We start from the raw sequence: 72,089 nt of genomic DNA, 5'->3' as shown, positions 1-72,089 counted from the left end.
CTTGACAGCTGCGATATGTTCCTTGACCCTTTCAGCTATTGTTCTTTTGGTCTGTCCGATGTATGAACTACCGCAGCTACAATCCACCTTGTAAACGCCAGGTGTCTGAAGAGGAATTACATCCTTTGGCGTGCGCAAATGGTTAGCTACTTTGGAGAACGGACTATATACAGTCTTTATGGAGTATTTCTTCAGTACTGTTCCAACTTTATCCGTTACTCCTTTTATGTAGGGTATAAAAGCTGGTACTCTGCTAACACCAGTCTGACATTCTTGCCTCTTCAGACGTCGTTCGGTTCTCAACGTCTCGCAAGACCCAAGTGCGTTCAGCCGCCTAAGTTACACGGTTTGCCTAAAGTACATAAGGAGAGTGTACCGCTGCGCCCTATAGTGAGTCAAATCGATTCTCCCACCTATGATTTGGCGAAACACATCGCGTCAGTGCTGCAACCGTTAACAGGTAAGACTGCATCCTTCGTGAAGGACTCTCGTAGTATCAATTTGTTTATTTCTAGTATAAGCCATTCTTTTTTTATAGCATAATCAATTAACAGACCTTCTTTATACCTGAATGCGAGAGCATATGTGACTACGTCCCATCCTTGGTTTCTAAAAGTTTCTAAAAATTTGTTTTTCCATTCATTCCATTCAGAATTTACTGTTAGTTTTATGATCATCGAGCTATACCATTCCAGACAGGATTTTTCTAAAAATAATCTCAATTTATCTATTTTTGTTCCATCTTTTGCTATATTAAAGCGCTCACACTCTTTTTCAAAAGTCTCTATCCATTGTATTGCATTAGTATTCTTGCTTGTGAATTTTTCAACAATAAATTTTTCTGAGATATTTCTTAGGTTATGTTGATTCTCTTTCTTCGCTGAAGTTTCTATAAATTTTTCTAAGATATGTTGCAAATTGTCATCTTTGGTTTTTTGTTGTATTGTGCTTATTTCTTCTAAATATTGATCATGAAATTGTAAATTACCTTCCTCGTCAATATATGTTTTATTTTGATCTTCATCCAATTTTATCCATATTTTTCTACTTTGATGCCTTTTCTTTATGCTATTCTTTATTTTTGAGAAAGTGTTCATTTTGACAATATATGTGTGATGAATCACCGGCTCGAGTTTATCAGGTAAAACATAACATTTTCCTTCTTCTGTAGATATTGAGGTTATGGCTAATACATTAGATTTGCCATCCTTTGAAGCTATCATCGTAAACTGAAATTGCAACCGGGCCATCTTGTTTTAGTTAACGAAATTGTCGTTTTATCTATACTAATCTATTCTATACTTAATATAATAAAGCTGAAGAGTTTGTTTGTTTGTTTGATTGTTTGTTTGTTTGAACGCGCTAATCTCAGGAACTACTGGTCCGATTTGAAAAATTCTTTCAGTGTTAGGTAGCCCATTTATCGAGGAAGGCTTTAGGCTATATATCATCACGTTACGACCAAAAGGAGCAGAGCAGCAGTAAAAAATGTTACGAAAACGGGTAAAATTTTTACCCATTCTCTCTTATGTGACGCAAGCGAAGATGCGCGGGTCAGCTAGTAAGATATATTATTGAGGATTTTCAAAAGTAAACCATAATTTGTTTCTCTGAAAACACAAGAATTTGTTTTATTTAATACGCCTTTACAATAATAAAACAATTATCAATTTATAACACTACAACAATCAATTTATCTCACCTGAAAACACTAAGAAACGATAATTAAAGTTTACTAATATCCCTTCCTGAATTATATCGTTTCTTAAATGGAATCTTTACAAATCAAAAGTTTTATAGCAATAAATTGCACAAAATTATCTGACAATCATCCGCCATTGAAAACCACAGATAACTTAGACAAATTTGAATTAATGAAATATCATTTCATTACAGATATTTATAGAGCACATTGGGCCTTTTGACTTCATATTAACAATGTAATATCAAGCATCTTCAAAACATTACAATATTCAATACAGTATCTATTAACTGTCGTAGTTGATAATTAACTCTCATATTTATAATTAACAATTACATATCAGTCTTATGTATTTTACATACGATATTTATTATTCTATTATCAATTGGAATACCAATATAAAATCATTAAAAATGAGTAGTTCACAATGACTGCCGACAGATGCCACTAACGCGCCCATACGGCCAGACTGACTCCAGCGCGTCCCTTGCGCTGTCTATTATTATTATATTGTAAGCGATCTCCACAGGATGACGTCAACAAGCCTATAAAAGACAGCCTTCTAGACAGGCTCGTCCATTTTGTCGTTGGCGCTCGCGGTGTACGGACGTGTGATTAGTGTTAATCTGTGTCGGTCGCTATTAAGGTCACGTAAGCCATTCTTTGTTAATTTCGTTATATTTCTTCGTTAAATTAGATGTTATTGAAGTGTGCAGTATTTGGTTTTGTAATAATTGTGTTGATCGTTCTTTGTGTTATTTTTGTTTGAATTGTGAAGGTAGTAAACGGATTTCTTGTTACTTTTTGTTTTTTTTTTAATTAAATTCTACTTCTGAACCCAAAATCAGAAGTGGGATAAAGAACTTAACTACCCACATTAACGTTAGCTTGCCAAAGGTCTAAAATTTTGTTATAAACAAGAAAACCGTTAACATTTTAAACGAGTTTTGTTCCCAACTACTGCTCACTTTGTTTCTATGTTGTGTGGTACTTTATTTTACCGGTACGAATGAGACGAACAATGACACCTAGTCCACGAAGGAGTCGTCCCAGGAACGAATTGCGTTATCAAACCCGGCGTGTTTCTAGCAGGTCCCGCGACCGCCGCGACCATAGTGATGATAGATCGAGCCGTGGTTCAAGCGTTAGACGTGATATTTTGGAGGATGGCTTGCGTTCTCGAGATCGACAGGATTTTCACCGTTCGGAGACGCGTCGATCGCGTACGCGGGATAGATGCGGTTCGCGTTATAGGGATCGTTCTCGTAGTCACCATCGTGTCCGATCAAGGTCGAACTCGCGTCCGGTTTCACCGATAGAGGCGCGGTCGAAGGTTAGGCCACAACCGGTTTGTAGGACTGATCAGTACCTGGAGTCTCCTACGCCAGGCTCTGAGGCGTCTACCCTCGCTACTGCTTTGTTGCAAGCTATAAAAACGATGCAACCCTCGCGGTCTCAACACTACTATGTGTCTAGTTTCGATCCATCAATAAACAATATCCAAGCATGGTGCGAGGAGGTGGATCGCGCCAGAGAAGCTAACGGGTGGAACGATCACGAGTGTTTGTCGCGGGTGGCATCGTGCCTCAAAGGTGACGCTAGAGTTTGGCTTGGTGAGTGGGTCTCGAATGACCGGACGTGGTCCAATTTTAAGCGCGAGTTTAAACCTCTTTGTCCCGGTAAATTAGACTATGCGAACATATTATTCGAAGCAATGAGTACGACTTCGGAGAAATATACTAGTTACGCAGAATACGCTCGTCGTACTCTTTTGCGTTTGAGAATAGTCCAGGGGCTAAGTGACGATTTAAGAGTCCTCATAGTGATACGTGGTATAGATAACCCTCAAGTACGTGCCGCCGCCGCTAACGCTAGTTTAACCCCGGAAACTATAGTTTCGTTTTTGTCGATTTACACCAAGCCCTCAACAGTTAAACGCGATAAAGTAGTTGAACATAAACGATACGGTCAGGCGACGAAGCTAGGCGTTCCCCCGGGTCCAAAATGTTTCAACTGTCACCGGTATGGTCATGTCAGTCGCACCTGTAGGCGACCTAGGTCTATCGTATCGGCCGGTCAATCTTCTCAAGTAGATTCCAACACTCCTCGCAATACACAACCGTCGTCGAGTAAATCTTGCACCTTTTGTAAAAAGCCCGGACACACCGAGGACAAGTGTTTTATTAAAGCTAAGTCAGAGCAACGTAATCATCGCAGTGTCAATCTCTGCTCCTACCCATCTAACGTTTCGCAAAACAATGATATAACTTCAGCAATTATAGATGGTATCCCAGTGGATGTACTCATTGATAGCGGAGCCTTAGACGTTTCTCTGATCTCATCCGACATTTTAAAGCATTTCACATGTCAACCAAAACCAAGACGTTGTGTATTGAAGGGTCTCAGCGATCGAGAAGTGATTAGTAGATCTTACGTCACGCTTACCGTGGAGTTTAGTGACATCTCCATCGAGGTTGACCTAGTAGTAGTTCCGGCCCCCTTTATGAACGCGCCTATTATAATAGGGACAGACGTGTTAAACCGCGACGGGATTACTTACGTTCGAACTAAAGATGAGCAATACCTTACCCGTGCTGATGGAAGTAGCAAAGGAGTTAATGTCGTTAGCGCAGATAGCCAAGTAAAACTAAACACGCCTCTGCAGGGTGTGGAGTTGGAAAGCCTTATGACTGTCATCAATGAATTCTCTCCATTTTTGATATCGGGAACTGCCCTGACCACAGTCCAAACAGGAGAAATGGAAATAAGACTTTCCAGCGCCACGCCTGTCGTTTATAAACCGTATAGGTTATCGCACTCCGAAAAGTTAAAAGTTCGTGAAATCACTCAAGATCTTTTAGAGAAGGGCGTTATTAGGCGTTCCAAATCTGAGTACGCGAGTCCAATCATACTTGTAAAGAAACGCGATGGGTCAGACAGACTTTGTGTAGATTTCAGAGCACTCAATCGGATCACTATAAAAGATCGCTACCCTCTGCCACTAATTGATGACCACATCGATAGGTTGGGTGGTTATAAGTTTTTTTGCTGTCTTGATATGGCTACCGGGTTTCACCAAATCCCGCTCAAAGAGGAATGTATTCACCTAACTGGCTTTGTAACTCCGGAAGAGCATTTTGAGTACGTCAAGATGCCTTACGGACTAGCTAATTCCCCGGTAGTTTACCAAAGAATTATTAATAACACTCTGCGTGCGCACATTGAAGAGGGAAACGTACTGGTCTACGTTGACGATGTCCTCCTTTTAAGCAATTCCGAAATCGAGGGGATTGAACTGTTGCGTAAGGTCCTTCAGACTCTCACAAGTGCTGGCTTCTCCATCAATTTGAATAAATGCTCGTTTCTAGTAACGGAAGTCGAATATTTGGGGAGGCTGATTAGTCAAGGTCAGGTTAGGCCGAGTCCACGAAAAGTGGAGGCCTTGGTTAATACTTTACCGCCAGAAAATGTAAAGCAGGTACGACAGCTCTTGGGGTTGGCAGGTTATTTTAGAAAGTACATAAAAGACTACGCCACTAAAACCGCGCCCATCGCTATCCTCACGCACAAGAACGTGAAGTTTAACTGGTCCCCCGAATGCGAGACTATTCGCTTGAGTTTAATCAAAGAGCTGACTAGTGAACCGGTACTTACCATCTTTAACCCCGATCTTCCTACTGAAGTTCACACAGACGCCAGTAGTATTGGATATGGCGCTGTTCTTTTACAAACACATTCCGATTCTAAGAAACATGTGGTCGCATATTTCAGCCGATCGACGCAAGGAGCCGAAAGTAAGTACCATTCGTACGAACTTGAGACCCTTGCCGTTGTTAAAGCTCTCCAAAACTTTCGCCATTATTTAATTGGTTTAAAATTCATTGTAGTCACTGACTGTAATGCGCTTAAGTCCACAGAGCGTAAGAAAGACCTCTTACCTCGAGTAGCTAGGTGGTGGGTGTACCTTCAAGACTTTAACTTCTCGGTTGAGTATCGCAAGGGAGCAATGTTACCCCATGCGGACTACTTGAGCCGCAATCCCGCCGTTGTCAATCAAATTTCCAAACCCCGTAACTGGGCTCAGGTCGCACAGTCAGCTGACGACGAAACCAAAGACCTGGTTCAGAAGTTGCATGATGGTAGGCTTGACGGTGATCGTTATCAGATTCAAAATGGGGTCCTTTACTATAAATATGTGCCAGTAGGTCAAGAGCCGAGGTTACTTTGTTATATACCCAAAGGGCACCGACTTAGCCTCTTGAGAGTGTTCCACGATGAACATGAGCACATAAGTGCAGAGAAAACGATTGATCTCATTCTTAGACACTTCTGGTTCCCGGGTCTGAGGCGATTTGTCTCTAAATATGTCTCTCATTGCCTTGTGTGCATTTCTCAAAAGAGGGTTCCCAGAGCACCATTACAAAGTATAATTTCTTGGGAAAAGCCCGATACTCCATTTAATACGGTTCATGTTGATGCCTTAGGGCCATTACCAGTTTCGGATGGGTATAAATTCATTCTCCTCATTGTGGATGCTTTTACCAAATACACACTTCTTTATCCTATCTACCGACAAGATGCCGCTGAACTCAAACGTGTCATTACTCAGGCTATTTCTTTGTTTGGGGTGCCTAAACTATTGGTCACAGATAAAGGACGAATGTTCGAGTCTCACGAGTTCGTAACTTGGATCAACGAACTGGGCTGCAATCAACACGTCATCACGCCCGAAATGCACCAGGCCAATGGTCAAGCAGAGCGCTACATGCGGACCGTTCTTAATATGCTACGCATCCAAGCCAACTACAAGCAGCTGGAATGGTCAGAGACCTTGTGGAAGCTACAGTTGGTGCTAAACATCACAAGGCAAAAGACGACACGAGCATCTCCTTTAAATCTTTTAATAGGCACAGAATCTACTACGCCCGTGGTGCGAGCACTGGTACGTGACGTAGCGATCGAGGGTTCGGCGCCTAACAGGGAAGCTCTGCGCGAAATCACTAGGAGCAGAGCCCGTGAACTTCTCCGAAGTAACCAATCTCAGCAAGATGAACGAGCTAACCGTCAACGGCGAGCACCTCGACAGTTCTCCGTCGATGACTGGGTGTTTGTTATAAAATATTCTCAGTCGGCAGGCAAACTGGACTCAGGCATGCGTGGTCCGTATAAAGTGGTCAAAGTTTTGCCAAGTGGACGCTACACACTGCAGTTACTCAGCGGCAGTTACGGCAAGACTACACAAGCTGCTGCGCAATACATGGTGCCGTGGCGGGGTGAATGGAGCCCCGAAACATGCGCTGCGTTTTTCGAGAGTGAGTAATTATGTGATAAACAATGGTCATTATCATGCGGTTAGTGAGGTAAGCCTGAAGGGCGAGCTTCACGTGAATATTTATGTTTCATAAAGTATCCCTCACATGCACGATTACGCTCTGCATGTCGAGATGGCTCAATACGTAAGATTATGATCTGCGTATTGGGAAGCTTCGAGTACATGTGACTATGTCTGCGTGCCGATAAGTCTCGGCACATGTGGCTATGTCTGCGTACTAGGAAACCTGGGTACATGTGGCTATGTCTGCGTGCCGGGAAATCTCGGCACATGTGGCTATGTCTGCGTACCAGGAATCCTCGGCACATGTGACCAAGTCTGCGTGCCGGGGAGCTTCACACGTTCGAATACGGTCTTCGTGTGGAATACACTCGTACGTTCGAATACGGTCTTCGTACGAGTGGGTCTTAGAGGCCACGTTGTTACAGGATCCGAAGATAAATTAACAACGAAGTCAAATGGAAAAATGGAAGCGCTCTTATCTTTGGTATCAACAGGAATATGCCTTGGCTTTATTATGTTTTTTTTTGAGAAAGATGTATGTAGTTTAAGCGAGTGTGAGTTATTGTGATGTGTGAATTAAGAAAGAGTGATGTATGAATTAATTGAATGTGGATAGACTGATAGCCTGTGAGGTTGAACGTTTTCATTTTTATCCTTGAAGGAGTATTACAAATATTTTGTTTTTAGGTGAGGTCACTGACGATGAGGAAACAGTACCAAAGGATCCAGCACCTGCAGTTGGACTGTCTATGCCCTTGCTTGACGATGACGTAACTAACCCACCTACATCCCCAGTGGCGGGTCCTAGTGGGATAACTCGGAGATCTTGCGTCGAGGACGACTTGGCGTCAGGAGAGGCCGTGTAAGCGATCTCCACAGGATGACGTCAACAAGCCTATAAAAGACAGCCTTCTAGACAGGCTCGTCCATTTTGTCGTTGGCGCTCGCGGTGTACGGACGTGTGATTAGTGTTAATCTGTGTCGGTCGCTATTAAGGTCACGTAAGCCATTCTTTGTTAATTTCGTTATATTTCTTCGTTAAATTAGATGTTATTGAAGTGTGCAGTATTTGGTTTTGTAATAATTGTGTTGATCGTTCTTTGTGTTATTTTTGTTTGAATTGTGAAGGTAGTAAACGGATTTCTTGTTACTTTTTGTTTTTTTTTTAATTAAATTCTACTTCTGAACCCAAAAATATAATTACATTCAAGCATGAACCATATACAAGAACTCTAAGACATTTAATTGATTAGGCAACTTCGGGCTCTTGCCAACACATAAGGCAGCACCCACTTCGGGCTCTTGCCAACACATAAGGCAACACCCACTTCGTGCTCTTGCCAACACATAAGGCATCACACCAACACGTCATAAGACAGCACCTACTTCAGGCTCTTGCCAACACATAAGGCAGCACCCACTTCGGGCTCTTGCCAACACATAAGGCATCACCCACGTGGGTATCTAGCCAACACAAGGCAACACCCACATGGGGATCTAGCCAACACAAGGCATCACCTACATGGGGATCTAGCCAACACAAGGCATCACCCACATGGGGATCTAGCCAACACAAGGCATCACCCACATGGGGATCTAGCCAACACAAGGCATCACCCACATGGGGATCTAGCCAACACAAGGCATCACCCATTCAGGGATCTAGTCAACAGAAGGCATCACCCACATGGGGATCTAGCCAACACAAGGCATCACCTGTTCCCTCAGGATACAGCCACCAAGACCAGAAATAAGGATACGCATGGTGGCCAACCAGCGTTTAACGAGGGATGGTTTGGATAGGAATAAAAAAAAAACATAAAATAAAAATACACACATGCATCACATCATGAGTCAACAACATAATCAACTCAAAAAATCATGAACCAATACATAATCTTGTGGAGTCAAATATAATAGAAATCATACCATCATATAAGAATCAAAGAAATTATTAAATGCCAATCAACACAGTAAGTTGTCATGGATCACATTGTCAAATTTGTAACTCAGAATTAAGTTCAAAATCAAAGTTACAATAATTTCTTTTTCATAATAAAACATACATTTGTGTATACAAAATACAGTTAATGTCAGTGAGTCACAGAAACATTATAGTAAGCATTAATCAACCCTATTTGAACATACAAACATTTCATTAGGGAACATGCAAATACGATATTTATGAAAATTTTATGATTAAAATGTTAAAAAAATATAAAAGAAGGACTACTTCAACATTTTTATTTTAAATTATGTTGATTTTTAACAATAATTACGAATTAAAATTACGTAAAACGAAACGCATTCCAAAACACCAATCAGCGTTCAGTGACGTCACTCCTGCTATGTCAACTTTTGAGAAGTTAACTTTGCGTGTGAAATTGATTATTAGTAGTGAATATTATTTACGTTTTTAATAAAAATGGAAGTTGGGTTTATCAAAGCAGACTCCAGGAATTTACCAAAAGTTAGTGTCGACATGGTAGTAACTTTTTTTGTCGTGAGTCCAGAGTTTTCAAGTGTAGAAATGAAGGGGACTAAATTACTACGGTATGCATGAATCATAGTTTTTAAACTTTGTTTGCATTTTATTCAGCGATTTCTAAACATAGCAGTTATATTTTAATTTTCGACGTCGTTCTCCAACTGTCAAATTAAAAATATATTATTGAGAAGATTTGTAAATACTTAGGTACAGTACCAGCAATAATAACAAGTATTCGCCAACTTACGTCAAAGTGGTCTTCACAGCAACGAATAATAGTCTTTGGAGAATAATAGTCATTCCTCTTTGCAGCTTGAAACCACTTTCTTCTCAGTTTTGGGTCAGAAGGTCCAGTCAAAAACAATTTGGCACAAAACATGAGTCAACACGACTTTTTATCGGAATTTTATGGGTATTATTGTGATCACCTGATGTTGATGGATACTCCATTTTAAATTATTACAAAAAAATAAGTAGAAAGTCGAGAAAATTTGCAATTTATGATAACCGACGAAGGCAAGCACGACCAGTGACAGACAGGAGTGACGTCATCGTGAGTGTAGGTCTGTTTTGGCGCGAAAATTTAAACGATCCGTTTAAAACCGCATTTTTTTACGATAAATTAGATTGTTTTAATTTTTTAATATGGTTATGACCTATTTTACATGGAATTCTTTGAAATGAAATCAAAACTAAAAATATTGAAAATGAAATCAATAGGATTAACATCATAACATTAATAATGTCACAAATACTATAACAATACAAATTTAAAGATAGAAGAATGAGAATATAGTTTCAAGAATAATGTTAAAGAAATTATAATTTGCTGAAATCATTAGTAGTCAGCTAAACTATTCTTAATATTAACTACTGTTAATATTTCAAGTTTAATGAAATAGTTTCTACATGAATCCCAATCTGTTTGCATTAGTCACACATGGCTTTTATAGCTCTCTTTTGCAATATTAGTATAGACTCTGTGTTAAACTTATAGCTGTTACACATTCAATGATATATCTAAGTTTTGACTCTACAAAATGCAAAATAAACCATCTTAAGATGTTCCATCATTACAACGTCTCTAAGGCTCTAAGAGCTTAGCCAGCAAAGGAAATTGATTTTGTTATGGACAATAGCTTTTCTTTCTAATTGAATAACTCATCTGACATTTCTTACTAAATGTTACCATATTAAAAATCTATTTTTTACCGTTCTCACCTCTCGGCTCTCTGGTATTTTTTAATTTATGTACACATATTATTAATAACATTTTTTTTTTTTTTTTTATTTATTCTATACAATCATGTTAATGAAACTGTCGTATTATTTCTAGTTGTTGTGTGTTGTGTTCTACTAGTTGTTAGTTGTTAATAATTTTTCATGTACCTACAATCTACATGTTTTGTTCTCGCAGCCGGCAGATGGAGCAATAACTTTTGTTTATCAGCCTCTATTATACATATTATACAGGGTCTTCTCATAATAGCTGGTGATATTTTGGGAGGTGATACTGCCCATGAATCTGATCACGAATCCGAAAAAAAAATTTTTTTTGGACAACTTTTTTTTTGCTTTTCTGTAGTGTGAGTGAGCGCTCGTGCACGAACACAGAAGCGGCTCGTCGTTACACGGCCGCCGCTTTTATGTGTGCGATCGCGACCGAGCGCTGTCAGCTGACGCCGCGAGGTGCGGTCACCGCGCGCGGCACGTTCTGTCTTACTAACAATAATACATACAAATTGATAATGATTTCCCACAATACTTTCAGTCTTGGATTGGCTAGCAACTACCTGATTAACGTAACTATGCCATTTAATTATTGTTAAATTACTAACCTACAGAACGTAGCGTATCGCGAGAGTTTGAATACAGTTACATCGAATATAGGATTACCATCCTACAGTAAATACACATAAATTGACGAAATCATAACTACGAATCTCAATTACCTACTGTTAACGGCTGATTAACGAACGACACTACACAAATGATTGATGAATTATGAAATCAAACAAATTAAATTGTTACATTACCTAAATAGCGTACGGCGTATCGCCAGAGATTCGTTACAGATGCGTCAAACAAACAACCATGCGACACTACACACAAACTCACAGAATAAAAAAAAGTACGAAAATCGTCCAGCTACTGATAACAGCTGACTCAATTTACTGACTGACACTCACATATCGGGATTAAGCACTTGGTTTTACGACACCACCAACACGCACAATAAATTCTTACCAACTGGTTAATTTAAATGTACTATCCATTTTTTTAAATAAAAACATGGCATATTAAATCATGCCGACAAAGGGCGAAATTCAACAGCATAAACACCGACAAAGAGAGCCGATCGTTTGGCGGTGTTGCGCGGTGCGCTTTGTAGTTGTCTTGTCGTGCCGCGCTAGTGATGTTTGTTTCTATTGCTTACATTCAAATGTGGAAATATCGGTAAAAAACATTACTTTATTATCAAAACAGTAGAAACCAACTGAATGTATTATTTGTACCTAAGATTATCTTTAACATTTACACGCTGCACGCAGACTAAGAGGACACAGATTTATTGTTGTAAGAATACTAGGTATGAATCATAATCGAAAAAAAACAAACTTAAATAATATTCGAGGATTTCGATACTGAACCAACGTTTGCTATTTGTTATCTTTATTAAAATAGAAACTAATTGTTTTTATACAAATTGATATTAATATTGCATTAATAATATCTTCTCATTCAATGTTAGTCTTCAGATAGTTTCATTTGAAGTTATTAATTAAAAATAAATATCAATATTAAATGCTATTAAGTTTTTGGGTCCATCCCTAACTGTCTATTTATTTTATTTTGCTTCATACGTATGTCACAACTTAGTACCTATTAAGGATCGCTTTCGTTCGGACTTCCGTGCGTCCCGTGGGACTTTCAATAGTCATAGTCAATGCGTGAGCTTGTTACTTCTCTTATTTCCTAAACCTTTCTGAACTGTGATTTGTTATTGTCGCGCGTGATCATTAGCGTGCGCGGTGTAATACGGTAATTGGTGAATGAACCATGTTTTTTGTTTTTTTTTTTTTTGTTAATAATTCGTGTGTTCGTGAAAGTGAATCAGAACGAGGAAGCAAAAAGTGTCGTAAAACGTTAGAAAGATAAAATTAGGTATGTAGTGCCTGATGCCAGTGCGTAATTAACTGTTATCACTGTGTAAATAAGATTCGCAGTTATGCTTTCGTTAACTTAGGTTTAAGTGTTACACGTTGTGTAGGTAAGTAATTTAACAATTACTTTAATTAGATAGTTACGTTAATAACGTAGTTGCTAGCCAATCCAAGACTGAAAGTATTGTGGGAAATCAGTATCAATTTGTATGTATTATTGTTAGTAAGACAGAACGTCCCGCGCACGGTGACCGCACCTCGCGGCGTCAGCTGACAGCGCTCGGTCGCGGTCGCACACATAGAAGCGGCGGCCGTTTACGACGAGCCGCTTCTATGTATGTGTTCGTGCACGAGCGCTCACTCACACTACGGAAAAGCAAAAAAATAAGTTGTCCAAAAAAATTTTTTTTTGCGGATTCGTGATCAGATTCATGGGCAGTATCGCCTCCCAAAATATCACCAGCTATTATGAGAAGACCCTATATATTTATTTTTATTGTATTTTTTATTTTATTTTCATTATTTATTTATTGTTATTTATCTTCACTAAAATTAACTTATGTCATATCATGACCTCCTCTTCTTGTCTTACCGTGTCCGACCTCCAAAACCTAAACCTAAAATCCTTGTGCAGCGCAACTTTCGTGAAATGAATGTGGCAAATCTTCGTGCGGATGTCAACAACATTGCTTGGGATTCTCTCTTTGCCTCCGAAAATGTAGACGAGAAAGTTGAGTTATTGACCTCCAGCTTGATAAAACTCTACGACACTCATGCACCATTGCGTAAAATTAGAGTGAAGCATCTTCCGTCACCTTGGCTTACGGACGACATTAAATCTTTACTCTCCAAGAAAGCTGCTGCTAAAACAAAATTTAAATGTCGTCCAACCGACTCTAATTGGAATAGATCCGAACTAGCACACAAGCGCTATAACAAGCTGCACAATGGCCGGTTAAAGGATTTTTATAACGGCTTTGGCTCCTTTAGTAAAAAGTATAGTGGTTCTATAAGCGGCTACAAATCTCTTGTAGCGGCAAATAGGCCCATACTGTCCAGCTTATAGCTCGACATTGGATCTACAGTGGTCATAAATAGTAATTATAATAGTACGTAGTATAGTAGTTATACAGGAGCGCTAAAATAGGATGAAGGTGGTATAATCGCGCTACAAGAGCTTTTTATAAGTCTCGTGGCGCTAACCACCTCTTGTACAGCGGTGGTTAGCGCCACGAGACTTCGAAAAAGCTCTTGTAGCGCGATTATACCACCTTCATCTTATTTCAGCGCTCCTGTATAACGGTAATAAATGCTAACGCTTTAAATCAGTAATATAGTTGGTGTATTATGGTGTAAACTAAATATATTTTGTTGAAATGAATCATCAGTGACAAATGAGGAGACATTTATTTTTACGGATTGGATTATTAAAATAACAAGTAGTCTATTGCTTTTATTTCTTCGTGTACGTGATATGAAAGTGTGAGTTCCAGTTTGCTGTCAATATATATGTATATTATCATCAATTTTTTCATGCGCCCTCAAAATATTCAGTTTTAAATGCAAAAATTATATAGATATGTGGATTTGGAAATTGTATTTTGAACATAAATAAGACTTTGAGGGTTACAGATAGTTTAATTAGGGTTATAGGTAACAAAAAAAGATTTCAATTATGGTAACGTTACCAGGCTATAGATTTATAATAATATGATCTTCAAAAGATCGTAATAACCTCAAAAAATATGTTTACCAAATGCTGTAATGGCGTCTCGATCAAGCAGCTCTCAGAGTTGGTTACATCTGCTCTAGCGGCTTAAGCTGTACAAAGGCTCTAGTGTTTGCTGTTGTAGACTTCAAGGTTTTGCAGTTGTGGCATAGGAGTGCTTCAATATAATTGTTTTGGTCGCACACCAGCATTTTACTCGCACTTTTAGGGGTCAGTCGTTGAATATTAAAATAGTTTGAAAGTCAATTTATAGTATGATTCTTTGGAAACAGTTGGCAGACTGAACCACCACTGCATCTATGTAAATATTATTATGATAATAATTTTAAGCTTTAGTATTAAGGTACATTACTCGGTTATAGATGTATAGTTATAAGAGCGTTAGTTCATGCTATTAAAGCGCTTTAGGTGATTTAACATAATTCTGTAATCCCCATGGCTGTAAAAATGTTTCGAATGATACCTTATACATTTATTTGCCGTACAGAAGCCATATAAATATCTGATATAACGCTCAAGGCGCTATTAAAGACCTACGCAACTCTTTTATAGATGAGTAATACACTAGCCCTAAAAAAATCTGTTATAGAACCTAAGGCATTACAAAAAGCTTATTTACGCTCTTGAGCTCTATAACCGCAACGCATAACTCCGTTTAAACTACTTTATCTCCTAAAGTCCCCTTATACATTTAACGGTGCTATAGAAGATTCCATTAACTCAATTATACTTCCCTAGGCTGTCTAGCGATGCAATTACATGCTCATATATCACTATAAGTCATTAGTTTCCTACTAAACGGCTACTGTCCTGCCTAGCTGTTAAAGGGTTTTTTAAATAGCTAGTATACAACTTATAGAAAATTGTACAGCATTTGAACGACTCTTATGCAACTATCAGGCTGTATAACGACTGTATAAGCAGCTTGTGTGCTAGTTGGGATATGTTGCAATATGTAATCACTGCAGTAAGGTGTGTAGGAATGCACAACGCCGACATATAAACGCATCTGTCGAAAACGGAGATCCAGCCAAAGTCTGGAAATTTCTGAGATCATTGGGAGTCGGCAAATCGCGCCAAGACACAATTCCTAAATCTCTCGATCTGAACGCTTTAAACCAGCATTTCACTACATTACCCCACTTTGACCCCTTACTAAAAGATAATACTCTAAAATTTCTTCCACTACGTTCGACTCCCGATTGCTTCCCATTTGACTTTCATCAATTTGCTGCTTGTGACGTTAAGAAAAGCATCCTATCTACTACCTCGAATGCAATAGGTACCGATTGTGTCAGACGTAATATGATCCTTCCTATCCTTGATGAGATACTCCCTGTCATCTGTCATATCCTTAATTTCTCCATCTCCAAGGGCATCTTCCCATCAGCTTGGAAAGACGCCCAAATCACACCTCTACCTAAAAAATGTAACCCTTCATCCTTCTCTGAATACCGGCCCATTTCTGTCCTACCTTTCCTGTCTAAAGTTCTTGAACGCCTCGTTCATGATCAGCTTAGTTCCTTTCTTTCTGAAAACCAACTCCTTAACCCACTCCAGTCTGCTTTCCATCCCGGTCACAGTACCACCACAACCCTGGTTCATAAGGTGGTCATCTAACAGTACTTGCATTGCTAGACTTTAGCAACGCTTTTAACACTGTTGACTTTGATGTACTTCTCGGTGTACTATGCTCTCTTAACGTATCTCCAACAGCGGTTGACTGGTTTCGTAGTTACCTGTTTGGGCGCCGGCAACGTATCAGCATCGATAACACGATCTCGGCATGGTCTACGCGTCATATGCTGGCGTTCCGCAGGGCGGCGTCTTATCTCCTCTTCTCTTCGCAGTTTTTATCAACTCAATTTCTAATTACTTGACTTCCTCTTACCACCTCTACGCAGATGATCTACAGATTTACTCCCACGCTCCCTTAGATAGGTTGACGGAAGCTGTTCTAACTATAAACACCGACATGATGCGAATTTGTGACTGGAGCAAGTCGTACGGGTTAAAGGTCAACCCGGATAAGACCCAAGTGATTGTTGTTGGCAGTTCAAGAATGGTCTCGAGAATCGACTGGTCACTGATACTCCCCGTGTCTTGTGACGGTATTGATATCCCATACAGTGACAGAGTCAAGAATTTGGGTATCTTTATTGATAGGAAGATGTCGTGGGTTCCTCAAATCCAACAAGTCAGTCGCAAAATATTCGCTTCGGCGGGGTCTTTGCGCAGACTGCGTAATTTTCTTCCCATCACGACTAAAGTTGCGTTAGTACAATCCCTTCTTTTTCCCGTTCTTGACTATGCCGATGTCAGCTATCTTGATCTCACCGAGGACCAATTGAATAAACTTGAGCGACTTCAATACTTCTTTATTAGATTCATATTTGGTTTACGCAAGTATGATCATATTTCTGAATACAGACATAAGTCAAATCATGCGATGGCCAAGTCGATCTATTTGTTTTAAAGGTATTTTTTTTTAAATTGGCATGATAATAACATACGTAATAACTTAAGACAGAAGGTCCTTTAAGTAGAGACTAAATAGATTAATCGACTTGGTATTATATAGATCTCACAACTTTTTACGGCGAGACTTGAGGTTTTTATAGAATGTTTTTGATGGCATCTCACTTCTTTTTGTAGAGCGAACATAAGTCCAATTTGTATGGAAAGACGTTATTTTTTCATAATTCAACATATTTTCCTATGGGAATGTTGTTAAGTTTCATGGGCTAAACACCCTTACCCCCCCTTTACCCCCTCCCGTTATGCCTCATATAGTAGGTACCTATTTACACATATTTATTTTATTTTCTACAGTAATAATAATTCATTAACTGCAAATGTAACCTTGTAATCTTATACATTTATATTTAGAAAACTGGACCGAAATTAGAAAATATTAAATTTTTCCCATGATTAAGACACTAAACCCTATTTGTATTCTAAATTGTAAGCTTCTAAGTCTGCTAGAAGTACCTTAGACTTTTGATGATCGGTGAGTCGGTGAGTCAGTGAGTCAGTGAATCAGTGAGTGACAAAATTCAAAATTTCAACAAGTTGTCATTTTTAAACGACTGGTTCAAATTGACTGAAATTTTAAATATACCGTGTTTATACAATGACTGATTAGTTGCTGAAAATCCAAGCTTCTTGTTTTATCCACAGCGAAATTATAGGGGTGTCAAAAATAGCCTGAATTGCTTCGAGAAAAGGATGTTATGTTATGTTATGTTACGGCCGTGTCGCTTTTTTTTGCTCGACTTGCGGGGGCACTTCCGTGCCCCCAGATATAGCCGTATACGTTATAAGGGTCGGTTTGGTGCTTTGTTGGTTGATAGTCTAAGTCCGATATCCATATTCCCCATCATCAGAAAACGTTTATTGACTAGATTCAGGAGTAGACGCCTCATCGAAGAGGTCCTGGAGTCGTTTTTGTTCGCGTTCATACGAGTCCCGAGACGGAAAATTACGTATAATTAAGATACAACTAAATGAGTTTCAAATATACGATAGCAATGTAAATAAGTTGCTTACATGTGACACTAGACTTGAATTATTACTTTGTAAGCATAAATAATATCAAAATGTGGTAAAACAAACAATACTGACCATATAAATAAAGATTGCGCGCGAAAACATGCATGCGCAGGCGCAGTCCCCCTTAGCGTTACAGTACTCGACTCATCGTATGCAATAGCGACGTCTATCGACGTACTGTGCGTGTAGAGGGGACAAAAAAAAATGTTGATGTGTGCGTGTAGGTACTTTCTTTGGGTGAACTTAAAACAACGTACTGTGACAGTACGACGACGTTAGTTGTACCTGTGGTGACAGTAAGAGATGCCGCGCCTTATGATAGTATGAAAAATCGACCGTCGTAAGACGTACTGATTTTACATGAATAAAAATGTGAACGTCGACCGACGTACTGTCGTATCGCTTTTTCGTCTTTTACGCCTATGGGCGGTACTGTCCGTCAACGTGTTAAAGAACGTTTTGATTTCTTGCATGACACACATTCAAGACTCCTGCGATCATCAGAAAATTTAAGATTGAAGATGCCAGTGCATTCCACAAAGTTTGTTGATAGATCGTTTTCTGTAGAGGCTGTGCGATTGTGGAATGCACTACCAGTGTCAATACGACGTGCTCAATCCTTACCCATCTTTAAAAAACAAGTTAAGGAACACTGTAGCGGAGCTACTTTGTTACTAACATTTTAAACTTATAACTAACTCAAATTGTATTGCATTAAATTAAACTTATATCTAGACTATGTACTGAAACCTAAAACTAATATAAACAACTATTGTATAATCTTTATAAGTACAGCTCATTTTAATCATAACATTAGAGATGTCCGCACGGAACCTGAATTTCACGGAGGCCGAATTAGCGGCCGAAGCCGAATTCAGTTTCCCTGCACGGCACTATTATCCACTAAACATATTTCGCGCTAGTTTTACTTTTCATTAATATTCATAAAAATAATGTTTTACAAACACAATGACATCTTCATTTTTTGCATATCGACGCTTGAAAGGCAATCTTTACTAAGCGACTTAAATATACCATTCGAACCGCAAGATTTTTCTGCGTCGTTTAGTCTAGGCGTTATAATAGCTCTACGACGCTTTTTACTGTCGCTTCGATATGCCATGATTTTGTTGAAATCTACATTTTGCGTTTACTAAGCGACCAAAAAAAGCGATTTTAAGAATATCCGTCAGTTACGACATTCGAACTATTAGGAATATGAATTTAGTTGATTTTCCATGTATTGATTATTACATTTATTTGTATTTACGTATTTTTACTTGTTATGATTTTTTCCTTTAAAACTACTTAGTAGATTTTACTTATAATAGTCAATTGTAATTTATGCGGTAATGTATTTTCTCTTGTTAATATATTTTATGCCAGTGTCAGTTGTATCAATTCACCTGTAATAGAGTGGAAATATATTAGAGCTTAAACATTTTTATTTAAAAACGTTTATTATTTATGTTGTCGATTAGATAGTATTACTTGATTTTTATAATAGAAAAATATGTCGGTTATTGAGTATTACTTGTTTTGCATAATAGATAAAAATGGTGGTTAGATAAATTTACCTGTACGCAAAATTATATTTCTCGTCGCTAATAAACTACATGAGTTTAAAAACCGTCGCGTAGGCATGCGCGATACTTGAAATGAGTCGCCTATAAGGGCTCGCAGTCAGGCGCCGGCCGTCGCTAAGAGAGGACGTACACATTTTGGCGCGCATATAGCGAAGTCGTGCTAAGTACCTATTCAACCAGTATACGCAAAGGTAGTAACTATTTTAAAACAAATTATTTCGATCTTTGTGATTCTAAATTATTTTTACCAATGAAACATGATAGGTACATTACCTAGTTATTGTTTTGGTTCGCGGGAAGAGATACGATAATGACCGTTACCTATTGACTTGTTCAAAGTGCTAATTTTAAATCGGTTTTATGTTCATTTTAGTTACAATGAGTTGCGAGCGGAAACGACGTAGTTCATCCATAGTCGAGATGGCGTTGGTGAATGTAGGCATAACAAGAAAAGTTCCACAGTGTCGAAGACGATTGATCTAAACACAGTTAGTACCCATTTTTTATGTCTTTTATGACGAGCAAGCCTCGAACACAAACATTTGTTACGCGAACACTGTTTCGTTACCGCTTCTCAGTTAGGCAACTATGTTCGCTAGTCCATACGGGGTGATCCGTGGGCCTCGAAACATCTTTGCGGCGATCCTATGTTGCGGTCTGTGTAGACAATCCGAGCACCGTAATAGTTGAGTCCCGATCGTTATGCACTATAATTATTGGTTTGTACATGCATTGCCCGCGACTTTCTTTTTCTTATTTTATTATTTTTAGAGTGCGAGTCAGTGTTTAGGGATTGCAATCCGGTCCGCCGGATCCGGTGTTTGTATTTAAATATTTTCGTCGTCGTTACAGATAATTACATTAATAGTAATAGTATTCAGTAATTAATGAATAGTATTCATTCGTCTTTTCTGAGCTAATGAAATTAAGATATAATAATTCTAAGTAATCAAATAATCAGTCTCAGTTATTAATGTAATTATCTGGCAATAAAATAATGTAGCAATTAGGAATAACTTTGTCCACGCAAAGTTTGATTAAATCGTCATATTTAGCTTTTGATATGGGAAGCTGTGATCGATAACAAGGTAAAAGAGATATCTTGGTTTTAGACTGAACGTCAACATCAAAGGACGCCGTAGTAGGGTTCATAGAAGTTTTGTATTGAACGTTTTGCTCGCCTTTTCTGAAAGTCATAATACGGATCTTGCTTATCTTTCCAATTAAATTACCTTTAAAATATTTGTCACCAATTCCATCCCATCTATAAAAGTCTTCATAACTCAGTCTTTCCACCGCAAAGGGGGTTGGTTCTTGCCTAGCAGTTGCAAAAACTGTAAACCATTGTGATGGTGCGTAAACAGTTGTATTCTTCAATCTGTTTTCAATAACAGCATGCACTGTATCTACGGGCATGTATGTGTGTCCAGTCAAGAGAAAATTAATTTGAATTGTGTTGATATTTTTGCACTCTTGTAGTGAATAATGCAACATTGCCATCACAGTTCGGTTGCGGTTTTGGCCTGGACAACAGTCACAATACAACAGTAATCGTTTGACATTTCCTCTGGCATCTACCGATTGAATATATTTGTGCAATATAGATGCAATCTCGTTAGCACCACGCTTACCATTGCTCTCGTCCCAGTAGTAACAAAAAACTTTCCGAGTTCCATTTTCATAAACACACAAATTGTTCACAGCTAGTTTTCTACTGTAGTACAAAAACATAGACTGTGCATAGGGTGTGTTAAGTACTTTTTCGAGATCAAAACTAGCACAGAGAGTTGAAGGATCATCCTTATGAATATTTTTATGAACTTTAAAACGAGCATAACTTTCTTCTTTTTCTATTTCATGTTCTTTCTTTTCATTTAGCTTATCGGGGTCATTGTTATTTTCAAATTGAAGACACTTAAGGCACTTATCTTTTTTAGGTACATGGAACCCAATGTTAAAATTTTCTTGAAATATTTTACGAAAAATTCTGTCACTTACTACGTCCACACCCTGTTCCACATAATGCTGCTTGTAGAGTTTATACAGGTTGGTGACATTTTTGTATTCTTGGGGTAGGTAAACTTTGCTTGAGTCTTGACGGCAGTAGTGCGAAGGGACAGCTGGTAATTCTTTGATGAACCTGTTAACTGCATCTATAGTAGATTGTTTGGTCTTATTTGGTGGCTCACATTTCCCTCTCATATCTTCTCGTGCACATCCCCAAGTAGCATTTTTTACAATACTGTAAATTGTTTTGTCAGAAATATTCAAAGTGGCTGCAAAGAATTGTTGGCAAACAAATCTTCTACCTTCTCCTTCGTTGATGAAATATTTGATAGTATAGTTGCGTTTATTAGAGTCAGTACGTTTTCGTTTTATATTTTCTTTTTGTGATAGGGATACTATCCAATTACGGCGACGTGATTTTTCAAGTTGCCAAAAAAAATTAAATAAGCTTTGTCTTCTTTCTTCAGACAAAGACCCGCAGTCATTGCCACATTTCTTGCCAGATCAAGGATTAGGTAATATAGTCTTTGCCGGAACAACTAAACCCTTATTTGTTGTATATTGTTGACCCCCCCCCCCCCCCTGTGGCGCGGTCAGTAGTGTATGCTGCCGTGCGAGAGGTCTCGGGTTCGAATCCTGGGTCGGGCCAAAAAGTCTTTTCTGAGATTTTCTGTTAAGAATTTCTTAGAAATTGCCCGGAGTTGGGAAGTTGAGGTCGAAGACCTCCGTGCCTCGGAGAGCACGTAAAGCCGTCGGTCCTGCGCCTGACCTCTCACTGGTCGTGTCGGTTATCCGTCCCACCGGGCTATGAGAGGAATGGAAGATGATGTAGTCGGAGAATCCGCAACGAGAATTAAAAAAATAAATTCAAGAAAAATCCGTTCAAAAAATAAAAATTCTGGTCAACAATATACAACAAATAAGGGTTTAGTTGTTCCGGCAAAGACTATAATATATTACCTAATCCTTGTTCTGGCAAGAAATGTGGCAATGACTGCGGGTCTTTGTCTGAAGAAAGAAGACAAAGCTTATTTAATTTTTTTTAGCAACTTGAAAAAACACGTCGTCGTGATTGGATAGTATCCCTATCCCAAAAAGAAAATATAAAACAAAAACGTACTGACTCTAATAAACGCAACTATACTATCAAATATTTCATCAACGAAGGAGAAGGTAGAAGATTTGTTTGCCAACAATTCTTACTGTAACCAACCTGTATAAACTCTACAAACAGCATTATGTGGAACAGGGTGTGGACGTAGTAAGTGACAGAATTTTTCGTAAAATATTTCAAGAAAATTTTAACATTGACTGGGACGAGAGCAATGGTAAGCGTGGTGCTAACGAGATTGCATCTATATTGCACAAATATATTCAATCGGTAGATGCCAGAGGAAATGTCAAACGATTACTGTTGTATTGTGACTGTTGTCCAGGCCAAAACCGCAACCGAACTGTGATGGCAATGTTGCATTATTCACTACAAGAGTGCAAAAATATCAACACAATTCAAATTAATTTTCTCTTGACTGGACACACATACATGCCCGTAGATACAGTGCATGCTGTTATTGAAAACAGATTGAAGAATACAACTGTTTACGCACCATCACAATGGTTTACAGTTTTTGCAACTGCTAGGCAAGAACCAACCCCCTTTGAGGTGGAAAGACTGAGTTATGAAGACTTTTATAGATGGGATGGAATTGGTGACAAATATTTTAAAGGTAATTTAACTGGAAAGATAAGCAAGATCCGTATTACTTTTTACTTAGAACTTAATTAAAGCTAAGTTACCAATAAACTATTGTTTATCAAAAGCGCAGTTTATTTAGTGTATGATTCGGAACAATTCCTCCAACACTACAACACTACCTTTCGCTACAAAATTAATTATTTATTTTATGTATTTATTAAGCATGTATTTTAAAGATATTATTTGTGTATCTATATACTAATATACTAATCTATAATAATATTATAAAGCTGAAGAGTTTGTTTGTTTGTTTGTTTGATTGTTTGATTGTTTGATTGTTTGATTGTTTGATTGTTTGATTGTTTGATTGTTTGATTGTTTGATTGTTTGATTGTTTGATTGTTTGATTGTTTGATTGTTTGATTGTTTGATTGTTTGATTGTTTGATTGTTTGATTGTTTGATTGTTTGATTGTTTGATTGTTTGTTTGTTTGAACGCGCTAATCTCAGGAACTACTGGTCTGATTTGAAAAATTCTTTCAGTGTTAGATAGCCTATTTATCGAGGAAGGCTTTAGGCTATATAACATCACACTACGGTCATTAGGAGCGGAGTAGCAACGAAAAATGTTACAAAAACAGGGAAAATTTTGACCCATTCTCTTAGGTGACGCAAGCGAAGTTGCGCGGGTCAGCTAGTCTATACTAATATTATAAAGCTGAAGAGTTTGTTTGTTTGAACGCGCTAATCTCAGGAACTACGGGTCCGATTTGAAAAATTCTTTTAGTGTTGTGACCCGCGCAACTTCGCTTGCGTCACATGAGAGTAAATTTTCCCCGTTTTTGTAACATTTTTCACTGGTACTCTGCTCCTATTGGTCGTAGCGTGATGATATTTTTATTTTATTTATTCCTTTATTTCAGGCAACTGAGGCCCATAGTAATACAATAAACAAAATACAACTTATAAATAGACTAATACATACAAAATATAACTTATTCTAAGTGACACGTTATCCAGGTGTCGCCTGACGCGTGGTGTCGGGTAGCCGTCCTCTGTACCGCCGGAACACAACACCTCTCGGCCAAAATTCCTCCTTCATGAAGGTCGACAGATGCTCAGTCGGCACTCTCACCACAAATGAATTGAAATTCACATTGTGACAAGACTGCAACTGCTCGACCCTCAGTTTGAAATTGGTTTTCACTTGGACGTACTCTACAATGTTTTCGGCCTTTGTAGAGTAGTGCAGGCGGGACACGTACAACAGCGTCGCAGGCACGGCTGGACGCAGCAGATGGTTCGGTCCGGTCGGTGCAGTACAGCACTGATTGCGACGAGATGACTTCCTCTTTTTCTTCTCCACCTTGATGAAGCCATCCTTTTCGCACGTAGCCTCGTTCTTCTTACCCTGATGCGGATGGACGTCTGATCTCATAGTGATCTTCTTATCCCCTTTCTGTCGCCACTGTGGTGGTTGTCCAGCTGGTTGGTTGGCGGCAACTGCCGCGTAGGCACGTGTCGGTGTTGACGTAGCGGCACGTGTCACTACCTCGACCGATGTTGTTGGGGGGACGGGGCGGGCGGCGGGGCGCGGTGCGACGCAAGCAGTTTCGGCAGCTAGCGACGACTTAGGACTCGCCGCTTCCAAATTGCCGACGGATGCGTTTTGCGCCCCGCGACGTGTGTTGACGTTGGAGGTGTCGGGTGACTTACATGACGAAACAGCGCCACGTAACTGCGCCAACTCCTCACGCAATTCACCGATGGTGTTATTAGACACCTCCAGCATCGACTGCATCTCAGCCAGACTCGACTTTAAGAACGTGATGTCCTTTAACAGCCTGGTAACGTCGACGTGGTCGAATGTGACAGGTGGGAGTTTATGCAGCTCCTTCGCCACAAAGGTCGGCACGTCATCCGGATCCATTACCTTCAGCAAAGCGATGATATCTTGCACGCTCTTCTCTGTCCCATCTCTTCTGCGAGACGGCATCTGGTCCAGCTTGCCAAGGGACTGGTATAACAATCTCTTGCCGCTGCTGATGTCCTCTTCTTTGAAATTGGACTTGCAGATCTGCATCACGCTGACCTCGTCCATAGTGTCAATGGCATTTTGAATAAATGCCAACAACTCGTTAGCTATAAGTTGGGTACTCATAGCCATGATCACGTGCAACGGCTACGGCCGCGCAACACCGAAAGTAAATAATATTCAGAGCCTACTAATGCACGTCCGTATTTGAGCGCGCATCGAACAAGACTACAAGATATATAGCTTATAGCCTTCCTCGATAAATAGGCTATCTAACACTGAAAGAATTTTTCAAATCGGACCAGTAGTTCCCGAGTTTAGCGCGTTCAAACAAACAAACAAACAAATTAACAACAAATACAATATTAGTATAGATTTATTTTATGTTTGTTCGTGTTTCCTTTATGTACAATAAAGAGTATTCATTCATTCATTCATTCATTCATTCATTCATTCATTCATTCATTCATTCATTCATTCATTTATTCATTCATTCATTCATTCATTCATTCTATGTGGATGCTTAGAAACTTAACATTGTCAGTAGCCTCTTTTAGTTCTGCCCATATGGTCATTACCTGACTTGTCAGAATCATTAAAAGTGTCTGACTGAGTTAAGGTGCAGGTGCAGCGTAGTGATTTGCAATTTTACTAAGCAGCCACAAATGTTTACACACTTTAGCTGGTAGGCATCTAACATTAGGCAACACTTCTAAAATCTCCATAGACCCTTCAAATTACGAGCCTAGCTGAGTTGTGTGGGCATCGCATCATCAAACAATGTGCAAGTTTAAATTTATAAATTATAGCACTAGAGATTTATCAAAACAAGTTTTATTATTAAACGTCTATCCATAATTTATTCTAAGCAATATTCCTTGTGACTTCCTCAATATTATTTAGCATTAATTTATTGATAGTTAAGGCGCTGTCTCCACGAGCGAGAGAATCGCGGCGATATTATCGTCGTGCCACGTATTTCTATACACTCTCTATGGAACCGTCTCCACACGGCGATATTATCGCCGCGATGCGACGAGTGACAACGAGCGCGCGAAACATTACATCGTCGCTAGCCGGCCGCGACAAGCAGCGGGTCCGCCGCGCGATCGCGACGAGCGCGCAGCGGGCGCGCTGTCAAATGCAGCGTTATTTCAGTGATGCCTCTTGTTTCGAGAAGCTTTTTAAACAAGGAAACGCGGGGATACCGTTACGAGTCGCCGCGGTATCTCTGCGATTCCGTTACGACTCGCGACGATACGTAGCGGAATTATCGCTCGTTCGTGGAGATTGTCCGACGATATAAGGGCGGACTCGTCGCAATTCTCTCGCTCGTGGAGACAGCCCCTAATATTTTAATAGCAGATGGGGAATCTCTCTGCCAATTGTTACTCCAGAGGGCTTTTACTCAACTAATATGCAAGGTTCAATCAGTTATGGTCAGGCCTAGCAAGTGATATTACAGTTCAAATTAAAAAGTTTGATTTATTTATTACAAAATATAGTTATAGCCGAATAAACATTTTAATTTCAGTCAGACAGGTTCGTGTTGATCAATCTGTTTGAAAGGAACGCTGGTCTCAGTTACATTATACAAAGGAACTATGCTTGTACAGAAGTTTGGTTAAAACTAGCTGAAAAAGCCCGCTAAACTATTAAATGAGCTGACTTTTCTATATTTATAAGCACCTGCTGAAGAACTAGTCTTAGCCTAAAATATTTCAGGATGCACTCCTTGTCCCATATTAATTCTGAAATATGCAGTACTAGTTTTGAAGAAAGAACTTATGTGGACTAAAAAATACTGCACATGTTAATCTTGTCAAATTTCAGAATAATTCATCCCTGCAGTATAAATCCTGATATCTAGAACTAAAATATCATTAAGAACTAAAACTATATTCTATTTGTCACCTAAGGTGAAACACATTTAGTGTTAAAATCAGCACAGTATTTTCAATAGTCTTTGCTTATAGCAAGACCATGGAAACCAGGAACCATATCTAACTTTTTGAAATCAATAAGTTTAACCAGATTTATGGATTTGATTTGGTGAGATACTATAATCATAATCACTTACTTGCCAGAAATGTGGTAATAACAAAGATATTAAAATCAACTTATAGGAGCAGTACACATTTCGCTTTAACATTACAGCATGCAAATACATATTAATAATAGGAATGGTTAAATATCATATTCAAATAATAAAATGAACAATTATTGTTAAGAGAATACCTAATTGCCTCAAACAATATTTGAATTTAATTCATAGGATTCAAGTCCATCTGTGAGGTTTGCTCAAAAATATGGTAATTTACAGGTAGTGGATACAATTACATTCATCTCACATATTTTGCAGTTAGGCAAACAAATATTTTTGATATATTTACAACATCTTAAGTTAAGTGTGAAATCTTAGTTAAGATAAATTAAAAAATATATAGATATGAAACAACATTGAAAGGAATTTACAATATGGTATGAATTTGTTGAGCATTTCTTTAAAAATCATCTTCAGAATAAAAACTTTCTTTTGCTAACCATTTTTGGTTAGTTATTGGTGAATATAGGATTGGTAGTGCAATGTTTAATATTGATACCATACTACTACATCACTGTGTACAGAATCATTATTACACCAAACAAATATTTTTGAATTCTTTGTGTAAGTAAGTAGTTACCTGAAAAGCTTCCTCGGAAAATATGTTATTTAAACCTAAAAATAATAAAATGGTACCTTCAGTATGCTCTGAAAACTTCAACAATTTTATCAACAAGTTGACCACTATTTAACACATTTTTTTTATACCACGACGGTGGCAAACAGGCATGCGGCCCGCCTGATGGTAAGCGGTAACCGCAGCCTATGGACGCCTGCAACACCAGGGGCGTCACGTGCGCGTTGCCGACCCTTCAAAAACCTATTTACCCCCTTCTTGAAGAACCCCATACTGTAGTTCCCAGGGAAAACCTCGGCAGGGAGCTCATTCCATAGCGGGATCGTTCGCGGGAGACAATTTCTCTGAAACTGCACTGTGCGCGACCATTTAGATTCCAATGTATGCGGATGAGCTCTCTGACGATAGCGAGCGGTGCGATGGTAGAATGTGGCCGTGGGCATCATATCAAACAATTCGTCAGAACACAACCCATTGTAGAGACGGTAGAGCACACACAAGGAGGCAAAGTCTCTCCTAAGACTAAATGGCTCGATACCGTCTGTGAGATCAGAATCGTCGACTATTCTCACAGCACGTCTCTGAACCGAATCGAAAGGTTCAAGCTGGAATTTCGGTGCTCCCGCCCAGAGATGACAGCAATACTCCATGTGAGGCCGAACCTGCGCTTTGTAAAGTAGTAGCCTTTGTGCCGGTGTGAAGTATCGCCGCGCTTTATTCTGGACACCAAGCTTTTTTGATGCCAGCTTGACCTTGTTCGGGAGCTCAGGTTGTTCTAAATGAATGGACTGTATTCGGTTGATTGATATATAATTTTAAACAAGTAAGTTAAGTCGTCATCTAAACGAAAATCTTGTGGACGTCAATCGCTAGCGTCGTCCGATCGTGAATTGAAGCCCGCCGCCGCCACCCGCCGCGCGCCGGCCACCTCGCCCCGCGCCGCGCCTCAGCCGCCGGCGTCGTCCGCTTGCATGATCACGCGGTTGATGCGTGAACATCCTCCCGCCTGTTGACGTCTTCGAAGGGAAGAGGGCAAATATTGTTGAACCCTCTTGTGATGACTCCTCTCTTTGTCTTCACGTCTGCTACCCGTGTGATGCCGTCGACACCTGCATAGGTTCGTACTACACGGCCTAGTGCCCAAACAAGTGGTGGAAGCGCCTTCTCTCGGATGAGTACAAGTGTACCTTCTCTGAGCTTCCTCTCTGAAGCGACTGACCATTTGGTTTTCTGTTGGAGTAATGAAACATATTCATTAGAGAATCGCTGCCAGAAGTGTTGACGAACGTATTCAATCCTTTTGAAGCGGTCTAAGCAGCTGATGGTTTTGTCGGGAACCTGTGAACACGGCAAAGACGTGAGTGTTCGTCCAATTAAAAAATGGGAAGGAGTGAGGACAGACAAATCGGATGGGTCACAGGACAAGGGAGTTAGAGGACGGGAATTGAGAACAGCCTCTATTTGACACAGACAGGTTGCCAGTTCTTCGTAAGTGAAGTTAGTGAGACTTAGCAACTTTCTTAGATGGTTCTTGGTGGACCTTACGGCAGCTTCGGCCATGCCATTAAAATGAGGGGAATAAGGCGGAGCAAAATCAAATTTAACGCCCTGCTCCGCCATTTCGGATGCAACCCCAGAGTCAGTAATGATTCGTTTGAAGTCGTTATCAGCCCCAACAAAGTTTGTGCCGTTATCTGATAGTATGCTTTGAGGTTTACCCCGGCGAGACGTGAAACGATTCAGAGCTGCAATAAAGCCTTCTTTGGTAAGGTCGGTGACGAGCTCCAAATGGACCGCTTTCGTTGCATGACAAACGAAGATGCATAAATAGGACTTTGTAAGCTTACAACCTCGACCTTTTCGGTCAGCTATCAGCACTGGGCCAGCGTAGTCAACACTAGAGTTAAAAAATGGAAATTTAATATTGGTTCTGGAGCATGGAAGTTGACCCATCATTGGTTGTATATTTTGACACTTATATCTGAAACATTTTAAACATTGTTTGACTGTTGTCTTGGCGAGATTCCTGCCGCCTAAGGGCCAATAGTTAAGTCGCATGTTTGCCAATAACAACTGTGGACCAGCGTGAAGCAACCTTTTATGTTGCATATGAAACAGAATTCTAGTAAAGTGATGTTTACTACAAAGTAAGATGGGATATTTTGTATTATAATCGTATGGTGAATTGTCAAGCCTGCCTCCTACGCGTACAATTCCCTTTGCATCTACAAATGGTGTCAACGAAATTAACCGATTTTTATTAGGCAGTGATTTTCCCGACTTTAAAATATTGCACTCCATTGGAAACATCTCTGCTTGTGCACGAAGTAGTAGACAAGTTAAAGCGTTATCTAATTCATCTGTAGAAAGCGAACCATGCAATTTGCAATTAGATTTTTTTAAATTATGAATGAATCTATAGATATAGGCAATGATTCTTTGAAGACGATTAAAATTAGAGTTATTGTGAATTAATGACTGAATTATTGAATTGTAAGATGATTGATTAGAATTAATATGAGTGTCAACTTGATCAGTAAAATTACACACTACTTCAGGCAGATTGTGGTTATCGCTATTACAGGGCATAATGGGCCAGCTACTTTCGCAGCTATGTAAGAAACTAGGGCCCGTCCACCATAACGAGCATGCACCGATGGAATCGGCCCTCGCCCCGCGAGAAACAAGGTCCGCCGGATTGTCCTTCGACGGTACATACCTCCACTGATTTCCAGCAGTGCTTTCCTGAATTTCGGCGACTCGATTACGTACAAAGGGTTTTAGTTGATTTGGCAATATGTTGAGCCACCCCAACACGATCATCGAGTCGCTCCAAAATAATCGCTTATCTATGGGTATAGTCAAGGATTCTATTACGGTAGTACACAGTCTTGCGCCTAATAGCGCAGCACAAAGCTCAAGGCGCGGAATTGTTACTGTCTTAATTGGTGCTACACGATTTCTGGACACCAAAAGTTTTACATTTACTGATCCATCACTACATATTGATCGAACATATATGCATGCGCCATACGCCTTTTCTGACGCGTCACAAAAAATATGCAATTCATGTTCCACCGCTTGGTTGCAGCAGACCTATCGTGGAATATTTAAGCTGTTCAGACTAGGAAGTGTGCGAACAAAAGTAGACCACCTTTCGACTATCTCAGGCGAGACTTCAACGTCCCATTCGGACTGCTCGACCCATAGTTGCTGCATTATTAACTTTGCTTCTACAATGCAAGGACCAACCAATCCTAGCGGATCGAACACTTGACTAATTACAGAAAGAATGTGTCGCTTTGTTAATTTTTTCTTTGCGGAAATATTAATTGAGAAAGATAATGTGTCAGTGTTGGGAAACCAGTGCAGACCCAAAGTTTTATGTGATGACTGGGAGTGGCTGGACAAGTCCAACGAACCAGATTTACCTGAATTACCAGCTATTTCTTCGAGAATTTCTGAACTATTAGATTGCCATTTACGCAGAAAAAAATGAGCAGACGAGAGAATAGAATTGATTTGCTTCACTAAATCTATAGTTGCTGATATAGTCGATCCTCCGCCCAAATAGTCATCTACATAGAAGTCACGTGCTATTGCAGACCTCACGTTGTCTGTGGTAGCAGCATCCGCAAGACTCACCAGACACTTTGTTGCTAGATAAGGTGCAGATGATGTCCCATACGTGACTGTGTTTAATCTGTAAGTTTTTAATGGTTCTTTGGGATCTTTCCTAAAAATAATTTGCAATAATGATCGTTGTGAATGAGCCACGTCTACGCAACGGTACATTTTTTGGATATCACCAGTAACAACATATTTATGTTGCCGAAATCTTAACAAAATTGAAAATAAATCATCCTGTACCTTAGGCCCTACCATTAGAATATCGTTAAGTGATACCTTAGAAGAAGTAGTGGCAGATGCGTCAAATACCGCTCTCAGCTTCGTTGTCGTACTGGATTCGCGAATTACTCCATGATGAGGGATGAAGTATTCGGTGCACTTGTTTGAATGAGGCCTTGAATTGTCAACTTCACTCATATGACCAAGGCTTTCGTACTCATTCATGAATTCAATATATCTGGCCTTGAATTCTGGATCTCGTTGAAAGCGACGTTCTAACGACAGAAAACGGTGTTTTGCCAAATTATACGAATCGCCTAATACGCTTGGATCAGCTTTCAAAGGCATAGTAACAATAAATTTGCCACTATCAGTACGAATAGTGTTTTGTTTGAAACTTAATTCACACTCCCGTTCCTCTTGAGACAGGGCGTGCTTAGAAGAGATGGAGTCCAGCTCCCAAAACCTAGTTAAATCAGGTTGTTCGGTTAAGTGAGTAAAATTACACAACTGTGAGACCTTTTTTGAAGACGAACGACGCTGAGAAACTGGACCCGACACTATCCAACCAAATTTGGTTTCATATAGCTTAGGCATGCGCTTGCCTAAATCTATCGCGGCAGTGCTTATAACGCTCCAAAATATTTCTGCGCCTACTAAAATGTCAATGACAGCAGGAACATTAAATGTAGGGTCAGCTAACCGAATGCTTGACGGAATAGGAATGTTCTTCGTATCGACATAATGGGCTGGCAAACGTTTAGTAATCTCAGGTAAAATTAGGCAGTCCAAATTAATCCTATAGTCACCATCAAAAGACTCAATATTTATATTGCAAGACTGTGTACTGTAGGAAGACTGTTGGTTGATACCTGTGACAGTGGAGGTAGTCTTACTTCGTAACAAACCCAGTTTGGTGCAGAGGCTTTCCGTCATAAAGTTGGCGGTGCTGCCGTTGTCGAGCAGGATTCGAGCGTTGACTTTCTCACCGTTGTTGCTCAACGCTTTCACCATTGCTGTGGACAGCAATACATTGGGTGTACTAGTATGGTGTATAGTATCAGCTGATAAGACGACACTGTTTGTAGTATCGATTGGTAAGGCGACACTATTTGACGCTGAAGGCATCGGGTCTTGATGAGGCTGCTCAGTCGGTTCAACATGCAAGAGAGTATTATGCCTGGATTTGCAATATTTACACCCAGCTAATCGACATTTCTTGGTGATATGACTCGAGCGCAAACAATTCAGACAGACACGTAGTTCCTTAGCCTTTTGTATGCGTGTTTCAGTAGGTAAATTTTTAAATAAATCACATGTATATAAAAGATGATCGTTAGAACATAATGGACATTTTAATTTGTTATGTATATAATTACTATGTTCCTTGTTGTTTTCTAACTTATTATTCATCCCTTCTATGTGGGTATTTTGATTCCCTTTGGTACTTGCAATAATAAAAGATTTTTGTTTATTATTGACACTAGTGCCTGAGTTATTCTGATTAACCTCTAATGTTTCTAAGAGATCAGCCCTCCCATTAATAAATGAAATTAGTCTCGCCAAGGTAGGAGATTCAGACAATGCATTGCGGTACTCTTCCCATTTTCGGGTTGTATTTACATCTAACTTTCTGGACATCATAAATATAATAAGAGTATCCCAATACTCTGTCGGCTCCTTTAAAGTCTTAAGTGCCCGTAGATTTTTATTTATGACATCGATAAGACGTCGCAAAGAAGCTGATGATTCCTTAGTTATAGGTTCTACATCGAATAGAGCCCGCACATGATTATTAATTAACAGGCGATTGTTGTTGTAGCGATCACACAGTAGGTCCCAAGCCATTACATAATTTTCATCCTTAAAATCAATATTTTTAATTATTTCCGCCGCACGACCCTTAAGGGATGCTCGGAGGTAATGAAATTTATTTATACCATCGATACAATCGCTGTTATGTATCAATGATATGAAGGTATCTCTAAATTCTAACCAGTACTGATAGCTACCGTCGAATTGCGGCAAATCAATTTTAGGTAAGCGAACAAAGCCACTTTTAAACGATGCACCTGATTTGGAGTCCATTGTAGTGCTCGTCTCCGACCCCTTACGCTCCGAGCCGCTGGTTCTGAGCTGGCTGCGCGCCTTCGCGATCAATGAGTGGTACCGTTCTTCAATCTGATTTCGTTCCACGTACTCGTCTTCGGGGTTTGCCGACGCTAACTCGATCTCCATCTGTAATGTATCGAAAAGATCATACAAAGCTTCAAATTTGCTCAAGCGACCTTCTAAATCAATCCGTTGAAGTTCGGATATAAGCTTGGACGAAGAAAGCATAGTAATATACTTTTCAAAGTTGGTAAGCTTCGCTTTAATGCCACTGCGCTGTTTTACTAATTTATCGACATCCATGTTGCTCTTAATTTTGAGAATTGAAGACTTAAACCGTTAAGATTTGAAATTAATTCAAAGCCAAAAAAAAAAAAACTTTTATTGTAATGCAAGACGTATCAATACAAATAGCAAATAAGCGAACAAATCAATACAAAAGAACTGTCAGCTGACTAAGTAACCGTTATATTGCATAAAAAATAAGGTCGTTAGCAAGCGCAGCTGAGAACAAAAGAGGTGCGTCACCGTGTAAGATAACCGGTCTGCAGGTACGGCGCATTGACTAATACCGCTATAGATATTATAAGCCACTCGTTAGGATAGTAAAATATGCACGATAACACGACTGCGTATTGTTTTTAACACTGGTTATGTCTGTCTCAAATAAGGCTAAATAATCGATAGTGGGAAGAAAAATGATTTTAAAAACATCATAAAGTAAAATGGATGTCTAGGAATAAGGCAAATAATTGGAACGAACTCACAGAGGTCCTAAACCGTTTCACTGCCTGACTTCTCGCTGCAACGGTGAATTTGCTGATCGGTAACGGTTAACATTCGAATCCACTTTAACGGTTTTTCTTGATGACTAATTCTTCTTGTTTACTCCTGGATTACAATCCGGCTCGAAGGACCATTGTTCGGGAGCTCAGGTTGTTCTAAATGAATGGACTGTATTCGGTTGATTGATATATAATTTTAAACAAGTAAGTTAAGTCGTCATCTAAACGAAAATCTTGTGGACGTCAATCGCTAGCGTCGTCCGATCGTGAATTGAAGCCCGCCGCCGCCACCCGCCGCGCGCCGGCCACCTCGCCCCGCGCCGCGCCTCAGCCGCCGGCGTCGTCCGCTTGCATGATCACGCGGTTGATGCGTGAACAACCTTTTCTTCTAAATGGGTTCGAAATTGGACGTCACTGGAGATATCGACACCAAGGATCCCAATACTCTGTGAGATGGCAAGGGGTGTGTTCTGGAATTGTGGAACCACAGTAAACAGGGTTTTCTTAGCGGTGAACGCACAAACTTGTGTCTTAGAGGGGTTAAATTGGACCAGGTTATCCCGACCCCAATCGGAGACCCTACTGAAGGTGCTCTCGATTTGAGACACAAGTTGTTCGCGACTTTCTACTACAACGTTTCGAGGGATGTTAGCTCGGCCCGTATAATACGCATCTCCAGTACTGTCATCCGCATTACAATGAATACCATCTATGGACAGCATATCATTGATATGCAGCAAAAACAGCGTCGGAGATAGCACGGAGCCTTGCGGGACACCAGCATTAATGTCCATGCTTTCGGAGCAACTACCGTCGACAACGGCTCTTATGCGTCTGCTGGACAAAAAGCTAGCCACCCACTTGCACAAACCCTCGGGCAGGCCGTAGGATGGTAACTTCGATAGAAGACCCCTGTGCCAGACCCGATCGAACGCCTTTGCTATATCCAGGCTAACTGCCAATGCCTCACCTTGACTCTCAATGGCTGAAGCCCACCGGTAAGTGAGATACACTAGAAGATCACCAGTCAAGCGACCGCGGCGGAAACCGTACTGGCGGTCGCTGATCAAATCGTGCTCTTCTAGGTAACTGAGGAGCCGTGTGTTGATTACACGCTCCATCACCTTAGAGAGAAGGGAGGTTATAGCTATAGGTCTGTAATTCGATGGGTCCGACCTATCACCCTTTTTAGGCACTGGATACACATGGGCAGTCTTCCACGAAGACGGCACTTGCCTTTTGCGGTAGGAAAGCGCGAAAAGTCGCGTTAGTACAGGGCAACTCAGGAGCACACTGCTTGAGCACCACTGCAGGTATGCCGTCTGGCCCACTCGACTTATAAACGTCTAGACAGTTTAGTTCCCGCCGCACTTCTCTTTGCAAAATGTGAAGTGCAGCGGGAACTAAACACATTTTTACATATTAACTTATTTATATTTAATACATGAAATACTTAATATTTTCACAAGAATTCCCGTCTCCTCTACTCTCATTTCCTAGGTCATTGTCTATTTGAAAAGTGGATGTCAAGCTTATTCATATAACAAATAATTACTAGAGATTGTTATATATTTTGTCTGTACTTATGGTAACACTATTGAAGATATCAAACTAAGCCTAACTATAATAATTAGGTATTTACGAGTACCACATTTTTAAGCTCAAAGCAATCCTTGTAAATTATTGAAATTTAGAGTTACATTGCTATTATGAATAGTTGATAGTTTTATTTGAGGCTACACACTCCTCACTCTGACCGAGGTAACAATTGTTCTTAGAGTGGCCCTTATCTTATCTTATCTTATCTTAGGGGTGGGGGTGCCAGATAATGCCTGGCTGACACTTCGACCATTCCTGATCCTTTGTGTCACCCCCTCCTTTGCTACTCTAGACGTTAGGGGGCAGGGCAAAACTTATCAGTTTTGCTATGCACCCCACCGGAAGCAGCCTATAGTCTTCTGGTTTAGGGTAACCGCATCCTAGAAAATCCATTATTTTCCTTCCTAAAGCATCACACTCGCACAGTATGTGTTTCATGGTTTTTGCTTCTTCATTGCAGTGCCTGCATTTAGGGTCATCTATGGCTCCTATTTTATTTAACATGTAGTTCGTGCCGTAGTGTCCTGTGAAAGCACCAAGTATTTTCTTGATGCTGTCTTTGCTGAGGTTTATTAGGTTATTACTCTAGCTTTTGTTGACATTATTTATGAACAGTTTCGAATGGGTTAGTCCAGATATGGCTTTCCATTCTTTCAGATGCTGGTCCCTGGTGAAGTTGGTTATGGCCAGTTTTACTGTCGCATCAGGCAGTCCAATTATTGATTCTGGACCTATTGGGAGTGATTCTGATCCTTTACGTGCAAGTTCATCAGCTTTCTCATTCCCATCTATGCCCGCATGGCCTGGTACCCAAACTAGCCTAACTTTGTTTGTTCGACCTACCTTGTTCAGGTTCTTTATGCAATTCAGTATAAGTCCCGAATTGACCTTAAAACAGCAAAGAGCTTTAATGGCTGCTTGACTGTCGCTGAGTATATAAATATCGCGATTTTTTGTATCTCGTTTTATAATCTCTTGGGTGCATTCGATGATTGCGTGTACTTCTGCTTGGAAGACTGAAGCATATCTGCCGAGGCTAGTGCTTATGCTGCAGTCCTCCGAGTGCACGCCTGCTCCTGTGCCGTTGTGCATTTTGGAGCCATCGGTGTACCATATCTGTCTCGATTTGGTTTGTGTGTAGAGACCTTGGCTCCATTCTTCTCTCGTCGGAATCGTCATCTTAAAGTTTCTGTGAGTGACTAGTATTGTCTGTATTTTGTCAGAGTTCATATCTAGCATCTCTTTTAGATGGGGTTTTATGCCCATGTTTGTATGGTTGCATGTCATCATCTTCCTTGTCCCGAGGTTTGCATCTTTGAGTCTTTTCAACGCATTGATTGCCTCTCTTTGGACTGTAAGGTGCAATGGAGTGATTCCAAGTAAGGTTCCCATTGCTGCCATTGGTGTTGTTCTGAAGGCACCTGTTATAGACATGCAGGCAACCCTTTGGATTGTGCTGAGCGCTTTTTTGCATGTCTCTTTATTGGTTCTTGGCCACCATACTACACTTCCATACTTGATGATGGGTAGGATCATCATTGTGTAGATCCAGTATAGTACCTTTGGTTGGAGTCCCCCTGAGCATGCCAAAAATTCTTAAGGATTTATTGGTTATATGCTCCTGGTGTTTTTCCAGGTCAGATCTTTGTCCAGTATGAGTCCTAAGTATTTGACCTGTGTCGACCATTGTAGTTCTTCTCCGGCCACCTTTAGGCTTTTGAAGTTTTAGAGGTCTCTTTTCCTAGTAAAGTACATCGCGGTGGTTTTACTAGGGTTGATGGATAGGTGGTTTTCTCTGCTCCATCTTTTTGCTATTTTGATCGCTTCTTGTCGGAATTTTTCCGTTGACCATAATGGCTAGGTCATCTGCGTAACCAACCGTGTAGAATGGTCCTGTGTTCAGTTCTTTCATTAGTGAATCGACCACTAGGCTCCACAGCAGAGGCGACAGCACCCCTCCCTGTGGGCAGCCTCTGGTTGTTCTGATGTGGATTGTATCGCCAGCTAACGTGGAACTGATAACTCGGTTTTGCAGCATATTCCCGATCCATCTGCAGATGGTTAGGCTCACACCATGTTTTATAGCAGCATCTTGGATAGCTTCGAAGGTGGTTCTGTCGAAGGCCCCTTCTATATCTATGAAGGTGGCCACGCATATTTCTTTGCTTTCCAGTGCTGCTTCTGCTCTTTCTATCACTAGATGAAGAGCTGTTTCGGTCGATTTCCCTTGTTGATAAGCACATTGCCTATCATGGAGTGATTATTTCTTAGAGGTCCGTCTCTTATATGTTTGTCAATCAGCTTTTCCATCGTTTTAAGTAGAAACGATGTAAGGCTGATGGGTCGATATGACCTAACATCTTCGTAGTTTGTTTTTCCTGGTTTAGGCAGGTATACTACTTTCACTTTTGACCATAGTTTTGGTATATGGCCATAGGCTAGGCATGCTCTGTAAATACGCACCAAGTGTGGTATTAATACATTGCTGCCTTTTTGTAGGAATATGGGGTATATACCATCTGGTCCTGGTAATTTATAGGGCTTAAAGCTGTCAATTGCCCATTTCAGAAGGTTCCCATCTACTATTTTCCTGGCTGTGTTTCATTCAGCCCTTGACGTCTTGATAAGATTTTCTTCGCTATGCGTTATATCTTCATCTGTCATTATGTTGATGATAGTTGAACCTGGGAAATGTTCGGTAGCCATAATGCGTAGCGTTTCTTCCCCAGATTCTGTGAGTTTCCCGTCTTTGTTTTTGATACTGGTGAGCGGGCTCTCTTTGGCCAGCGATAGTGCTTTGGTCAGTCTCATGCTTTCTGGAAGCGAACTAATTAGGCCGCAATGATCGGTCCAGGATTTGCGCTTGCTTTGAAAAATGAAAAATATTTATTGCAGCAATAGACAAATACAAAAGTTTCTAAAATAAACATGTCACCTTATTTCTATATCTAAAGCTGGTACATTCTTAACGGTAGAGACAATATCTGGTGGTCTTCTCACTAGGCATGCCTGTGTCGAGAAGACCGTCTACGATTTACAATAGCATAGTTTCAGTCGTTCAGTTTTACAATTTCACGTTTAGACTATAAGTGTAGTTACAAATGATTAAAATATAAGAATGAACAAAATTATATAGCATCTCTTAAAATTATTAAAATACTTAAAGCTAAATAAAATTTAAATCCCAAAGACAAAGTTATAATTTATGAGTTAAGTTTAATGAGATCAGTTTCAGGTAGTTTTAAACTTATCAAAATCAAAATCAAAATCAAAATCAAAATCAAAATCAAAATCAAAATCAAAATCAAAATCAAAATCAAAATCAAAATCAAAATCAAAATCAAAATCAAAATCAAAATCAAAATCAAAATCAAAATCAAAATCAAAATCAAAATCAAAATCAAAATCAAAATCAAAATCAAAATCAAAATCAAAATCAAAATCAAAATCAAAATCAAAATCAAAATCAAAATCAAAATCAAAATCAAAATCAAAATCAAAATCAAAATCAAAATCAAAATCAAAATCAAAATCAAAATCAAAATCAAAATCAAAATCAAAATCAAAATCAAAATCAAAATCAAAATCAAAATCAAAATCAAAATCAAAATCAAAATCAAAATCAAAATCAAAATCAAAATCAAAATCAAAATCAAAATCAAAATCAAAATCAAAATCAAAATCAAAATCAAAATCAAAATCAAAATCAAAATCAAAATCAAAATCAAAATCAAAATCAAAATCAAAATCAAAATCAAAATCAAAATCAAAATCAAAATCAAAATCAAAATCAAAATCAAAATCAAAATCAAAATCAAAATCAAAATCAAAATCAAAATCAAAATCAAAATCAAAATCAAAATCAAAATCAAAATCAAAATCAAAATCAAAATCAAAATCAAAATCAAAATCAAAATCAAATCATTTATTCATTTAGGTCAAATATTGACACTTATGATAGTCGTTACAATTACTGAATCTACCACTAGCTCGGAAAGGGGGTAGAGCCTTATGAGAAGAGCTAGCGAGAACACTCTTTTCAATCGCCAAAAGTTTTACAATGTGGTTGATACAATAATTGATCATGCGAGGAGCTGCCAACAATCAGCGATATAGACTAAACGTCAATTAAGTTATATGAATATAGCTAGGTTATTTATTAGTCTCTGATCATACCGTATGTTGGGAGCAGCTACTAGCATGTGATAATAAGAATATGGGCAGCAAGTAAGCACAATGGTTGTGAACATTATAAAAGAAAAAAAGTGACAGTTTTATGAATAACATCAAATTGTACGTAACATCACCTATTTGCATCATTAATTGCCCATATTTTACAATATTTAGACCTACTGCTACTGAGTTTATACAATTTATAGCAAAGTTCCCTAATTTTAAAGAATCCTAATCAAGCGAGCGACTAATCCCAAGAGCTATTGTCGTTTAGATACTCATCAATTCTGTAATAAGCTTTCCTAACGAGATGTTCCTTAACAGCAACTTTGAATTTTGGCAGGGGTAAATCCATGATGTGCTTTGGAAGCTTGTTGAAGAAACGAATGCCGAGACCTACAAACGAATTGTGCACCTTGTGTAAGCGATGATGGGGACCTACTAATTTGTGTCTGTTTCTAGTGTTGTAATTGTGTCTATCTGTACGGTTTACGTACACTTAGTTGATATTCCGCTGATCTTACACAAATCGGCTGATTGTTTTGTAATTATAATTAATTTATATTTAGTGTGCATTTTAACAAACGAGCGTCCGCACGTGTGTGAGAGTCACCTTTCAACTCTAAAACTGTATTTACGTAACTAGAATAATAAATTACTACGGGAAGAAGTTTCTTTCACTTGCGCACTCACAACTACTTAACTCTTAAACTATCAGTAGTGTACCGGTTACTAAACTGTACATTAGATGGTCCTTCGAGCCGGATACATTATAGTTCGGATCGGCGAGTTTCAAGTTTTGAAGATGTGTCCAACCTGTGCTTTGGAAAGTGCTGCCAGGCAACTTATTGGTTAAGTTAGTCAGTATCAAAGCTTGTACATTGAATGTAAAATCTGAGTGTATCGACTTGCAGTGGAGTTGGAGAAGGCCCTTGCAGTTGCGTGACGTAGAACCAATGCCGGTTATAGCAGCGTCAAATTTGCTTCGAGGTAAGCGTAGCAGTTGCGCCGCATTTTCAGATATTAAGTTTGTCTGTGACCCTTGATCTAGGAGGCCTCGCAAAGTGACATAGTTTCCGTCGGCAGATTGCACCTTGATCTGAATGGTAGTTAATAAGACTTCTGTGCCATCGGTCGCTAAGTGGTGAGCGCCAGGTGTAGTTGATGTTGAAGGTCCTGGATTCGAATTCCGATCTTGATCCCTTCTAACATTTGAGTCATTATAGACAGGTTTATTGAAATGTAATAATGTATGATGTTTCAAATTACATTCGCGGCACGTTTTCTTCGAACTGCACGCGACATTGCCGTGGCTGTATAAGCAATTTTTGCAAACTTTGAGTTTTGCAACAGTTTTATTCCGTTGCGCAATGTCCATGTCGATGAACTTATCACACTGCATCAACACGTGATCTTTATAGCAAAGAGGACATTGTCCGTACGATGCATGAAAAATTTTAGAGTAGCCTAATTTTTTCATGTCTTGCTGCTTGTTAGGAAAATTATTGGGCTTATAGTTATTGTTCCATCCTCTATTGTTAGGCCTATGAATTTTGTTTTCAATGGTCTCTTTAGAGCAGCCCTTTGCAGTTTCGTAAGCGAGAAATTTGAGTTCTAGGAAACCGAGGAATTCCTCCAAATTCGGCAATTCTCTGTTGTTTTGAGTTTCTTTTGTGTATTCGTTAAGAGTAATCGAATCTAATTTTTGTGACATGTTGTAAACAATCATTGGTCCCCAATTTGACACCTCAACTCCCATGTTGCCAAGGCCATTCATACACTCTGTAATTACATCGTGCATGCGTTTCATGTTGTTGGCGTTAGGGTGTTGGATAGCTGGTATATTCTGCATGGTACTCATGAAAGATGTGAACTGTAGTCGACGGTTGTCATATCTGTGCGATAATATCTCCCAACATGAATCGTAATTATCCCCACTAATAGATAAGTGTTGGACGAGGCGCTCTGCTTCACCCTTAAGTTTTGTCTTCAAGTACTGCATTTTTTGTGCCTTAGAGATACTGGGGTTGTTGTGGATGGTTTCCATGAAGATGTCCTTGAACGTAATCCAGTGAACATAATTTCCAGAAAATTCCGGGATGTCGATTTTTGGTGCGGACCGCTGATAATGTACACTAGACCACATTTTACTATTTAAAGCCCGTTTTATGTTGTCATATTTCTGTTCAAGAGCTTCGTACTTTTGACTGTAGTCCATAATCAAATTGGACCCTTTTAGTTCGTCTTCCAACTCCCAATGAGTTTTGTCAATCAGCTCCCATTTTGACTTTAAAATGGTAATATGTTCTTCGAACTCCCACTTCTCAGTTATGCAAGAATAAGAATAAGAATAAGAATAAGAAGCATTTATTTGCGAAAATGTGGTTTTACAGTTGGTACTTACAATTTTAAATAAACAGAACAGCACATTTCGCCAAGTAATATTGGCATGCAAATGTTTTTTATAAATGGGCACACAAAAATATATAATGAATTAAGAAATAAAATAGAAAAATGAATCAAAAATAATGTCAAATACAATGAAATATAAATCAAATAATAGCAAAAAATTACGTAATTAAAATGTTATAGAGAAATAATTGTCAAAACAAATAAAACATCATAAAATTTAAATTGTAAAATGTTGATCATTTAAATAGTCGTTAAGATTATAATAACATTTCTTTAACAGCAATTGTTTTAAATTTTTCTTAAATGGATTAATGTTCATCGCTTTTATAGCTTTCGGTATTTTATTATACAGGGTGTAACAGACAGGCTACCGAAAACGAAAAAAAAATGATTCTAGACATGATTCTGGTGCTTATGGCGTTGAAAATTTTCATCGCTTTTTTCATGATTTTTCCGATTTTTTATGCGTTTTTTTTATTTTTTTTCGGTATTATTTCGTTAATACTACACAGTGCAACATGAATATGAGAAAAAATCCGTCATATTACTGTTTTTCACAAAAAACAGCAATGGATTAAAACAACGTATAAATTCGCTATCAGCTGTCCGCGGCCAACGACACCGCGCCGGCGGCGGCCGGCCGCGACGGTCGACGTCACGCCGCGTACCTACGCGCGCCACACAGACACGATTACGCACACAGCTGTCAGCCTCACTCTCACTAGTATGCAGCGTTACTTAGTATTTGTTCTTCTATGTTAAAAATGAAAATGACATAATTATCCCGCTCTCCGATAAAAGGTACATTAATAAGATTTAAAATGTGTGATATCTTATTATTATTACACGTACAAATACATACAGAACGACAAAAAATCCTATTGATATTCTTTAGCGCTATAAAAATCTCTAATAAACAATTTAACAAGTATTGTCGCTTTGTTCTATTTGTTCTTGCAAACTTATTATTCTATTCGATATTTACACGCTCATTCATACAAGCGCGGTGCGACTCGAAAAGTAGATGGCCGTAGTGACGCGTGACGCCGCGACCGCGCGTGGATGTTACATAGATGGGATGCGACAAAATGAATGCTAAGTAATTCTCCGGGGATAATGAATTATGATAAGTTAGTTTCTCTGATAAGAATATTAATGGATATTGATTGTTATCATTGTTATGTACCTACATTTTTTATGGTTTTATTAAATAAACGTTTCGTGTTTATTTTATTTACTTTAATCTGATTTTATGTTATTAAATATCAAAGTAGGTATTTTAAACTTACACCAATAATGTTTGTAATGTTATTCGGTATTTGAATAAAACTACAATGCAACGAGTAACAACTGTGACAAGTAAAAATAGTACCTAATGCCACATCAATATTTTATTCAATCTAATCTCTCGCTGGGATCCTAACTCGTCGCTCGTCACCAAATCGGCGGCGCGCGCACGGACGGCGCGGAGGGAGCGGGTGGCGCGGGCGAGGGGCGGCGCGAGTGAGCGGAGAGGCGCCCGCGCCGGCGGCTCTCTTTGATAGTTCGAGCAATTCGCTCGCGGAAGACGGAAGCTCTTCACCGGTGTCGTTCGTTATGTCCTATTCGTCGTGTCTTGTGTGAACTGTTGTTTATTATTACTTGTTATTGTTTCGGTTTTGAGTTGTTAGTGTTTTTATTGTTATTATTTTTGTTGTTATTGTTTTCGAAGTGCAGTTGTGTTCGTAAATAGGAAGAAATGTTGATGTGCTATGTATGGTGAAGCACGTGGAAGTGCACGGCGTGCTCTGCACCTGTACGTCCGGATCCAAAGGTACCTACTCAAACTCTCGCCATACACCAGGTAATTGCGTGTTGATAGACATTGATAACAATTCGTTTTAGCACTTTCTTATTATTGGTTACATTTTGCTATTATTGTTTGATTTCACGTAAGCCAAGTAGGTATCTACCTACTTACAATTTTACTATGAGCTATTGTAACATACGAGCGTACTTACGATACCTACCATAAACGATACATGAGATTGTTATCTAATAATACATACTAGTGAGCGCATAGACGTGGTGGTACGCGTACGTACCGCTGATTGTTGGCAGCTCCTCGCATGATCAATTATTGTATCAACCACATTGTAAAACTTTTGGCGATTGAAAAGAGTGGCCGTGAGTTTCTCGCTAGCTCTTCTCATAAGGCTCTACCCCCTTTCCGAGCTAGTGGTAGATTCAGTAATTGTAACGACTATCGTAAGTGTCAACATTTGACCTAAATGAATAAATGATTTGATTTTGATTTTGATACCTACGACGCGTCGCGAGATGTCGTCGCTCAGCGCGCCGCCGCCGCCAGAAATCTCGTAGGCATGCGCGGAGATATATCGCGTTGTTCACTATACATTGAATGCTCAAAAATGACTAACTCGGGAACCAATCATTTCCGAGAAAAATGGTTGAAGTAAATTTCGCGCATTTAGTGTCACAAAATTAACACTGAAGTTTTCGGTTAACCGTCGTTTACACCCTGTATATTACAGGTGCTAAATGATATACAGACTTATGCATAAGAGCGGTATTACAACGGTTTAAACAGAGGCGGAATTCATCACGTTGTTGTCTTTTGGAGAGCTGTGATGCCAACTGATAGAAGTTAAGGTTTTGCTTGACAAATATTGCGACCTCATAGATATATAGACAAGGAAGTGTTGTGAAGCAATCAAGGTCAATCTTCGACATAGCTCTGTATAACGCCTTAAAATTTCGTTCTTGTTGTATGATTAGTTTTTGTTTTCCGTCGTCCATAGCGTCGTCGTCCATCAGTCCGCTTAAGTCAAAATTCACGTTTATTTGTTGTTTTCGTTGAAAGGAAAGTAAATCCACCATATTCTTCTTAGTTGAGTCGTACAAAGTCTTAGTTTTCCCGTAAATATCGTCAGTGAAATATCCAATATTTTTATTTTCGACACCTTTCACTAATATCTGGTGCTGTTGTTCAAAGTTTACCCATAGTTTTTCTAAGTTCTCCAAACGTTTTTCTAGATAGTCGATAGTTTTTCGAGAACTGCTGTCTTTCTTGTAATTGGTACATAAGGTTTTGATATCTTCAAAGATGCCGCCTTGTTTGGTTAGTTGTTGCTCCATGGTACCTTAAGTTAAGTTGTATGTTCCAGGAAAGTTGTGCCCAGGATACGAAGAAGACTGTAGGTTCCGTAGTTCTACTGGTCTTCAATTTCCAGTGTTTCTTCGTAACTCGTCTTGTTCGCGAACCTCGTTGAAAGTTGAATGTTATTGATGCTAAGTTAATCTGCGTCCTTGTGATGACACACGACTCTCAATTTGGACCGGTGAGACCCGCTTGTGGGAGGCCGACCAAACCGATTCGCTATCACACTTTATGAGACACAGAGATCCTCAGTATCCGGCTCGAAGGACCATTTAATGTACAGTTTATTAACCGGTACACTACTGATAGTAGTTTACCAGTTTAGTTAGATAGACACGGACAGCCGGTGGTAAGCTTGCTGGTAGCGAAAACTAGGGTTGCCCCACTGGCACAAAAATTATCGCTGCCGAGACTTGAACTGAGCGGTGCCTTGCTATTAACACAATTGGTTAACAAGGTAACTGAATCCCTTTCGGGGTACAATATAACTGTGTGGGCTTGGTGTGACTCAAAAGTGGTCCTGGCTTGGCTACAGGGAAAGGCGTCCAAATACGAAAAATATGTGGAAAACCGCGTCGTGAAAATAACTCAGGTTATACCCGCATCCAACTGGCTTTACATAGAATCAAAAAGGAATCCCGCGGATTGTGCAACTAGAGGCTTATATCCTAAACAACTCGTGAATACTGAGTTATGGTGGTCAGGTCCTGAAATGCTAAAAACATTTACGAGCAAACCCGAAAAACTGCGTTGTGTATTTACAACAACGGAAGACGAAAAACGTGAAGTCTCAACCTTAACCCAACAAAATAATAATATTGTAAGTGATTTGATAAATAAACATAGTACGTTGAGTCACGTTACGCGGATTATTGCTTGGATAACACGATTCAGTACAAATGCACTGAATAACATTACAACAAACAAGAAATTTGACGCTGCTCGGCACACGCTTCACAATAATTGTTTAACAAAATTGGAACTTGAGAACGCAATGACTATAATAACAAGAAATATTCAACGACTTGAATTCAATTTAGAATACGATCTATTACTCAAAGGTCAACCTGTAACTATCAAAAGTTCTATACGCAAACTATATCCCTATTTGGACCAAGAGGGCATTATGCGTGTGGGCGGACGCTTAAATAAAACGAACCTACCACCTGGCATGAAAAACCCCGCAATTGTTCCTAGGACTAGCAGATTAACCGAGTTGATAATAAACCAAGCTCATGCGGCAACTTTACACGGGGGTGCCCGACTTACGCTCGTCTACATCCGTCAACAATATTGGATAGTAGGGGGCAACAGAGCTGTTAAAACACAACTACGACGGTGTGTACGCTGCCATCGATTTAAACCTAACGAAACCTATCAACTAATGGCTGATCTTCCTTCACCGCGCGTGACACCTTCGCGCCCGTTTACTCACACGGGGGTCGACTTCACGGGTCACGTGGATGTCAAATTAAACAAAGGAAGAGGGATTAAGACGTCCAAGGGATATATTGCGATCTTTGTTTGTTTGGCAACAAAAGCCGTGCACATAGAACTAGTTTCTGATTTGAGTACTGAAACTTTTATCAGTGCTTTCCAAAGAATGTGTGCCAGACGTGGAACACCTAGCCATGTTTACTCAGATTGTGGGACAAACTTTATTGGGGCATCGAAAATGTTAAATCACGAATACGAAATATTTAAAACTACACTGTCTCCTGACTTTTTCAATGAAATAAGCAATGAAAGTAGAGTGGCACTTCAATGCCCCGGCTTGGCCAACTGGTGGTGGGATTTGGGAGGCAGCGGTGCGTTCCATGAAATACCACTTGCGGCGCGTACTTGGCGAACAAAAGCTTACTTTTGAGGAGTTTTCAACCTTGTTGTGTCAAATAGAAGCGTGCATGAACTCACGGCCGCTTTGCCCACTTTCAGAAGACCCAGACGAATTCTACTACTATTTGACGCCCGGACACTTTCTGACAGGTAGTCCAACCATGACGCTGCCACTAGGAGACTACAACGATGACCGCCATCTCAATTTACGCAGACGATGGCAGCTAACCGAAAACATATTTCATCAGTTTTGGAAACACTGGTCTTCGGAATACCTAACAACGTTACAAGCCCGAAGCAAGTGGTTAAAACCCACACATAACATCAAAATCAATGATATCGTCTTAGTCAAGGACAATAACCTTCCGCCAGGAAAGTGGGCTCTAGGGCGCGTGATCGAAGTCCATTTTGGTAGCCACGGACACGTGCGAGTTGCAACTGTAAAAACGCAAGCTAGCATATTGAAGCGCCCGATTACGAAACTGTCGCTGCTACCACTTGAAACTACGCAATAACCTACAAACAATATAATAATAAATTCATTATTATCGCACAAGTTAAGCAATACACAGTCTACATCTACGAGCCTAAAACAATTGAGAAGATGTTAACAACCGTACTTCTTCTGATTGCTTCCGCAACTGGTCGCACCCAACTATTGGGAGTTGCCACCTCAAGTGTTCAAATCGCAAGTTTGGGCAGGGATCGTCCTATATACTACGACACTATTGGAAAAGCACAATTGATCCATAACGAGTGGAGACTGCTTATGTATTACAACTTATCTACCTACTGGAACGGAGTTCAAAAGTTTGAAAACTATTTACAGGATATTTTACACCTTTGTCAAAGTTTGGAGCCAAAATATTGTGAAACAACAATACGTCAACTATCACACGAATTGGACCTTCTACAGCATTACAACAACATACTACTGGCCCCACACAAACATTTGTCGGGTCGCAACAAACGGGGGTTGATTGACGGAGTCGGTTACGTCGCGAACAGTCTCTTTGGAATTCTAGATCAGAGATTTGTTCAACAATATCAGAAGGATATTCAAACTATTCAGAACAACGACAACTATCTACTAGAACTTGTGCGAAACCAAACCTCTACTGTCGAAATTCAGAATGACATTTTGAAGAAAAACGAGCAAAACATGAATAACCAGTTTACACTCATCGACACCTTCATGAACGAAACTGACTTTAAGCTGGCGAAGATCGAATCGGCAATCGAAGTGGCTATGGCAACCTCCTACTTTACTTCAGCTTCACTTGCTGCACATTTACTATTATCTAACTTAAAAACCATTCAAGAAACTCTTTTTAGCACACTAATGGATACTTATAAAGGTCGGATCGACATTCACCTGCTTACTCCAGCCAACTTGATCCAACAGCTCACTACTATCTCTGGCCAGTTGCCCAAGACATTGACTTTACCCATAGTGAACATCCAAGACGAATTAAAAGATATATATGAATTGATTTACGTCAAGGCTCGAGTTACGGATACCTATTTTATGTATGAGCTGCACATTCCACTGGCGAGCGATGAAGACTTCGTTGTTTACCAAATCTATCCTTTGCCTGTGAAGAATTTATATGAATCAAACGATACAGTAGTGGTTTCCGTGTCATCCAAATACATCGCTGTAAACTTGGAGAAGAATACTTACGTCAGATTTAGCGAAAAGGAACTAAGTCGCTGCATTCAACGGCGAAGGGATAATTTCATCTGCATGTTGAACTTGCCAATCTTCAATTTACAAAACATCAATGCTCCCTGTGAAGCCAAATTATTAGGACATCAATCAACATCAACCTGCAATACAAAGAAATTAGAATGCGACACGGCTTGGGTTGAGTTACACAACACGAACACGTGGCTAGTGACGTGCTGTGACGAGTGCAATATACGTACCGTGTGTAATGGTGAAGTCAGAGTGCACGTCATCAACGGGTCATCGATTGTATCTCTGAAAGAAGGATGTATTCTCCAAACAAGAGACTTAAAAATACATTCTCACAACCAATATTACAGCAATGTTAAGCAGGACTACGACATCCAAATTCCGTCGCTGGATAAAACGATAAATGCCATAGTTGACACACATCCTACTTCGCTGCTGAAACCGACACACATCGAAGACATCGCTGTGGTCGAAAATCGTCTACGATCCCTAAAGAACAATGAACAACTCCCTGCACCGACGACGTTAACAACGCACGATATACACCATTATGCCATTTCCTATATACTACTGGCTATCGTAGGATTGGCGATAGCCGCATGGGTGGTTAGTAAACATGGTTACTGCAACCGCAATACGTGTGACATCAGTAACCCTACGGGTACAACCGAGGACATCGAAGTGCAGACTGTAACACCAACTACTGGGATAAAGACGTTGTTCGGTTCCCGTTCGAGGAGCATACGCCCGCATCCAAAGCCGCGAGCGGAGGCGTCGGTCGATGCTGAATGTGCCTGTTCGAAGTCTGCCTCGGATATCCAATTTCAATTTTAGATACCTAAACTTATTAACCAATGTTTTTGTTGAGAATTTTTAGTTTATACATTTCAACAATTTCTTCTTTGTACGGGTGATTCTCATTCATTAATTAATAAATACTTTTTTTGTTATTACTTCCGGGTTGGGAATATGTACGGTTTACGTACACTTAGTTGATATTCCGCTGATCTTACACAAATTGGCTGATTGTTTTGTAATTATAATTAATTTATATTTAGTGTGCATTTTAACAAACGAGCGTCCGCACGTGTGTGAGAGTCACCTTTCAACTCTAAAACTGTATTTACGTAACTAGAATAATAAATTACTACGGGAAGAAGTTTCTTTCACTTGCGCACTCACAACTACTTAACTCTTAAACTATCAGTAGTGTACCGGTTACTAAACTGTACATTATCGCTATTTGTTGCGAAAGTCCCTAAATTTTGTTTTATATACAACAAGTTTGCAAGCACATACTGTGATGACACCGTCAGTATCCCTATCTGCCCAAAAAGCTCTCTCAAGGAGTCTCGCGCTCCTAAACTATAAATTGCACGGATAGCTCTTTTTTGAAGGACAAAAATAACATCTATATCAGCAGCCTTACCCCACAGTAATATACCGTAAGACATGACGCTGTGAAAATAACTAAAGTAAACCAGTCTTGCCGCATCCACACCAGCAAACTGTCTTACTTTTCTGATTGCGTACGCGGCGGAGCTGAGTCTCCCCGAGAGATGCGCTATTTGAGTGCCCCATTGGAGCTTGCTATCCAGACTGATACCTAAAAAAGTTGCCGAATCTACCAAATCGATAGTTTGCCCATTTACGACTATGTTAGTACCTAAATTCCTTGCGTTGGGCATAGTGAACCTAATGCACTTAGTTTTGTTAGAATTTAATAACAGATTATTACAAGTGAACCAGTTGTGGACCTGTTCAAGAATACTATTGATATCAATAAAACAAGACTTCGAACGATCTACTCTAAAAATGAGTGAAGTGTCATCTGCAAATAATATAATATCACATAAGTCCTGCACCTGAAAGGGGAGATCGTTTATATATACGAGAAAAAGAAACGGACCAAGTATCGAACCCTGAGGCACGCCGAGAGAAACAGCTGAACCTGAAGACCTTACACCATTGATATCTACTCGTTGAATCCTATTACCCAAATATTATGACGCAAGTAAATCGAGCGCTGTATCCCTAACTCCATAGTGGTTTAGTTTCCTAAGGAGCGTATTATGTTGGACACAGTCAAATGCTTTGGAGAGATCGCAGAACACCCCAATGGCGTCCTGGGATGTCTCCCAAGCATCATAGATATGCTTGACGAGCGAAATACCTGCATCGATTGTTGACCTACCCTTTGTGAAACCATACTGTTTACCATGAAATAGCTGATTCGAGTTAAAGTGACTTTCAAGCTGCTCTAAGATGACCTTTTCGAAGATTTTGCTAACCGCAGGCAAGATGGAAATGGGCCTGAAATTGCTGGGCTCACTCTTAGATCCCTTCTTAAAGAGTGGTACTACTTTACTGTGTTTCATTAAGTCCGGAAACACACCAGCATCTTCGCACCTATTAAATATTAAAGCCAAATGGGGGGCTATTTCCAAGATAATACTTTCTACTAATTTAACAGAGATGCCCCAGAGGTCAGGTGTTTTTTTGGAGTTGAGCGACCTAAAAGCCTTAACTACATCATTAGAGTTGATATGTTTGAAGAAAAAAACACATTATATCATTATGTACGTACACTTAATATACTTAATATTGTATATATATGTATGTGTATGTATGTTTATATACGTAAACATGAATATATACATAAAATTTAGGTAAATAAATAATTAATTCTATTGTGTTATATGTATAGTGACCATATTATTATGTTCATATATGTTTCATATATGTGTATCAAATTAGTATTTTTAGGATTTCTTCAGTACTATTATATGTCATTGTGGTTAACCATTTTGAGATAATAGTTTTGGCCTCACGCAAAGACTTTTCTTTGATATTGCAGTGTTTGAGAACCGCATTATAAACATGGACTTTTGCAAATTGTCCAAAGCGCCGAGCAAACGTTGTTTTAACTGCTGGTTTTGGTAGACGGAACATTCTTCGGTTGATTAGCTCTTGGTCATTCGAGACTTGAGAATGTATAATCGTCTAACACTGAGTACGTTGCTGTCAGCATATACTAGTGTTGTAGGATACCGAAACGGTTTTTTTAAAATCACTTTAAGAACAGACCTTTGCGCTTTTTCTACTAGAATGAGCAAGGTCTTGGCGGCTCCACCCCAACATGTGGTGCAATAAGTCAAAATAGATTGACATATGGCAAAATACACCATTTTGAGAGTTTTTGTGTCTGCAATATTTCTGAGATGCCTAAAAATTCCAATCACCTTTCTAACGCGTGCTGATAGGGTCTCGATGTGTTTCTTAAACGTTAGTTTCTCATCTACAAATACGCCCAGATATTTTACAACAGTTTTTCTTTTTAAAGGTTCACAGTTGCAGGTGCTGTCATTGCACACATGAATTTTGATAAGAGTATCAGAGGGGGAAGAAACATCTGTCTTATGAAAGCATATGTATTCGGTCTTGCTAGTGTTTAGCGTCAGTAGGTCAGGTAAGTCTTTTCCTTACAGCTTTATGATATTCAGTAAGCTTTTTTGAATAGTCACTGTAGTCATTTCAGGCCTTAGTTCTATTAAAAGCGTTTCTGGTTTCACGTTTTAAAGCCTCTAGTTCCTTGTTCCACCAAGGGACTTTTTTGGGTTTAATTTCTTTTGCCGGGCAGTTATCCGTCCAGGCCTGTGTGATCGTTTTCGATAACCAGTCTGCTTCAAGTTCTATATCCAAGGTAGAATTGAGCTTGCACTTCGGGTCACCTAGCAAGATCTTTAGATCTTTGCTATAGTTAACCCAGTCCGTGTGTTTGGGATTCCTTCTGATCGTAGTTGTGTCTACTCGAGTTGTCCCATAGTTAAAGCATATATATCTGCCGGAGCAAGGTGTTTTGTGTGGGGTTTGTATCCTGACATTTCACTTTTGATATCGAAGGCATATGGAGTATCTTGCTATCAGATTGGTCAGTGATGGCGAATAGTCCAAAATAATACGCACTAGACTTAGCTCACTGGTATATTTGTCCATTACAATGATCATATTACAAAAATAGACTAAGATTTAACCGATCTAGCTGGATGCAAGACAGAAACGCGGTGAGTTCGGTACAACGTGGCAACGACCGTTTTCCTTCGAGTTCGAATGTTGAATCCTCTAACCACACTAACGTTCCAACCATCATACCTCTGAATGACAGCTGTCTATTGTCACATGCCAACCGTCATCTGCCTGTGTTGCCAACGTTGTACCGACCACAGCCAAGTGTAAACACTTGACGTTTCCGTTACATTAAATTATTTCTTAACAATCAAATCAAGCTTATTTTATTTAGACAATTAGATTGTTCGAAGATATAGCGCCTCGATGCTGGCACTCCGACACGGCCATCTTGACATGTCACACGTCCCTGTGTGATGCTCCTGAAAAAGTAAAGTCATCTGCAATACCAGAGTATCTCCGTTCGGCCTATCCTGATTAACTCACTTGAGTAAGAGTTTTCACACAAAACAAATCTTACAGGGCGAATCTTTATTCTCACATGATTAATCTCACATCACAATAATCGATCATCTAACAATACACAGACCATGGACCAGTATTCACACACCATACATAAACCAATTACTCTATACGCTAAAATCAACTCTACCACCGCCTATCATCAATTCACGGGCCTCAGTCGTTACTATCACCTTAAACGAGTGAAAGTAACTCATGCCACTCTATTGAGCGACGATATCTCACAACGGGGCGTCACTATCACCTAAATCGAGCGATAGTGACTCATGCCACACTATTGAGCGACGATATCTCACAACTGGGCGTCACTATCACCTAAATCGAGCGATAGTGACTCATGCCACTTGCACCAAGTAACGATATCTAAACACAGTTATCACACAAAGTTTTCGTTTAAATTGGTTGAATAGTGGTCCATGGTATGTAGGGGAACCTGTTGTACCTTGGCACTATGTGTACCTAGGCCACTGGGCTCGTTTTCATATATTCGCGCGATACTAAATTCTACTGATCATGGTATTCGATACGTCACTACAGACTATTCAATGTGTAGTTAGTCGCATACCGCCATTAAGCCGGTGTTTGGTGTTATCGACGCTGAAACTTTTTTGTGTGAAAAAGTAAGTATTTCTAATATATTTTGTAGTCTAATAGTTTTAAAAGTTTTCTAATAGTCACTTAACTGTTATATGCTATCGGTTCTTTGATTTTACAAGTCTCAACACAATAAAAAACTTACGAGATACTTAACTCTAAACTATATAAAATCAACCGTTTTAGTGAAGTTGGAGTAGTGTTGTACCTCGGCCACTGTCGATCAGCTGTACCTTGGCCAGTGGCCAAGGTACAACCTGGATGTTGTACTTTGGCCAGGAGAATGTTTTATTAAATTATTTCACATTTATGTAATAATATTCCTAATTAAATATCTTTATTATTTCAGAAATTGATGCAAAAATCACTTAAAAACTGGAAATGGCCTGCAAAAGAGGATTTAAATCTGTACCCGATGAGTGACGTTGTCGAAAAAATTAAAACCCCGCAAAAAGTTAACAAGAACAGAGAAATTTATTATGTTCCAGAGATACAGAAGTACTGGGATTTCTACTAAATGCTTAAGGCTGAATAATATATCTACACTAGCTGACCCGCGCAACTTCGCTTGCGTCACATAAGAGAGAATGGGTCAAAATTTTCCCCGTTTTTATAACATTTTTTTCTGCTGCTCTGCTCCTATTGGTCGTAGCGTGATGATGTACAGCTTATAGCCATTCTCGATAAATGGGCTATCTAAAACTGAAATATTTTTTCAAATCAGACGAGCAGTTTCTTAGAATAGCGCGTTCAAACAAACAAACAAACTCTTCAGCTTTATAATATTAGTATAGATTATTGATAGTGTTTTTATAATAGCTAGTCCAAATGACTGATTAAAATTTAAGAGAGAAATAATAATTTGTATATAGGTAAAGATAATTGTTTCAATATTTTGTTTTCCATTTGCTATGCTATATAGGTATATTGATTTGTTATATTATATTATGTGATATCGTCGCTGCGCCTGCCAAGTTCCACATGTGTCTTTTGTGAGATTTTGGAAAACTTTTTCTTTGATTTGGGACACAAGATTCATTTTTTTTTAACATCAAAATACACATATGGACTTTGGCAGGCGCAGCGATGTGATGTAACGAAACGGTGGCAAAAAGTTAGTTGTTTTTGTTTAAATATTTTGTTTGAAAAGCATAAAAATAGCTATGAATATTATTTTAATTTTGATCATTTCTAAATGTTGATCATTTGAGAATTTTTAAAATGTTTTGTTAAATACTGTATACTGTAATAATACTGTGTACTGTAATAAATCAAATAAAATGATTTTAGTTAACAAAACTTGATAATTTGCTTAAATTACCCCCAAATTTCAATGTGTCCTAGGTACAACGTACTACTGGCCTAGGTACATAGGGTATGTTGTACCTTGGCCACATTTCCCATTTTTTTCTAAATTTAAAAATATTATGTAAGTATTAAATATACAGTTCTGATATTTTTTTGGTGAGTACCCAAATAATTGACATTTCAAAATATGCAAATATGATTTGTGTGCTGCACGTCAAATCACAATAAAAAATATATTTCTAAAAAACCGGCCTAGGTACAACAGGTTCCCTTACCCATAAAAAAGTTACTCTACATCGCGTTTAATAGGAACACCATTAGTAAAGAAACTCTTAAAAGATATCAAGATACCCACAAACAAACCTTTACTCGCCAACGACACGTCAATATCAACAGCATCAAAGTCGATTTTTTCGCCAGAGCGAATCTCACACGACTGGACATCGCAAGCATTACGTTCTGCGTTTTGCTAAAGAACGTAACCTCCAACAGGGAAAGGCTTTTCAAGCTAGCTTTAATCCTATCGAAACAAACCTTGTCAAACTCTGCAGCTCGCTTCATGTTCTGAACTGCGTTAAGTGCCTGAAGTGCCTTACCAATTAAGAACTCCAATGGGCTGGCTCTTGTCTCTCGGTTCTGAGTGCAGTTAACCGCAAGCTGCACATCAGGTAGAGCATCCTGTCATGAACGGTTACCTGTTTCAGCAGCCGTAAGTAGATTTTTAATTGTACTCATCGTGCGCTCGACCCGTCCGTTAGCTCTCGAGCTACCAGTCGCAAACAAGTGGAGCTGTATATTTACCGACTCACAGTAATCCTTGAAGTCTCGATACTAGCAAAACATCGTCCCTGGTCTGCAATAACCCTCGTTAGTGCGCCGAATAGCGAAACACTGCCTTTCAGACGTATCTGCATCGGATCCGTATCAGCATGAGACTTAAGCTTACATCTACGATGAATAATAACAAAGTCGAAACTCTGAAAAAGGCTCACCATCTGTGGACACGTGGTGTCAGATCCAGCTTCTTGCGTGTCATCTGTAGGGAACTGCAGTCCGTTACCACCAATAACTTGCCACCATGGAGATAATGCCTGAAGTGCTTGACTGCGTTGACAACCGCTAGGGCCTTCAACTCGTAGGAGTGGTATCTAGACTCCACAGCTGTTCGCTTGCTATAGTAAGCGATAGCATGTAACTTACCTTCTGACTTTTGCATTAGGACGGCACCATACCCAATTGCATTTGCATCTGTGTGTAGCTCTGCTTCCAAATCCGGATCGTATATCATTAGTACTGGTTCACTCGTCAGCACTGAAATAGTTTGCCGTCTGACGTTTTCGTGTTCACGCTTCCAGTTTAACTTACCGTTACTCGTCGTCAGAGCATTGAGTGCACAAAAGTTTGACCTATTCTTATCATAGCTACATTGTTATCAAATCTTTTACCACAAAGCTAGGAAACTAATGACTCCTTCACTAAAGAATATTCTGTATCAGAACAACAACGAAATGAAAGCTGCTCACCGTTATGGCGTAGGATTCCAGTAGGTGCATCAATAATGCACAGGTCAACCCGTCCCTCCTTGGCTGCAACGGGACCACTGCTTACGTTGTTTTTTCCCTCGTGACTGCGTAGTTGTGGGCAATCAGGTGCGTAGTGGCTTGCCCTTGACAGCGGAAGCAGGTAACAGCAGGCTTTGGCCAGGGTTGCTTGCACACGTCCTCGTGTGATGGTTACTCTGTGAACAAAATATCTCACGACAGAACAATGTCACACTCGGCCACTCCTGGCCCAAACTCTACAATTACTGGGTCCATCTCAATAACTCTACTAAGAGCTTCACTTGGATTTTTAATTAAATCTCATTCTAGAAACAAACATTGGGACTGTATTCAAAATAGTTTCACTAACAACAATCAGCCGGGGTCATGTACCAAAGCCGTTCAAATCAACCTTTAAAACCACTGTACAAAAACAATTCTTAGTTGACAGTTATCCCCGAGTAAAGTTTCTAACACCACGGCTCTCCAGCCGACGAGCAATCACATTGCTCACACGTGCATCCCTCTTGGACTACACTACGGTCTCCACAGACCACGACTTTCTCCAAAGTCGAACCACTCAATATGGTCGAAAGAAACCTTCACTTGTTTGAATACCTTCACCACAAACTCATCAATCTCATTATCATCAAAATCTATATCGACTGGTACATCACCTCTGTCTGACCAACATCTATCCACAATCTCACTAATTTCAAAAGGCTCTTTGAACTTGTTATCTAATACTTTTCTAATACAACCGCGCATAATTCTATGCTCAACTTAATCAACATAATCTTTAGTTCATCTGTGGTCAAAAATGTCGTTATCCCGTAATGAAAAACTAAAAATGCGCTCAACATTTGTTAAAGTCCAGTCCTGTAGCTCTACCATGAGTTGGCAACTATAGTCTCCCGCAGACACTGTAGTTGAAAAAATGTATGAAAACTCGAACAGCGCCTCTAGCGGATAGTTAAGGTACCAACATTGCTACCATGAGTCGCCATAGTTAGTAACGTGTAGTTAAATCAAACAACAGTGAATGTAGATTGGCTTTGTCGTTCATTCTTTCCGTACGATAATGGTACCATGAGTTACCAATTTGACAGATGCTATAGTAACGAACTATTACTATAGTAGTTGCGGCACTCACCGACTTTTAGCTTCGTGAGACCGTATTGTTTTACAAATAATTAAAGTTATTTTCCATAAAAAAATGTTCGGTAGAACAAATATTGGTTGTGATATGTTTGAAACTGCTACATTCAAAGATGAACGACGTGAACAAAGACATTTCAAAGTGGTATGCGTGAATTAAGTTGAAATCCCCTCAATAATTGTAAAACAAAGTTTACAAAACTATATCGACTAACAAAGAAGTGTTTCATGCCAAGTTTTTGCAAACATGTTCATAAAGTTTCCTAAGACGCGACAGGAAAGAGGATTATTTAAACAAAAGTGAAAATAAAATTAGTTGTCAATTAGAATCCGTGCACTAGCACTAAAACGTAACTAAGGTGTTTTCTTTTGTCCCCGGCTGACAATAAACAAAAAGCAATAACACAAAATCAAAAATACACGAAAACGTCCCAAATTATATGTAAGCGACGACTTCTTATTTTTGTTGGTTAATGCTACCATATCAATTTCAAACGTGTGTCGTATTTTCTCTCTGTCTGTCTTATGTGAATAGAAGGAGATAGAACTACAACACTCAAGCTTAGTCAAGTTACAGATTGAATGTTGACATTATGTCGCAAAACCACAGATTAAAAATCTTACTACGAATGATAAAGTTTTAACTATAACGAGAGTAGTTAACGTCAACACAACTCATGGTACGAACATTTAAGCCCACTGTTGTAGTTGCGTTCTCACGTTAACTACTCTAGTTAAGTAAGATGATTTAACTACGCCAACTCATGGTAGAGCTACTGTACTTTCCAGTTACGTCAGTCACAACAGAAGTTAAATCTTATTGAAATGCATCAAGCATACTACAAGCTACAAACTATGACTGACCGAATAACACACAAGACTTTTGTTTAATAAAGGGAGGATCATCCTCATAATCGCTACACAACATAAAATCTGTTCTGTACTGAACACTCGTCTTTGACCAATACCAATAATTGCAATTCAACATTATTAGAACCTATACTACTATATTTCGTAGGAAAACTTTATAATTATTACCAACAAGCATTCAGCACAAGAATCATAAGCAAAGCGTAACGATTCACCTTTACGTTCGTAAGTACACGATGATGGTTGCACGACTCATACATCGACGTAGCGCTCGCTCGGCTCCCCTCGTCACCTGGCCTGCCGCCGCCGCTACTGCCGCTACTGGCGCTACCACCGCCGCTCATGCACCGGACGGCTATGTGGCCAGCACATTTATGGTACACCACGGCTGCTGGTTGTTGCGGTTCTTGATCCGACGATGACGTAGATGTTCTTGCTCGCAGTTCGTTGATTGGTTCACTTGATCTTGCGTCTGTTTCTTACTTCTCCGAGTCAATCGTAGGCGGATCTTTGTATAAAGAGCTTCTTAAAGTCACTCCACGTCATTCCAGGAAAAGATATCGTCGACAGCCACGTGGGGGCTTGTCCATTCAAAGCACGGCTCAAAGCATCCATCAGCTTTGCACCATGATCATGTTCATCGTTGATACACAGGGCCGTGGTAGAAAACCATGATCGTGCATCCACATCGGATTTATCGGAATCAAGATGGGGTAGTCGTCGCTCAGCCGACAAAGATGTCTGATGTCTTCATAGCACGCACAAGCATGTCATCACTACTGTCATGGTTCGAAGCACGTGGTGCGGTAACGTTCGAAGCACGTGGTTCGTTGATGTCCATAGCACGTTCGTTGATGTCCATAGTACGCTTTGCGTGAATGTCCATAGCACGTGGTACGTGGTCTTCACATCCCATAGTACGTGGTGCATTTAAGTTTGAAGCACGTGGTGCGTGGTCTTCTCATCCCAGTTCTGATGTCGGAGCAAGGTGTTTTGTGTGGGGTTTGTATCCTGACATTTCACTTTTGATATCGAAGGCATATGGGGTATTTCGCTATCAGATTGGTCAGGCATGGCGAATAGTCAAAAATAATACGCACTAGACTTAGCTCACTGGTGTATTTGTCCATTACAATGATCACATTACAAAAATAGACTAGGATTTAACCGATCTAGCTGGATGCAAGACAGAAACGCGGTGAGTTCGGTACAACGTGGCAACGACCGTTTTCCCTTGAGTTCGAATGTTGAATCCTCTAACCACACTAACGTTCCAACCATCATACCTCTGAATGACAGCTTTCTATTATCGCATACCAACCATCATCTGCCTGTGATGCCAACATTGTACCGACCACAGCCAAGTGTAAACACTTGACGTTTCCGTTACATTAAATTATTTCTTAACAATCAAATCATTCTAATTTTAATTAGATTGTTCGAAGATATAGCGCCTAGATGCTTCTTCTTATCGTATGGTCAGTGGTCAACCTAGTGTCAAAGTTGTTCAAGCCGCCCGAAGGCCTTTGACATGGCTTAACGACTGTTACCTTAGTAGATAACAGCCGGGACCGACTTTTTACGTGCCCTCCGAAGCACGGAGATGCCCAGTTCAAATACCACTATGCGGTCACCCATCTATGGAATGACCGCGCCAACGGTTGCTTAACCCACAGATCGTTTACCGACCGGTGAGCACAACTGGCTATGGGCGCCTAGATGCTGGCGCTCCGACATATCTATGATCTGAAAGCAAAATTTCATTTGATACGTGCCAGTTAGCGATATTATTGCTAGCAGTGTTAGTGGCTAGGGTTATATCTATTATATGTATATTTTTTACAGGGCAATTTAAATCACTGCCGCGCAGCTCAAGATCTGTTAATGCAGACGCTCGCGGAATGGTCAGTTGCCCTAGCTATAGTGGCAGAGCCATATTCGGTTCCTGATCACCAACGGTGGTTCGGGGCGGAGGATGGTCCTGTGGCTATTTATTGGGCTGGGGAGAATGGTCCCCATTGCAATCTCTTGAACCAAGGGGACGGATTTGTGATAGTAGATTGGAGTCCCATGATCGTAGTGGGGTGCTACGTCTCTCCTAATAGTGGCCTCGCCGCTTATGAAGCATACTTGGACAGGCTCTCGAATGCTATCCGGACTTACGTGACTCGACCTTTACTAATCCTGGGCGACTTTAATGCCCACTCCAAGGAGTGGGGCTACCGCCGGGATGACGTAAGAGGAAAAACGTTGCTGGAATGGGCAGCAGGACTGGACCTCCGGCTGCTGAACCGGGGTTCAGTGAGTACCTCTGTGCGTTGGCAAGGGGAGTCGATAGTTGACCTGTCGTGGGCGACTCCCTTTGCGACACATATGATTTCGAGATGGAGGGTAGCAGAGGATGTGGTTAACTTGTCGGACCATCGCCACATTATTTTGGAGGTGACCTTCCGGTGTTTGACTGAGAAACCTCAACGACGTGACAGCGGTCACGAGCGACGTTGGTCCCTCAAGCGTCTTGACCAAAATATGCTCATCGCTGCAACTCATGTCGTTGATTGGTCAGCTGGAGAAAACGCTGACTCGCCCGATCCAGAAGTGCAGGCATCATGGTTTCAACACAGTCTGACATCAATTTGTGATATATCGATGCCCAGAGTCAAGTCAGGTAGACGAGGCTCGGTGTATTGGTGGTCGAACGAGATAGCACAGTTGCGCGCTGTATGTCTGAGCAGCCGTCGTCGATTCCAACGAGCGCGCCGAAGTCGGCGGGCCACTGCTGACGAGATTGCCGTAACCTATGCTGCCTATAGAGACGCTGCAAAGACGCTGCAGGTCGCTATCGCAGATTCCAAAGCTCGGTGCTTGAATGAGCTGGTTGAAGACCTCAACAGGGACCCATGGGGGCGCCCTTATAAAATAGTTTTAGGCAAACTCAGACCATGGGTTCCTCCATTGTCGGCAACCTTAGATACAGTTTCTCGAAACGGTATTAGACACTCTTTTTCCTAGAGTCGAAGTCAATCTTACGGCTCCGTCAACACAGTTAGAGCAGTCAGGTTGGACGAACGAATTGGAGGTGACAGAGGTAGAACTCGACCACGCCGTGTGTCGCCTGGCAGCCCGAAATACCGCACCGGGTCCTGACGGTATACCAGGATGCGCATGGGTGTTGGCTATGCCAATAATAGGGTACCGGTTAAGAAAATTATTTACCATTTGCCTTCGTTTTGGCATTTTCCCTATTGATTAGAAGACTGCAAAATTGGTCCTTATAAAGAAGCAGGGCAGAGCTGTTGATTCACCGATTGGGGTCAGAGGTCGGTGGCCCACAGGGGCCCCTAGAGGCCACCCCGGTCCTTCCGCTCTGGAATCTCCCGCCACTGCTCCCTGGGGCACTTTCATTCACCGGAGGTTGGGTCGCCTTATCGACACCGTTCGGGCCTGTTGCGGCCCGTTCGGTTTGCCTTTCGGGCTTCCCCTCCGCTCGTGCCCAACTTTAGGGTTGGCTTTGGCTCCAGTTTGTCGTGGCAGCCCACAGGTTCTCTTGCGAGATACCTCGGTCCAGCTACACGAGTCGCTGTCGCCTCCGCTGACGCCCTCAGTTGGCTTTGCGCTTAGCGCGTTAGGTGCTTTCGCACTGGATTGGGTTTGGTTTTTTGTAAAATTATCCATACCTCTATTATCTATATGATTCGTCAGTCCGGCTCCTCACCCTCCTCGGAGCCCTCATGTGGAGATGCTTTATAGCACCAAGGCTACCGGACTGATATAGCTCCCCGAAGTGCGTCGCCGACGAGACTAAACGGTGCAAAAACAACTCACCTGTTACCACAACCTGCGAGAGGTCTTGCTCTGCCGTCTGCCGACTCCATCACTCCAGGAAACTCGCCAGCAACCGTCTGACCGGATGCTTCAGCCGCTTGATCGCAGGTGGCTGGCCCTTGACCGCCCGTGTCGGAGGAAATCCAGACCAAAGAGGCGTGTTACCTCCCGCCAGCCACAGCTGACATTCAGCTCAACCCCCAGGATTCTTTCATCCACTCCTTACGGGTTCTCGCGCACGGCACAAACTCGCAGGAGGTCAATTCTGTCCACCATCTTGTCGGTATGATGATGAACTCGCAAAGGTGTGACCTCAGCATCCTTGCGATAGGCGCCCAGTAGTTTCGGTTATATCCATTTCTGGGGGAACTTGACCAATAACAGGGCAAGCAACCACGGGAAGGATAACTACTGGACTTGACTTAGGGATCTTCACGACTGTTGCGCTCTCCCCTAAGACCTCGCTCTCACAGTGCTAATGACTGATGGAGGCACCAAGAGGGGTTTGTACTTATGCTACCATGCGTTTGTGCAAGCAAGCGCGTGAAAAGCAATCGAAAGCATGTCGTGATTATTCAAACTGCAAAAGCATATGCACATCCGCACCCCAAAATTCTTCTAAACTTTTCGTTGGTGAGGGAAAACTTATCATGATGGACCTCTACATATCATCGTTTAAAATTTTCAAAAGATCGGACTTTATCGCCAAAGTAAGGAATAAGTCGGTAAAGACACGACTGTTTCTATAAGTCACGTCGAAAGTTATAAAAAATCAATCAACGAAAATGTTAACATCCTAATGCCAATTTTCCGCATACTTACAATTTTCAATCGACGATATTGAAAATATTTTCAGCGCAGATTTCAAAACGTTCCTTGGAATGTAGTCAAAAATATCAAACTTTACGATGAAAACACCTAATGGCGTCTAAAACAATTAGATTCGTTAAGGCTCTAAACATAAGTAGTGACCTAAGTAGTGGCAACGCAGGGTCATCTGCTTCAGGGTGGACAAAATACTTAAAATGATGTAACCAGTTTACGAAGAGATCAGTATTAACAGAGTCGCTGTCTGAAACCATGCAAATGCTTTGTGACGGACCACCATCAAGTAAATCATCACGGGGCCTTTTGCGGTGGTAAATAAAAGCCGGTGGGATATAAAGCCCTGTAGCGCTCATGCAGCAAATAGCTGTTACAGTGATGCCTCTTTCCGCAGACACTATCTTAAACACAATTCTGCCTCCGTGGCGCAGTGGTTTAGGCCGCCACGCCGCGACCACTGCATCGGGAGGTCGTGGGTTCGATTCCCACACGGGACGATTATTTGTGTGATCCACAAATAATTGTTTCGGGTCTGGTTGTGCTTTGTGTCCGTTATTTGTATGTTTGTAAAAGTCCCCGCGACACAAGAGCAATTCTTAGTGCGGGAGTTGTCTTTTCAAAAGAAAAAAAAGAAAAAAGAAAAAAAAAAATTTTTTTTCTTTGCTTGTAATTACTTCAGGCGTTTTCTTTGGGGCAGTACTCATCCCAGTCTCATCAACATTATAAATACGACTAGGCGAAAAATTATATGTTTCGTACACCTATTACTCCTTCTAATTTTTATAAAATCGGTCAACTTGAATTTTATTGGACCCAATAGCTCGAGCCAGACTGGTCGCTGCTGACTGACATAAAGCTAAATTAGGATGACATTTCAAAAAAACATTCTACCCAATCGCGGCCAGCCATTTTTGATGACTTGTCAAAGCGATTCTCAATTTTAGGTTTAGGTTATTTATAGTCAAGCCAAAATACCTGTTATCCATTTCCTTACAGTGAATTGCAAACTCTGCCTCTTGACTTTTATTAAAAGTTGGCTTAAACCGACCCATTGAAGATGCAGCTACGTTTAATTGAAGTCTTTTGCGAAGACATGACTGGCTTATACCAATGGTTCCTGCAGCAGCACGTGTACTTTTACCCTGTTCAATTAGAGCTTTTACTTTAGTTGTTTGAGTGCCGAGTTCCAGCTGTGATTCTGGGGGTCTCGGCTAATTAAAACACGTACGACTTTTAGAGACTGTATTTTAATATGATGGCTAAAATGGTCGACTGCCCTGTGTCGGACCGAGTGTGTGAGTGCGGGCCGTGACATCGGCGAAATGCCGGTGGAGGCTCGCAGACCGGTTCGCCGTAGCACGGAGATGTCGCGCGCCTCGATGTTACGTCAGGTGTTCCTGACGTAACATCGAGGCGCGCGACATCTCCCGGGTTGAAGGCCTGAAGTGACTTCAAAAGGAAGACTCTGAAGATCCAAGGAAAGGGCAAATATTATTATAGGCACGTGTTATAGTGCCCATTTTTGTCAAAATATCGGCGACTTTGCTGCGACCATTAAATCCTGGCTTGACAGAGATCACTCTGCCCTAAAGCCAGATTTTTAGAATAAAACCATCGTCCCTGGCTTAAGGTCTTGTCCGTTAGTGTGCCATTTCGCTTTCTGCTGCAAGAGCGACACGTATTCTAGAAACATGTTGCCTGAGCTTCTCAACACGATCAAAACGAGGTAACCGCTGTATATTGCTGTCCCTGATAAGAGGCCGAGGAACTGATGTGAGGGCTTGCCCGAGGAGAAAATGGGATGGGGAGAGATAAGACAGACTGAAGGATCTGTGTATGGAGCGTTAAAGGTCTGGAATTGAAAATAGTCTCTATTTGGATCAGGAACGTTGATAATTTTTCATACGACAAATGAATAAGGGTCATGACTCGACGCAAAAGATGCTTCGTGCGGATAATACGCTGGAATGATTTTAAATTCTTTGCCTTTATTAGCTATGTCTGATTCTAGACTCTGACGCTGTGGTTTACCGCGACGACTAATAAATCGGCTGAAGGCCGCCAGAAACACCTCTTTGGTGAGGTCGGAAACCAGCTCGAGATGAACCGGATGATTTCGTTAATCTGCAACCCCTACCGTTTCGGTCCGTTATCGGCACTGGCCCAGCGTAATCAAGACCTCTGTCTTAAAAAGAAAACTTTAAATGCGTTCTGTCGCAAAGTAAGTTACCCATGATTACCTGGACAGGTTGAGCTTTATAACGAGTGCAAGGAACACAGTTACGCACTGTTTGTTTAGCTAGATTTCTACCTGCTAATGGCCAGTACATCAATCTAATGTGCGCTAAAAGTAATTGAGGTCCAGCATGAAAAAGTGCTTTATGTTTTTTATTAAATATGGTTTTAGTCAAGTGGTGTTTGCTTCATAATAAGTTTGAATTTTTAACATCATAATTATAATTTCAATTTTTAAGTCGTCCACCGATGCGTATTAAATTGTCTGAATCGATGAAAGGAGAAAGACTTATTAATTTATTCATTTAATGTGAGACCTTATTGTTTTTAAGACAAGTATATTCCTCATGAAACAGTTCCTGCTGAGAAATCTGTATAATTAAGTTCTGAGCTGTTTGTAATTCATTGTATGTCAAGTAAGTGTTTATTTTTTGATTATGTTTTCTGCAATTGTATGCAACGTGCCGCTACATTGGCTTATTTCCTTCACCGTATGGGTAGGGTTAGGGGTTAATAATCATGTCGATGCCCCCAAGCAATAAGTCGGTAATCGAAAAATCTAAATTTTACAGGAGAAAAGATTTACTGATTTTATTAAATATCTTTTGAACGAGTAGGACTATTGCAGTCATTGATGTGTTAACAGAAAGCTATTTTTTTGCGGAATATAACAATGACATTAAAATTAAATGCTTTTTATTAAATACCTTATAATTAATAAAAATAAATAATACCTAAAAAAATCATATAAAAGATCACAGTTAAAGTTTTTACGGGGCTATTGCTGTAATTTTACCACAAGAATAACTCGTAACTTTATATACTTCTACGGCGTTATTTTTTATCGGTAAGCTGATGCATAACATACTTTTATGAAGTTATTGCGGTAATATCCAATCATTGCAGATATGGTATTGATAAATAACATAATTATTATGAGGAAAATTAGAATAACATTGTTATTGTTACCAATTGATACCAACTTTTTTAAAATAATAAATATGTTATGGTGGAGGGCGGAAAAGATAAAAAAAACAATGATTTCTATTAAAATATAAGTAATATTAAATAAAATCATAATTATATCTGGCACTTTAAATAAACTAATATTTCTTTCTAAAAATAATACAATAAATCAAATTGTATAATCAACTTTGAGGTACATAAACTCTCCCATTCAATCTTCTTTAGGAGTATTTTCATTCCCAGCTTCTGAATAAGACAGGGATTGAAAGAATGAGTGGTAACTCTGAGGAATAGCTCCACTTTTACATAGACTCATAAAGTCTGTATGCAAAGCTTTACTTATTGGTATAGGTTGGTGATAAGCGCGTCGTAACTGCATATTATCGCAGCACACAGTTGCATCTTGAAAACACGTACGTTTTCTTCCTCGTCGTCTAGCTGAGGTAGACGTATAGTTGATGTGAAGCTCTGAATAGTTATCTTCAAAGTTATATTTAAAAAATAACTTATTTTCTTAGGAATCGACCACGCTTACTTCCATAACGTCTGCTCAGCGGATACATTTTTATCGTTATTGCACCGCCAATGCTTGTCTTCTACTCCCTTATTTTGTTTGTGTCCGGTTTCAAAAAAGCGATGCGTTATGGAAATGCCAAAAAGTTTAACAGCATACATATAAATAGTGAAAATTTACCGGTTTTTTTAGCTGCCCGTAACATCCGTCAGAAAATAATTTAAAATTTGTTAAAAAAAGTAAAGAGGAAACTTATAGGTAGGACACAGTAAAACATCGTACATTAGAGTATTATAACAGTTTTGAAACAGACTTGGTAGAAGCAGCACAGTCCCAAGCTTTATTATCGTCCAAATAATCTTAAACAGTATAATAAATAAATTTCGTTTAATCACTAATTTAAATTTATTGAAACTTAAATTTTGAATTTCGCTAGGGATTTTATTGTAAAAACGCACACATTGACCTCTAAAGGATTTGTTTATTTTTTTAAGCCTAGTGGTTGAAGTAACGAGGTTGAAAAGTGCGATATTTTTGTGTACATAAATTAGGTTTTCATAAATATATTGACCTGCCACCGTCAATATATTAATTTCCTTAAATTTTTCCCTTGGTGAATGTCTACTGCCTTCTTCATAAATTGCACGAATAGATAGATGATTTAGATGTCGGCAGCGTTACCCCAGAGCAAAATTCCATAGGACATGACACTATGGAAGTAACTGAAGTAAACTAACCTAGCTGTTTCAATGTCAGTGAGTTGGCGAATTTTCCTAACCGCAAAGGCTGCAGAACTAAGTCTATTCGACAATTGTGATATATGTGGTCCCCACTGTAATTTCGAGTCTATTGTTATACCTAGAAATTGGCTGTGTCCACAAGGTCCAGCTCATCTTCCTTAATCTTTATCAAAGTTTTCACTGGATTGACTTTAGGTGTTACAAATTTAATACATTTAGTTTTTTGCTCGTTTAAAAGCAGATTGTTAACGCCAATGTACCACTTTAGAGATAGCACTATTCACATCGTCAAGATTGATTTGTTGGCGTTTTAGTTTGAATAAGAGTGAAGTATCATCTGCGAATAGTACTATCTCGTGGCTATTTTTAACTAGATAAGGCAGGTCATAAATGTAAATAAAAAATAAAAAAGGATCAAGTATTGAACCTTGTGGCACCCCCATATTGACTACCGATCCCGCCGATCGTTTGCCATTCATTTCGACTTTCTGAATCCTATTATGTAAATAGGAGATAAGAAGATTCAGAGCCGTATTTTTTATACCATAGTGACGTAGTTTTCTGATTAATGTTTCATGCGGGACACAATCAAACGCCTTGGATAAATCACAGAATATGCCTAGAGCATCATGTGAGTTTTCCCAGGCGTTAAAGATATGGTTTACAAGCTCAACACCGGCATCGATAGAGGAGCGACCCCTAGTAAAACCAAATTGTTTGCTGTGTAATAACTTGTGTTTACTGAAGACATAAAGCAACTGATCAAACATAAATTTTTCAAAAATTTTACTGAATGTTGGCAGCACAGAAATAGATCTAAAGGTAGTGGGATCTGAAGTACTGCCTGACTTGAATAATGGTATCACTTTACTATTCTTCATTAGATCAGGAAACACACCGCTATCTATATACGTGTTAAATACTACAGCTAATTGGGGTGCAACTATGTCAATAATCGATTTTGTAATAACTACGGAATTTCTCCAAAGATCTGCGGTGTGTACTCACTCTTACTTAAAACTTCATGAAATCTATTTACGCCAATAACCCGGTAAACGTATATTGCCTAAATAAAATATGAATTGTTTTTTTGTATGAATCTATAACAGGTTTTTTGCCAATATATATTTTTATCTAAATTCCGCACAATAAACACGTGTGTCATGATATTTTTGTAAATATCATTAGGAAAAATCTGAAAAAAAATGCCAAGGTGTATCCTAACCCATAGATGCCGAAAATGACATAAAAGCATAAAGCCCATAATAGTACATTACCGAGTTATTGTTTGGGGGCGTCGATGTAACAAACAAAAAAATAACATTGTTGGCAAATTGAAAAGATTTAAATGTCACACATACTAAATTATAAAATAATGTAATCGAAACTGAATCACGCTGTACAAACAACCAAAGTACATAAAACGGTGCGGCAACGTTGCGTGCGCCGCACGCCCAATAGCAAAGTCGCAAGGAAAGAGAGGCTTTGTTGAAGTAGCATTCTTTCTCATTTTAGTTTCATTGCTTTGAATATCATATGACTTCTGAACCCGGTGAACGAACTTTACTCGAATTGATCATGTACAGGCTATGGTGATGGCATAATTAATAATGATAACACAAATTGTTGTAATTTACATGACTAAGGACCTCTAGCCCTACCCATACGTCAAAGGAAATAAGCCATTGCAGCGGCACGTTGTATAAATCTTTGTACATACATCGAGTTTTTTTGTGTACCAGCTTTTTTCAAATGCGCCAAAACTGTTTTGTGGTCAATTCCCAGTTCTTCAGCTACGTCGTAACTATTGATATGTCGATCTTGCTCCACTTTTTCAGGGCGACCAGAGCGAGGTACATCTTTGACATCAAAATTTCCGGATTTAAAACGCTTAAACCAAATTTGTGCTACTCTCACAGACACTGCACTAGGTCCATAAACATCGCAATTTTTTTTCGCGGCTTGCGTTGCATGATTACCGTTTTGTAGTAAAATTTTAAAATGTATCGAATTCTTCATTAAATTCATTCATCTTGACAGTACGAAATACAAATGAAAATCACACATTTTCCTAATTTGAATTTGAAATTATGTTCTTTAAAATTTTAACTTTCAATGATACCAAAACCAGCCAGATACAAATACTGTTGCCAAAGAGATTTTTTTCCAACTTCATACATATTATAATGCGAAAAGACTTTTTCACCAACCTAATACACACATCAACACCGTCTAGGTATCATAACTTTTAAACTCTCGCGTTGCATGTTTAATGTATAATAGAATACGGAAATTAACGCGAACACGCATTTTACCTTAAAATGCCTAACGTTTCGGCGCAGGTTGCACTCGCCGTGGTCCCAGGCTGACTGGAGCAGCGATGACAGGACTTCGTGTATATGAGGCGGACGAATGTCCATCCACCCTCATATTTTGATTTTTCCAACCGCCAACACACACTACACTAACCGTGTCCCTAATGTATAATAGAATACGGGAATTAACGCGAACACGCATTTTACCTTAAAATGCCTAACGTTTCGGCGCAGGTTGCACTCGCCGTGGTCCCAGGCAGACTGGAGCAGCGATGACAGGACTTCGTGTATATGAGGCGGACGAATGTCCATCCACCCTCATATTTTGATTTTTCCAACCGCCAACACACACTACACTAACCGTGTCCCTATTCTGTGAGCTAACCGATTGCGAAACATAGCGAGGTTTTGTAACAGTAATCACTGGATTCCACGTCGCGGATAATTTGAAGCCGTCTTCCCGATTGAAATTTGGATGTTTCTTGATTTCGATCGCTTCACGAACAATCCTCGAGTAGAAATGTCGTTCAGTGGAGAGGACTTGAGGGCGATGGAATTCAATCCAGTGATTAGTTCCTGCTTCGAGTAGATGTTCCGCAATGGCTGACTTGCTGATTTGACGGTTCTTAACAGCGGCGATATGTTTCTTGACCCTTTCAGCTATCGACCGCTTAGTCTGGCCTATGTAGGAACTACCGCAGCTGCAGTTGATCTTGTAGACACCTGGTGTTTGAAACGGTAGTACATCCTTCGGTGTGCCCACCATGCTGCTGACTTTTGCCCCCGGCGTGAACACTGTGCTGATGCTGTATTGTTTCAATAATGTATTATCAGTCACTCCTCTGACGTAGGGCAAGTAGGCGGGCTGTCTGTTGACCTCCGGATGTTTACTCCGTTTCGTGATCCTGTTCCTTCGTCGACTTACGTGGTATCCGTTCATTCGTAGTACCTCCTGAACATGTTTTTTGGGCGGTAGGTGTCAAAAAAAGTAGACACATAAAAAGTTACTCCACATATTTTAATTTAATTTTAATTTATTTATTAGTTTAATTTTCAATTTTTCAAATCAAATTATATAGTTACAGTACTTACAACATTAGTACTTAATAT

The sequence above is a fragment of the Anticarsia gemmatalis genome, chromosome W (genome assembly GCF_050436995.1).
Source record: "Anticarsia gemmatalis isolate Benzon Research Colony breed Stoneville strain chromosome W, ilAntGemm2 primary, whole genome shotgun sequence".
Lineage (NCBI taxonomy): Eukaryota > Metazoa > Arthropoda > Insecta > Lepidoptera > Erebidae > Anticarsia > Anticarsia gemmatalis.
This window is presented reverse-complemented; position numbering follows the sequence as displayed.